The sequence below is a fragment of the Nicotiana sylvestris genome, chromosome 4 (assembly GCF_000393655.2).
Source record: "Nicotiana sylvestris chromosome 4, ASM39365v2, whole genome shotgun sequence".
In the NCBI taxonomy this organism is placed as follows: Eukaryota; Viridiplantae; Streptophyta; class Magnoliopsida; order Solanales; family Solanaceae; genus Nicotiana; species Nicotiana sylvestris.
In genome coordinates, this window is record NC_091060.1 from 180,213,177 (window position 1) to 180,284,757 (window position 71,581).

Below are 71,581 nucleotides of genomic sequence, written 5' to 3' on the forward strand. Positions count from 1 at the left end.
AAAAATTATTACTGATAAGAAGTGCTTCCACTTTAAATGAGTCTTACGCAATGCAACTTTAGGACCTGTTTGTCCATAGATTTGTTTTCCTTATTAGTTGTTTTTTAAAAAACGTGTTTGTCCATGAAATTTTGTAAGTTTTAAAAAAAATCAAAAATATTTTTTCAAAAACTAAAATTATTCGAAATTTTTTCCCTCACTCGCAAAATTATAATATTTTTTCAAGTGAAATGTATGTCCAAACGTAATTTGAAATTCCAAAATATTATTTTTCAACTTAACTCTAAATACAATATTTTTTTCAAAAATTACAATTTTTATAATCAAACGCCTATTTAGTGGGCGTTTGGATATAAGAATTATAAAATTTCGAAAAAAGTGAAAAAATTTCAAATGAAAATGATATTTGAAAATTAGAATTGTGTTTGGACTATGAATATAATTTTGGGTCGTTTTTAAATTTATTAAATCATCTGAAGGGAAAAATTTAAAAAATAGTTTTTGGAATTTTTTTTTAATTTTTAAAAAATTTCGAAATTCATCGTGAAGAAAAATGAAAATTTTATGGTGCATGTTGTTAGAATTACTTAAAATATTCACGTGCTTGTAAGAGTTGTCTGACTTTCATGTCTCCTTAATCCTTCACTTTGTTCCCAGTTCCTCTTAAATTCTTCTACTAGGATCCACCACTGGATTTTCCTAAGTTTCAAACTTTCCATTTTTACCTAACCAAGATTTTAACTTTCTAAGCTTTTGAATTCAAGAATTATTATGGGCATAAACTGCTAATATAGTTGCCAAAAAGAAGCCTAATTTGTCATCATTTGTTGCTGGATTCTCAAAGTTGCAAACTTTTCCATTTTTACTCAACAAAGATTTCAACTTTTTATGCTTTTCAATTTAACTAATTAAAAGGGTCATTCCTAATTGCTATATTCTTGCAAAATACAAGCTTAATTTAGTCTATTAGTATAATTGATCATCATTGCTAGTAGCAAGAAGAAAATATAAGGCAGGACAAAACCTCTGGTGAGGATAACAAAATGGGATTTTGGCTTAGAGGTAAAAGGGTCTGTTTAAAATCTTGATTTTAGTCTATTTATTCTTCATCTTTTACTTTGTCTGCTACTTTTTCTTCAATAGTATGTTTCTTTGTCTTAAGGTTTGTTAATATCTCAGACCCAACCTTTTTTCCTTGCTTGTTAGTGTGAATTATGATATCTATATTTTAGTACTTGTTTCATGGCTATAAGAATGTGGCTGCTTTTTCTGCTTTATTTTGCTTCTTTCTGAAGCTTAATTCATTCTATTTGGTTTGTAAAAGGTGGGTTTTCATAATAATACTTCCTTTCTGATGAGGACTTATGTCAGGCTTTACTTTTAGCTTAGAATCTGATTCTTTTTTTCAGTTTAAGCTAACTGTTTCTCTTTTCCTTTTCCTTTTTTTTTTTAATTTTGTGTTTAATGTATAGGCGCCAGCTCCTACTTTTTTTTGTGGGTGCTTGTATGTTTGATCTAAGTTTTTCCAAATATATTCGATTTTAGTATATAAAGTCCATGTGAAATTTTTTAGTTTGTACCACATTCGAAGAATTTACTTAACAATATGCTGAAGTATTGATATTGTAGAATGTCGGTTCTATAAAGTTTTGATGTGATGAACCTGACTGCTTGAGAATTCTCTCTTGTAGAAGGAAGTGGTAAGATGGATGCTAATTAAGCAAAGAAAGATATGAATGCGCTTTGGATTTTTGTCTTATGCCTACTCTGCTTTGGAGTGGGTTCAGACGGGTTGAGCGGAAATGGCACTTCAAGGCCAGCTGTCGTGAATGTAGGAGGTATTTTTACATTTGACTCTACAATTGGCAGAGTTGCCAAGATTGCAATTCAGGAGGCTGTTAAAGATGTTAATTCCAACTCTAGCCTCCTCCGAGGAACCAAACTAGTTGTGAAATTGCAAAATTCCAATTGCAGTGGGTTTCTTGGCATGGTTGGAGGTACTTTTTTCTATGTGCATTTGCCTCCCTTAATGTTACATTCCCTTAGCTGTTGGCAATATTATAATCAAGAAAAAACAAATTAAAGATATTGCTTGGATTAGGAAGCTATTGCTAATTTCGACTATGACTTGTAGTTCATCAGGCTTAGTTAATGTAGATAACTGACCATTTATGCTATTAGAATCATCTGACATAGCGTAATAGATCGACTTAAATCCAATGGCAGTGATTGATTATTTCCCAATTCTCTCATTTAAGGGTATATTTGAATCTCAACAAAACTTAATTTGTTTGCAGCCTTGAAATTTATGGAGACTGATGTTGTTGCAGTAATAGGCCCACAATCTTCTGTAGTTGCCCATTCTATATCCCATGTTGCTAATGAACTTCAAGTTCCTTTCTTATCATTTGCTGCTACCGATCCCACACTCTCCTCTCTTCAGTTTCCTTATTTTCTTCGGACAACTCAAAGTGATCTGTACCAGATGACTGCAACAGCTGAGATCGTTGAATATTATGGTTGGAAGGAGGTTATTGCGATATTTGTTGATGATGACTATGGGAGAAATGGTGTCTCTGCATTAGATGATGCACTTGCAGCAAGGCGCTGTCGCATCTCATATAAAGCAGGTATTTCCCCTGGAGCTGCTGTAACTCGAGGTGATGTTATGGATGTTCTGGTAAAGGTTGCACTAATGGAATCTAGAATCATTGTTCTACATGCATATCCTCCCTTAGGATTCATGGTATTTTCAGTGGCACACTATCTTGGAATGATGGGTGACGGTTATGTATGGATATCCACGGATTGGCTTACCTCTGTGTTAGATTCCTCTTTTCCCCTTCCACAAGATAAAATGGATATCATGCAAGGAGTTCTTGTTTTGCGTCAACACACTCCAGAGTCTGAAAATAAAAGAGCATTTTCATCTAGATGGAACAAGTTGACAGGTGGTTCATTTGGGCTTAATTCCTATGCACTTCATGCATATGACACTGTTTGGTTAGTTGCACATGCCTTAGATTCATTCTTTAATCAGGGAGGGACTATTTCATTTTCTGATGATACTAAGTTGCAATCAGTTGAAGGAAGTAATCTTCACCTTGAAGCAATGAGTATTTTTGATGGTGGGCCACTTCTGCTGAAGAACTTACTGCAGAGTGATTTTATTGGTTTGACGGGGCCATTCAAGTTTAATCCAGACAAATCTCTTGTTCTTCCAGCATATGATATCATAAATGTAATTGGAACGGGTTTTCGGCGTGTTGGTTACTGGTCTAACTATTCTGGCTTGTCCGTTTCGCCTCCTGAGTCCCTTTACTCGAGGCCACCTAATCGTTCAAGTACAAACCAAAAACTTTATAGTGTTGTATGGCCTGGAAACAATGTACAAAAGCCTCGTGGATGGGTTTTTCCAAACAATGGTAAGCAACTGAGAATAGGGGTGCCAATTCGAGTTAGTTACCGGGAATTTGTGTCTCAAATTCCAGGCACTAACAATTTTAAAGGTTTTTGCATTGATGTATTTACTGCTGCCGTAAACTTATTGCCGTATGCTGTTCCACATCAATTTGTCCCCTTTGGAAACGGGCATGAAAATCCAAGCTACACTGAAATGGTGAAGCTAATCACAACAGGGGTAAGTTCTTGCTGAGTGAGGGTGCTATATCCATAATTACCTAAGACTAGACTATTCTAACTATGTTACAAATTAACTGTTCTTGTGTGCTCCCAGAATTTTGATGGTGTTGTTGGTGACATCGCAATAGTTACAAATCGAACTAGAGTTGTCGATTTCACACAGCCATATGCTGCATCTGGACTTGTTGTTGTGGCCCCATTCAAAAAGTTGAACTCAGGTGGTTGGGCCTTCCTAAGACCCTTTTCTGGTCAAATGTGGGGAGTTATCACTATTTTCTTTCTCTTTGTTGGGATAGTTGTGTGGATTTTGGAGCACCGGACAAATGATGAATTTCGTGGGCCTCCTAAACAGCAGCTAATAACCATTCTATGGTGAGATCAACGGTCCTTTTTCTTTCTTTTTTCCGTTTAAATTGTCCTTGCAGTGGCGGAGGGTTTAACGTTGACCCATATGGCCCTACCTTGTATTCATTACCAAAATGTGAATACATAAAGGACATAGTTCTTACCTCCAGAGGTCCTATGTGAAAGTGGACCGACTTCTTTACAAAAAAAAAAATGTCCTAAAGCATTTATGTGCTGATATGAAATGTTCTAAGTCAAGAAAGGATGACTCCCCATTTTACATCAATTAGCTTTACAAAATAACAAAAATTAATAAAAGGTCTACATTCTCATGCTAAGTTACAAAATGGTGAGATCAAAGTTCGTTCACAGAAGAAGCATCATAATCCCAATAATTGCATGTGATTGTGGTAACTGCTGATTACAAAGTTGTGAGCAGACCCAACCAGTAAGGCATGCTCGTGATGAACTTAGCATAGCTTCCTACTCCGGTGGTAGTTCTTTTCTTCTTCTCCTCTTAAATGAACAGGAAAAATTAGATAGCGGGATAAAAAAGTTCTTGATGATATGATTGTTAATATGTCAAAACTTGAAGGTGTCGTTGTATCTTTCTATTTCCATTTTAATACTACATGAGTTCGAAAATCTGCCATGACAGCTTTTTATCAAATCACTACAGTAGAGAGACATCATGCCGCTATAGCTACTCCATTGCCATTTGCTTGCTCGACTGCTTTATCTTCTTGTAACAGTTTCGAAGAGTTAAATCTTATTCTTTCATTGAAGTATCCATCTCATTGTTCAATTGAACTTTGATTTGAATAGGTTTGCAGCCATCACTCGGAGAAGTGCATTACTTTTATAGAAGGATTGCTCCTCACAATAAGAACAACTTCTCTGTTGTGGAAGACTATTTGTCTGACAATTGTTTGTTCTTCTTGCAGGTTCAGCCTTTCAACTCTCTTTTTTGCCCATAGTAAGTGAACTATAGTTTGGTATACTTGTTTTCTGGTAAATCCAGTGTTTACTTTGCTAACTTTTGCAATCTTTCTTATGCAGGAGAGAATACTGTAAGCACGCTTGGTCGCATGGTGCTGATCATATGGCTCTTTGTTGTTTTGATAATAAATTCAAGTTACACTGCAAGTTTGACCTCCATCTTCACTGTGCAACAACTGTATTCTCCTATTAAAGGACTAGAAAGCTTGAAAGAAACTGATGAACCTATTGGGTTCCAAGTGGGTTCTTTTGCCGAACGGTATTTGGAGGAAATCGGTATACCAAAATCCAGACTTGTTGCCCTTGGATCACCGGAACAATATGCTACGGCACTTCAACGCGGTCCTGGAAAAGGGGGTGTAGCTGCAGTGGTGGATGAAAGGCCATATATAGAACTTTTCCTGTCAAACCAGTGCAAATTCAGGATTGTAGGTCAAGAATTCACCAAAAGTGGGTGGGGTTTCGTAAGTGATCTCTATTCCTACTGCTCTTTTTTGTCCCTTTCCTTTTTTCCTAATTCTATGCCTACTGCTTTTTCTTTTTTTCCTTTTTAGTCCTAATTCGGGATTTGTAGCTTTTCTTGAGTTTTCTAGTTCTGAAGAAAATTGCGGAGAATGTCTTAGGTATTAAGAGTTGCATTTCATTTGGGTGTGAAAACAAAGGCATGTAAAGAAAGATTGTTGAATCTCGTAGAAAGCACTGGAGGATTCATTACACACTCGAGCATTTTGGTCTAATCTATGTATGATTTTTGCAAGTCAATGTAATCTAAAATGTCGCTGAGGTGAAAGTGATATTGGTTTCCATTCCAAGTTTAGGCACTCCTTAAGAAATTTCTATTTTGTTGACTGAAAAGGTTCTGTCCTTGACATGTTTGTAGCATGTCAGTAAGCAGAATTTCACTCAAACTGTTAGGGGTTCAGCATTTCTATTAGTTTATATGTTTATTTATCTATTGGATACGCAGAATCCAGGAATCATGATTTCTTTTGTCATTTCTGTTTTTTATTCTTATTAGGCATTTCCTCGGGACTCTCCGTTGGCTGTTGACTTGTCAACTGCAATTTTAACGCTATCTGAAAATGGAGATCTCCAGCGAATACATGACAAGTGGTTATCAAGAAGTGCATGCAGTTTAGAGAATGCTGAGCTTGAATCAGATCGCCTTCACCTGAGAAGCTTTTCAGGCCTCTTTCTTATATGTGGGATTGCATGCTTTATTGCTCTCCTAATATATTTCCTCCAAATTATGCATAAGTATCGCCAGGCTGCCAAGGCTGAAGCTATTTCAGATGGTTCTACTGGTTCACGTTCTAAACGTCTTCAAACTTTATTGTCACTTATTGATGAGAAAGCAGATAAATCAAGTAGAGACAGCAAGAGAAGGAAAGTAGACAGATCAGTTTCTGATGAGAACATGGAAAATGACTTGGGAAGGGATTCCAGGAGGAGAGAACCACAGGTTTCTTCTCAGAATGAAGTTCATTAGTTGTTCAATTATGCTAGCGTACATTTCTTATAGGGTTCTCATCAAGTTTCAATTTTGAGTGGTAATAATTTAATCAAAAATCAATCAGTCATTAGTTATGTTTAGGATTATAGATGAGAGAATTGTTTTATACATCATATATAAGATCCGTGTATCAACTGTAAATTAGCACAATCTTTACATGATCAATAGCATTTCTTATTTCTGGGAAGAGTGACAAACTAAAGTATGCTTCATCTTTGAGCCTTCTTCTTTGGTTTCATGTGAACCGTGCTTTTGTTATTGTGTTTTAATGATCTCAAGATGTAACCATAAAGGAAAAGTAAGTTCTCTAAGTTGACAACAACAGAAAAAAAAAGGATAGTAAGTTCTCTAAGGTTGCACTCTGTTAAGAGGCATTATCAACCTTGGCTTTGGACTCTTCTACTCAGGACCTTAGCTTTGGATGTCGTCGCCTTGATTTCTGTCTTGACCAACAGGTGAAGATAATTTCCTATTCCTATGCTAAGTTCCTCTCCCTGTACCTTCTAAAGGTGAACAAATGATTCTGTCTGCATTATCGCCTCCCTCTGTTTGTAGTTTCTGCCTTTTAGGCTTGGTAAGTTAACATTCATTGCTGAATTCCAGCCTTAAGATATCTTAGCCATTGATCATTGCACCTAATTTTTTGGAAGTATGGAAGCTTCTTCAGATGCTTGCACTCAACTTGCAAATGGAAGGAATATGAGTGCTATAGAAAGGTTTTAGTTTTATCTCGGACAGCCATATTCATTGTTAGAGCAACAAAAAAGATGCATTTAGCCCTGTATCATTATAACTTCCACTCAACTACTTGTGGGAAGAAGAAAAAATGTGGTGCACTTATTCTTGCTGCACTTTTTGAGATAGAGATTATGTGGCACAGAAGGTGCAATTACCATATTGAGTCTCATTATCTTGGTGCATTTTTGGGGACCATCCATTTTAATTTGGTGTAGTAGTGCTTTCATAGGTTAGGTTAATCATGATTTAGTTGGTCACCTTGAGATTGTTATTGGGAAGCTACTCAAAACACACCCCCTTGTATAGTAAAATTATTGTTACTCTGGGAAACAAAGTTACTATATATTAATTGGATGGATAGAATCATAGAATAGTAACTCCTTCATAATTTGTCAAGTCTTTTGCTGCTTTTTGCTACTTTGTGCAAGTCACAGCAGAATTTGTAATATGTGAATCTCCAACTGATCGACAACATACACTATATCAAAAAGGTATACATTCAACTACCAGCATCACACTGTGGAAAGTCTCTACTATGAAATCCCTCTAGATATAGCGGGAATGAACTATAGAAGACAAATATGGAAATAGAATGAGCATGACCAGCTGTAGTTGAAGAGGTCAGATTTACACATCTATTTTTGTCAATCATTCATTATCATAGTATACAAATTACAATATATACAAAGGTTTGAATGGTCTCCAGGAGAGAGATGGGTTTGGAATTGGCTAAATTTGATTGCCTCTGAAATATTTCTGAAAGATATCTTCTTCTAAACAATATGCATGAAATACTTTGTAAACCTCAATTATAAGTCTTGGAAATCTGGTGGAGAAATAGCTTTCAAATCCTTCAGGAACCTGTCCAAGAATTCCCTGTATTTCCTTTGGAAGTTCTCTATAATGGTTTAACTTATTTCTGATAACACGTAACAAATCGCGGACACTATCGTACTTGTAACGCCTGTAGCGACCAATGTCATTGATAAAGGCACTGTCCATTTTTTCATTCCACAAACCACCCAATGCCACGGTCTTAACACTTTCCACTGCTTCCAAAAGTTTAGATCCATTCTCTCTATCCTCTAATTCTACTCTATCACTGGCATCCCGGAGGAATGAAAGCCGCATCTCGGAATTCCAAAAGAAAGGATGATGCAGTATTTCCACTGCCTTTGGCCTATGGGATAGAAAAAAAGGCAATATGCCTCCGTCAGTGAAGGTTAATGAAGACTACAACAATGACACATAACTTACGAATACATAATATCAGGGAATCATTCGTGTACCATAAATTTGGGAACCATGATGTCATTACCTCAGCTCTGGCTTTGGATGTAGGAGTGCACTAATGAGATCTGCTGCCTCTGGAATATTCTCTATCAGGAATAAATCTTTTTGATTGTTAACTATATTTACATCACGTTCAAGACTATCCCCATATGGATGTTTTCCCCCGGTTATGCAGAAAAAGAGTACACAACCTAAACTGAATAAATCCACAGCACGTGTCTGCCGTTCATCACGAAGTTGCTCAGGTGCTTGCCAGCCTGAACTCCCAGAGCCTAAAGATATAGTCGGACAGAAATAAAACGAGCTGAGTAACATCCATGCATGTATTGTAGATGCAAATAGATATGCAGAAGAAAGTTTCAAAGGAATCCCTGTTTGCAAATGAAATGCCTCTGCTATAGAAATATACGGATTATCAACTCCAAATAGAAGGGAAATAGAAGCTTTTCATTTTATTCTTTTTCGGACAAAAAGAAAGTGAAATGGAAGTTATATTAAATAAACTGAAAAATAAAAAAGCAACAAAAGGAGATCCTCCTCACCCTTCAGCCAGGGAAAATAAGGCACACTTGGGGCAGGGGAATGCACTAGGAAATTTCAATTGTTACAAAAAAAAAGGCAAATTTCTGGAACTAAGGCTCACCAGTGGAATTTTTGGTTAATGCAGACATGTCCCCTGCAAGGTGCTTGCTGATACCCATATCTGAAATTTTTGCACTTATAGATCTCTCCTTTACTATAAGAACATTCTGAGGCTTCAAGTCCCGGTGTACAATTCCCAGTTCATGCAAATGGGCAAGGCCATGAACCATATCTCTGCCATTAGCAATCATAAAAGGGGTTAATCGTGATTTTGATTGCTTCTCAAATACTTCTGAAAGTGCTGTAACTAAATAATCGTGAAAGGAATAATCAGGTAAAAAGACATAAAGCATCTAATATGCAAGCACTGAGAGGGCCGCATATGAAATAAATGATTCAGAGGCTGATTGCTTTTATTTTCCTTTTGTGAGATCAAAATAATATAGAAGTCTCAGACAAAGATGAGAGAAATGCTTCAAAGGGTTCATGGGAATCACAATCCAAAATGGAACTGAAGCCGAGTACTGAAGAAATTCCCATAACAGCTATTAGATGCTTTAGCAATATAGATGTGTGAATTCTCAGCTTATATGTTTCCAGAGCCTGTGATTCATTTGCCCGAGAGTCATTCTTGAATTCTCCGCAAGTTTACACGTTCAGTAACAAATCTTCCATCTCCAAGTCTAAAGTCGTAATGACGACCATTATGATACAACTCCTTGACATCATCCGACAAACAATTATTTGTTTAGAACTCATTTATAGTGTAATTTGATTAATAAAAGCATGGGTTACCACTAGGAGTCCACTAAGCAAAAAGGTTTAGATTAAACAATCGTCAAAATAATTTTTTTGGGATAAGTATAATTATTCTTGAAATATTTCGGTACATATATATAAGAGCTAATTCAACGTAAATCTTAATGGTCTATTCCAGATTCGAATGTGGACCCTAACATAATTTTTTTTATTTCTCAAGTAAAAGCTAAGGAATAACCAACTACAATGTATGCTACCTATTTCTGTATCCAACTCAGTTCATATAAAAAAAAATTCAAGCTACCATGAACATTTCCTACCTTACACTATTCAATCAATTTCTTCAAGAAAACTTGAAGTGAACAGTCTGTAAAAGATAAGAGTTTGATATACAATCAAGAACTCCAGTTAGACATGCCCCATAGTCTACAATCCAAGAGAAGCAGTTTCTCAGACATGGTTTAGTTGAAACCCACTTTAACAAGAGTTACTTTCAGCTCAAAGCCATATGCTGAGAAAGCTATAGATCATGCACTTGATATTGACTGATCCAAGAAAAAAAACACTTGTATTGAATTGAGTTTCCATACGCATGAAAGAATTCAGACCAATAAAAAACTGAGCATAACAATAGACCAACCTCATCAATTTTAACAAGTGAGCTGAAGGATATCCATTGGGCTTCCATAACGGGAAGTCCTCCTTATCTCCAGATTTCCACTGAAATTTTACGGTGCAATCAGTTAAACAACCGGCATCCTGGTCATCTCCAGAAAATTGCTTTTGGCAGGAGCTGGAGAATGATGATGTAAACTCATATAAGCTACAGGTGCAACGCTCAAGAGCGAGATAAACAAAATCTTGATCGTACTCCACCCCGTACCAACGAACAATATTTGGGTGTTGATCTGAGGCAATAAGATTCTGAATTTCTTTCACAGCCACTTCGTGATGGGTCTGGACAAGTCGTTTAACAGCTACAGGACGACCATCATAGATTCCCTCGAGTACGATAGTGCCATTGCTCCCCTTAGCTATTTCAGTGTTAGAGACCAACAACTTACCTATCTTCCTATGATATACAAGACTACCATACTTGAATAAGTTCAGCTCCAAAACTTTCTCACCCTTTCCAATTTCAGGGAATCCACCACTTACTTCAGTATCATCATTATGATTAGTTTTCTTATTCTTCTCGCCACGGGTACTTTTCTTACTCAAACCTGACTTTCGAGCTTTCTTCTTCTTGGAGGTCACAACTTGCAATTCGGGATCTGTTGCCTGCTTGTGCAACTTCCACCTTTTCCACAGCACAGTATAAGCAAAAGAGAAAGCTGCAATAAGCAGCATGGATGCGTTTAGCACAACAGAACTCCAGTTATATGAATGTACTAAAGCATCAGATTTCGTGATTGTATTTATATGACCATTATCTCCACTAGGCAGACGCATGACCCCAAATTCCTTAGCCATAGATGGAGGTGATATATTTAGATGGCCATTATCTCCACTAAGCAAACGCATGACCCCAAATTCTTTAGTCATAGGTGAAGGTGAAGAACGGATTATATCAGCTTCGTTTAATCCCGATAGTTCAGTAACTGGTTTTAATACAGGATAAGAAGCAGGTAAAGAAAGCGCCTCATTTCCAGAAAGAGCATTCTGTGGCCTACCAGATGCAAAAAGTGATTCTAATGATCTAAGATTCCTCACTCGGTGGACAGCTGGCTTTGTAGGACAAACTCCATATCCAGAATTCAATTGATCCTCTTGGTCAGAAAGATCACCAACAAAACTCTCAATTTGTTTACATTGCTGTGAAGCCTCAAAATCAGCAAACATTAAGTACCATAAAACCTTTCCGGTCTTCGAAGAAGTATATTTCAGAGCATAGTCTGTTCTCATAATGTAGAGTGGATTTAGAGCTTCCGAGTCTGTGTCCTGCGCTGCTGCCCATTCTTCAACATCCTCCCTTGCTACAATTGGATTTTGTCCAACATCTGTATCACCTTCTAAAGGAAACACATCCGACCTAAATGTGTTGATAAGTTTCCCGGTTTTAGCATCTACAATGAATACAGTGGTCTTCTTTGATCCCAACATGATTCCACCATCTGAGACATATGGAGTACGCTTTAGAAATTCTTCCGCACTGAATGGAAGCTCCTGAGATAATTTAAAAAAATAGCAGATTAACAAAACACAGTATTTTATCCTTACCTCAACCAAAAAATGAAACTACAACACCTCGCAATGTCAAACTATTTCATACGAACACGCAGCACTCTCAAAGTAATATTAACAAGTTTTCATGCATCACTCTCGCCATGATATATACACTAGTAGATGGACAAATAGAGAAACCCTCTAGTGAGAATATTCAAAAGAATCGTAAAACTACCGGCAAGGGAAATAAAAGCTCTTCAGAAATGCATTTCCTCAACATAAAACTCCGTAGAGTTTCTGAATGAGCATGGGTAGAGAACAAGTTCAGTCGGCGTACCACTTTTTCGAAGCCATTCCCGTGCATGTATAGTTTCCAATCTTCACCACAATCTATATAGAAGTTATCATCCTCAATGGTAACATTGCTACTATCACCTTGATAATCAGAGAGAGCTTGATAAGAAGAATAAATGGATGCCCCTGACCTAAATGACCAGATAAGTTCTCCTGATTTTAGCTCCAGCAGGTGGATCGTGCCATCTGGAGCAGCTATAATCGCTGTATCACGTTTACTGAATTTCAAAGCAAAGAGACAACAGATTGCACTTGAATTAGCTTAGGGGCATTCGAGCATAGAATCTATACTAAGAAGAAAGCAATTGAAAGATGATAAGTAAAATGAAGCACATGAAAAATAAAGATGAAAAAGTCTTCAGCCATACACATTATCTTATCAAAGAAACTTTAAAATGAAGATTTTCAAAATTCTAAAACGAAAAACAAAAACCACATCCCTGTATTTTCTGATCCTGAAAAATAAGAACTTCACCACCATGCCAGCGTTTCACTGCTGTGGGTATTAATATGACATCATCATCTATGTCATCCATTCTAATAAAAAATAGAAACAGCAAAGCAGCTTTGTGCAACTCAATTGTGAAGCCTATCACAATTTATTTTTTGCTTAAAATCCCATTGTATTAAGTGCATGGTTACTTCTCTATCCCACTCCCAACTTTCTGTCCCACTGTTATAATTTTCATAAGCTCTTATTTCCTTTATCCTACGTTAATCTCCAATTTAAGTAGTGGGATGTATTCAGTCAGCTCGGCATACAAAGATTTGAACCGGGAGGGATCTCAACTCAGTTTATGGCCTTGGAAACAAATATGGAAAGTAAAAGTGCCTTATAAAGTGGCATGTTTTACCTGGTTGGTAATTAGGGAGGCTGTCCTCACTCAGGATAATCTAAGGAAGAGGGGTATACCAATTGTTTCAAGATGTTATTTGTGTGGGAATGATGCTGAGACAATCAGCCATCTGTTTCTTCATTTTCTTCATTGTAGAGTGACCAGCCAATTATGGGATTTGTTCATTAATCTCAGAGGTGCTAGATGGGTAATGCCAGGGAGAACCTCTGATCTTTTATTATGCTGGAACACAGAGGTAGACTTTACCACAGACAAAAACAGATGGAAAATTGTCCCAGCAACAATTTGGTGGACAATTTGGAAAGAAAGGAACCTGAGATGCTTTGAAGATACAACCAACTCTCTACAAAAGATTAAGATGAAGTGTATTCTTCTTTTTTGTTTTTGGTGTAAATCAGAATATGTAGAGGATCCTGATTCAATCCTGGATGTTTTGAGTTCCTTGTAAGAAGAACAAGGACTATATTTTTGCTTTTCCGTATTGTAATTGCCTATTTTGGCTTCCAGCACAAAGTTTGTGCTGATGATTTTTTGAATATACTGGACACTTTACCTTCTCAAAAAAATAATAATTCTGAACCATTAAATGTGTAGCCGTCCAACCCGCGACTTCAATAACTTGGTCAATTGAAGTGAAAAGATGTGCTTAGCCGAAATCAATCGGTACAAAAGATTGGGTCAACATGGCTTAGGTGCACTACCCAATTTGACCTGTCAATTTTCCCAAGTTGAGGTTTGTAGCGATGCTGGCTTCAAGCTTCAGACTCGTATGCTTCGTTCCCATTTACTATCTTCTGCTTTCCTTTCCAACTTTTGATGTTAACAAATCAAATTCCATTATACAAAGAGCTCATACATTGTTAAGGAGATAATGATAGAGTTGGTTGATGTTCTTTTTCAATTAATTTTCAAAAGAGTCTACAAGTTGAAGACAGGTAGATCTGAGTGTTGGACAAATAGTCACTGATTCTGATGCAGCAGTCAAGGTTCACCATAATTATCAATTATCATTGCCATGCTACTAAAACTTTTTAAACTAGCTCAAAGTTTTGTTGGTGTATCTGATGGAAAACTTTCTACCAGATTTGGTTTAGGCTATGAACACCACTCAACACATTTTCTACCCAATCCATACTGACAGTAAAAAAATATGGTGGGTGGCTCCATGTCTCATACTGTTCCTCAACCCATTTCGACCCGCCTAATCTACATCCAACTTGTCCATTTGTCACTCTTATCTCAATCCTTTAAGTTGTTTATCAACTTATATAAAATTCAGATTGCTTTAGACAAATTTAAGTTATGCAGACACAAAAGCATACGATCTCCTGACTAGTAACAATGTGTTGGAAAATGTATTTGGCGTAAATCATCCAAATGTTTTTTGGTCTCGCCTCTCTCATACTGAATCTATAGGTGCAATTCCAAAAGGCATAATTCTTTCCTTTCAGTTAAACATAGTATACTGAGGCCATTATGAGGGAGACATGTCCCACCAAAAACAATCTCAAAATCCCATTCCTTAAGATACGACAACTTGAAAACCAATGTAATTGCCATGTAAAGCAGATCAGTTAACAGCACAGTTAAGTAAGCTAATGAGTCGAAAACACCCATAAGCGTTCTTATCCGCCTATATCAGTATATATATCAATAAATTAAGCCTCAATCCCAAACTAGTTAGGTGCTATCTATTTATGTCCTCTATATCCTTTCAGTTCTCTCAAGCCCTTATCTTCAAAGGTTTCAACTTGACTATTTGCTAGGCATTGTGAAGCTCATATAGCGAAGTATCAGTATCAATTAAGAATATGTGTCATCAAAATTTAGAACAGTTCATGAAGTATCAAAAATGAAAATGACTACAACTTAAACATTGAAGGGAAAAAAGGTCCTTTTTTAATTAACTAAGGGGGGGACTTACGGTTTGAGAGGCAATAGAGAAGTTGAAGGTGGAACTTCTGAGGTAGTTGGGACCTCAACTTCCGGATCGGATCCTTCAGAATTTGATGGAGCTCCATATACAACAGCTATGAGCACAATTGCTAAAAAGAATATGATGAGGAAATAACCTCTCATCTCTAATATTTAAGGATCAGAAACTTCGAATAATTTCCATGAAAATTCTCCATTGCAGCAAATTATCAACAGAAACTGGTGATTTTGAAGACAATTTGCAGTAATTGAGGCAAAGATTATGTCTTTTGATCTCCTTTCTAGGGTTTTCGAATACAGGGAAAATTTATCAACAGAAGATGGCGATTTTGTAATTAATTTAAATTGGTTGAGGCAAAAATGGTATATATTTTTTTTCTTCTTCTGGGGTTTTCGAATGCAGTGTAAAACCGTAAACTAGATCATCGCTTTATGCATTTTTGCAGAAATCGAGGTGAGATCCGTAACCGTTAATTTCGGTGCTAACTATGATGTCCGGTCAACTGATTCAGCTCAAATTCAAAGCATTGACCTCTTTGATTTATTTTTATTTTCATTTTTTGTTTTGCTTTTGGATTAAGCAACCTCCACTTCCAACCAAGAGGTTGTGAGTTCGAGTCTCCCCAAGAGCAAGATGAGAAGTTCTTGGAGGGAAGGATGCCGGGGGTCTATTTGGAAACAGCCTCTCTACCCCAGGTAGGGGTAAGGTCTGCGTACACACTACCTCCCCAGACCCCACTAAGTGAGATTATACTGGGTTGTTGTTGTTGTTGTTTTGCTTTTGGATTAAGCAAGTGAGAGGATAAGAGAGAAAAGGTAAAAATGACTGAAAATCTAGTTGGACAGAAAAACTTATTCCTAGTTATATTGAAATTAATTATGCTGGAATTATTTATTAATGTATTATTTCTTATTTATTATTTGGTATATTGTATTAATCATGAAATTAAATAAACACTAATAATGCAAAGATTTTTTTCTACAGTATTAGTTGATTTTACATGTGATAACATTATGAACAACCTTATTATGACTGTCCATAGAACTTAATTTTATGTGAAATAGTCACATTTGATAGAATACCTCAGAGTTAAAATTTACTAAAATTAGTTAAGTCACCTATGTATTATTTATAAATCGCTCATGTTTATGATCGTCTAAGTGATCTCCAATTGATCGCTTATTATTATTATCATGATCGTTTTTTAATAAAGTGAGAGATCACGGTGATATCATAGATTAACTATGTGTTACCTAGAAATCGTATATGTATTATTTATGATCGCCTAAGTGATATCTGGTTTATCGCTTATTAGTTATTACCATGATCACTTTTTTAGAAACATATCTCAGGGGATTCAACTTTATTTTACGAAAATCAAAAGAATTTATAAGCAATGGCATTAGTTTGAGTAAAGAATAACTCATTAAGAAGTACTGCTTTGGATATAAAAAACAAAAAATGGTACATCCCATTTATTCAGTCTCAACTAAATGGATATAGAAAGAATTCATAACACTGATATTACTGTCTTAAATTAGTGGTAATTTCCCACTAAGTTTTACAGACTAAATCTGTAGATAAAAAAATTATTGGCTTCTAAAATCATCCATTTCAAAAGAGGAAACATAACAAAAACGATTATTCATAGACTTTGCATTCCTCATCAGCAGGATTTGTCTTGCAAAACTCATCCAATGGATCTCCACTTCCTGGTACTGCAACTCCTGGCCATTTGTTTGCTACTAGATGAGCCAAATCCACCACACGTTGGCTGCAATTTACAAAAACATGATCACCATTTCATTCATAACAAAAAAAAAAGGGTAGCCCGGGCCCTGGTGCACTAAGCGCGGGGTCCAGGGAAGTGCCGGACTGCAAGAGTCTATTGTATGCAGTCTTGCCCTGCATTTCTGCAAGAGGCTGTTTCCACGGCTGGTCACATGGCAGCAACTTTACCAGTTACGCCAAGGAATTTGAATATATTTCACGTATAGTCATTGAACTTTACCTGTATCCCCACTCGTTATCGTACCAAGCCACGACCTTGACCATATCGTCTCCCATAACCATGGTTAAAGAGGAGTCGATGGTGGATGAGACATCAGAGCATCTGAAGTCAACTGAAACAAGAGGTTCATCGCACACAGCTAATACGCCTTTCAATGGACCATCAGCAGCTTTTCTGAAAGCTGCATTGACATCCTCAGCTGTAATTCCTTTCTTTGCGACATTGACAACGAGGTCAACAACTGAAACATTAGGTGTTGGGACACGGAGAGCAATGCCATTGAGCTTTCCCTTAAGTTGAGGTAGCACTAAAGATACAGCCTTGGCTGCACCAGTGCTGGTTGGGACAATGTTCAATGCTGCTGCTCTCGCTCTCCTCAAGTCACGGTGTGAAGCATCTAGAAGCCTCTGCATAACAACATAATCAATCCTATTAGCGCGGAATTACAAGTTTCTATTGACATGAAACCATGTTTATGAAGGTGTTTCATTGGTTTCCCTCTCAATATTGTGCATGATTACCTGATCTCCGGTGTAAGAGTGAGTTGTCGTCATTGTACCCTTCACAATACCTGAAAAGTGAATGGAAATAGTCAACACAACAATCAAAATTGTGTTAATGATTTAAACAATAGTCGATGTAGAGTTATTGTAATTGAATTTGCTGCTTACCAAGTTCTTCATCCATGACCTTTACAAATGGAGCCAAGCAGTTAGTGGTGCAAGAGGCATTGCTGCAATTTCAAAACAATAAACTGTAAAAATTTGGAACAATATGAATGTGCAAAGCCTATATACTCGTGGATGACTAACTTTTTGAGCGATGTATACTATATTGACAGAAGCACAACCTTATGATATCAGCAACCTCGTGAGAGTAGTCTTGCTCGTTCACCCCAACGACATAGGTAGGAATGTCAGCACCTTTTGCTGGTGCAGTGATGATAACTTTCTTGGCACCAGCTTGGATGTGCTTCCCAGCACCTGGACCATCAACAAACACACCGGTTCCCTGTTGATTCAAACAATATAATCAGCTTGGAACCATTTCTCAGAAGTCATCAAGTTGTAAATGCTTCACAAAAGGCTGCAACTTGACTACTTCAATCTTGTCAGGCAAATAAGTTGATCATAGCTATAAAGGCGGAGGCAAAAACTTAAGTCGCAAGACAATAGGAATGACTCAACTCCTATATTAGGGATTATTGTGATATATTGTGCTCTAAATGTCCTGAAATTTTTTAAAGTTAGCAATTATTAAGAGTATTTTAAGCTAAAAAAGAATTAAATTACTCTTTCAATGACCACGGATATCAGTTATCATGCAACTAACATATAAGATTTGTCTTTGTTCCTGAAAATATGAGCTCTAAGGATTACTATAGGCAATTTTTGGGGGACAGAATATGATGAGTTTCATGGATGCAAATACACAGTCTAGTAATGTTGATGAGAACTGTGTTGAAGTGTATGACCAACTCATCTGAAAACTTAAACTGTTAAAGAGAGCACACTTTTATTTACTTAATTATGTTTCTAAAAAACTGAGGATATAAGGTTTACCTCAATAACAATGTCGATGCCAAGTTCAGCCCAAGGAAGCTTAAGGGGGTCCCTGCTAGAAACAACCTTGATGTGCTTTCCATCAACACTAATGGTTTCATTATCCACTATTTTCACATCAGCTTTGAATGTTCCCAGCATCGAATCATACTTTAGCAAGTGAGATGCCTGTATTCACATTGCAGCAAAACTAGCAACTCTTAGTAAATAATTCTAGTCAAGTTAATCATAGAAAGAAGGAAAACATAGAATTGACTCACATTCTTGACACCACCACTGTCGTTGACAACCACGACATCTAGTGGCGAGTCTTTGCGCCCATGCCAGCATCGGAGGAAATTCCTACCAATTCGTCCAAAACCATTGATAGCAACCTTCAATTTAGCAACAGTTTCTCCCTTAACAGGGGTTGATCCTGTGGTCTAGTTTATCATAACCATAAAAATAGATCAGTTCCAGTAGTATATCAAGAATTATGCATACCATCCTACAAAGATTTTCACTTTCATGCACTAACAACATTACACTATAAGATCACTTAAAAGATAACTACAACTAATCGTCCACATCACTAGGATTAGTAACCTGAAAAATAAGGCGTGTAACCTGCTAAAACAGGTTTAATTAAACACACTGATAATGTAAATCCTCCTACATATAAGCTATAGCTTGTCTTGTAATAGTATTTCTTAAAAGAAAAGCTGAAAATAGGGAGAAAAATTTACCTTTGGAGTGAGTTGAGCAGAGACAACATCAAAGAAAGAAGACTCTTTGTTGGAAAATGTCACACATCCACTCGATCGAAGACCAGCAAATTCGGCTACTTCAAATTTCTACACATAACAGAGGATGAGAATTTAGAAAAAACATAACTTTTTAACACATTACTACATAGCAAACATACTTTAAAAAGAATTAAAAAAAAAACCTTGGATAAGCATTGAGTGGGGAAAGAGTGGGAGTTCTTGGTAGGTAGCCTTGTGGTTGTAGGAATTCTTGAAGAAGCCAAAGCTGAGTGGGAAGCCATGGCTGCAACTAAATGATTTTATGGAAATATTTCCTGTGCTATATATAGTTTGAAATATGTTTTGTTGCCAACATATTATTAGTAATTGTTCTATAATGGGAATAATTAAAATAAAGCCATGGTTGGTATTGAAGGTAAAGGAATGAGTGGTGAAGATGGTGTATGAAGATTGATACAAGATAAGATCATGTCCCCTTGTATCTTCCATTTTCACAATCTCAACCACAGATTGTTGGCATATTTCCTTTATTCCATACATGCCCTTGATATTCTTTATAAACTGCCCGTAGTTTGTACTTTGACAGCGTAAATTTTTTTATACCATCAATATAGAATAACTTAGAGAAGGGCCGGACCACAAGCAGAGGCGGACCCAGGATTGAGAATAACGGGGGCACCATCAAAAACTTGTAGCAAGCAGGTTTCGAACCTGCATCGTGTGACAAGGAGCAAGGCTTATTCTTAGAAGCGGACCATTGCTGCAACCATAATATTGATAATGATGGTACCAAGAAAAATATTTAAGGGGTCCCAACGTATATACAACTATGTATATATAGAGTTTTTGCCGAAGTTAACGGGTTCACGTGACCCCTCAAGCATGGCTGTAGGTCCGCCTCTGACCACAAGGGTCTATTGCACGCAGTCTTACCCTGCAGTTCTGTAAGAGATAAGCTTGTGGAAAAAGCTCTACCAGCATTTACAGTGGGGGAAATTCATGCAAAATGACAAGTATAGGAAACATGTGAAATGGAACTAAAGGAGAAGGGTGGTAGTTACAATAATTGCATTATTTCAAGTCCTTTCAACGTCTGGCTAATATTTGCTGAAACAACTATACAAGAAAAATATCAGTGTCTATTCATAAGAAAAGGTGAAAATCTAGAAATGTACTCGCTGAAGGATGAAATGGCTATCGGATTTTATGCCTAGGTAAGATCCAAAATGGAATTGACAGTGTACATTTTCTGTAAATATTTTAAAGCTATTAATTTTCTTGAGTCAAACATGTGAAAAGATTGTGTTGATGGAAAATAGACTTGCTTTTATTTATTTATTTTAGATTTGGAACAACGTGTGGTTGTAGTTGAATGTAAAACACCTGGTCCTGATTTGATAATAACTTATCAAAAACTTGAGCCAAGAATCTCAATTTTGCTGAATCTTTACTCGAATTTGTACCCATAATCCTGGTTTGTCGTGCTTTGACTGTAATGCACTCCAATAGTTAAGATTCACCTGCCATAACATACATGAAACCTATGTTGCTCGACTATCCGAAAATGGCGATGTCAGATCTTCCAAAAGTGGCGAATTTGGAGGATCCGACACGTGTGCGGCAGCTGTTTTGGAGAATCTGCGCAACATAGCATGAAACAACAAGCTTCTCGTGCTAGCCTTAACAGCAGTTAGCAAATATATTTACTATTTGAAAACTCAGTAAGAAAATAGGACCTTAATTTAAAAGAATCCATTTCAATGAACGTTAGATTATCAATTACCAAGGAACTATGTGAAAAAGATGATGAATAATGCACTAAGCTTGAATAAGCCAATTACTAACAGATGCAGGAATTACTATATAGGGGCAGTGGAGAAAAGGATTATAAGCAAGTATATTAGAGCTTCAAGCTGAACCTTCCATCAGAAAACAGAAGAATCATAGATAATCGCATATTCTTCCTCACTCTGGATATTATATTGTAGCAAACACCAAAAACACTAAAATTGAACTAAGAATATTCCCAGAATGTATTCAATTGCTGACTATGACATTAAGATAGAATTGTTCTTATACAACAGCTTCAACATCATCTGAGTTCACAGCAGCTCCATTTGGCGTGTCATCTGATCTCAACTGAGTGGAAATGTCATCAATCGCCGAATTCAGCTGGTCAATCTTTTCGGCAAGTTTCTTACGTTGTTTCTGCGGACAAAACAGTATCTACAAGTTAGACAAAGTGGATTTTTTTTTTTTTAAAAAAAAGGCTGTTACCCTTTGGTTTATCCTCTGCCCAATTACTTGTAAAGTAGGAGTTTTTTTAAGGGAACCCCAAATGCCAGCTTAAGAGAATTATTTCAGCTAAAGCGTAAGATGCGGATTAAAGTACACAGACTCAAAAAACCAGAATTCACATCAATTAGTGAGATTAAAAATTCAAAATCATAATGAAATTATATTCAATCAGAAGATATGGTTCCAGATACATAAGGATATCCATCTTCCTTATATTTGATACCTCATTACAGCTATCTAATCAAAGACATGCACAACACCAGCTTACCTCCAATGCTTTGTCTTCGTCATATATAAACTTGGGCAACTTTCTCATCAGGTCCTTCTTATCAGCTCCAGCTAATGCCTTGCTGATCTGTAAAGAAGAATAACCTACGATCAGCTCGTTTCTCCACTAAGGTGCAGCACTTAGAAAGAGAAGAAAATATATAGAGTGACCAACAAGATGGGGCATTCACGAGTATGTTTAGCACAATAAAAGGCAACAACCAATGCAGTCACATAATTACCTGGGGTGCGAACACACAGCCAAGTGTGCCAACAATCAATCCTCCTAAAACAAAGCCACCAACAAAGATGCCAGCACCGCTTGGCCTTCCACCATCACTGCCAATTCAGAATGAGAAACATCGGATGTAATATTTTCTCCACTAGGTTTAGATGGCCAACAAAATGTGAAGAAAAACAAAACTACAGTTTCTTTGTGAAATCGAGTCAAGAACCAAGTTGCTTCTGCCCCTATATAATAGTTCTAGATCTGCTGTTTTGTTTTGCAGAAAGTGACTCTAAATAGAGAGTTCATGCATAACCTGCATATTGAATACAAGAAGGTAATACCTATATGATGCTTGAATGGTCAATGATCTTTTAGAAGAATATGATTTTCCTCCATGCCTTGGACCGAAGGACAACTTGGTGGCACTGACATTTTGGTCTAGTGACTTCAAGCAAGAACCTAATTAACACATTAATAAAGTTAGAGGCTTTACACCACAACACTGTTATAGGTTTAGAAAGACGGCATTATCAATGCAACAAATGATTTGCTCATGCTATTTATAAGCTGAATCACAATTGTGAGAAATATTAGCATCATGCTAATATTTCTCCCAAGAAGAATACTAAAAAAAAGTAAAATCTCTATGCATATCAGAAATATACAATTCATTTGTATCACAAAATTTTCCTTCAACTGCTATGACGAAAATAATGGAAGACACACATGAATTATACCAGCTGAACTTTGATTCCCTTTTTTTTTTGGGAGAATACCAGGTGAACTTTGACATTAACATGGCCCCTTTCTCAATATATAGTTTTTGATAACCTAGCAAAATGTCATCTAATTGAGATACGTCTATTACATTAGGAATAGAACTATCACATTGAATTAGGTAGAAGCTATTTATATTTAGCAGAAGGCATATCTTCCATGCAATCACATCCAAACAAAATCTCATTTTATCATTCAACAATAATAATAACTGCAATAGTAAATGGGAGCAAGGCAGTTCGTAGGTAACTGGATGTTAACAGAAATTAGAGGATTTTCCATTTCCACTTCAAGAAATCCTAAAGCCGGTTGCAACCAGGAAGAGCATTATGATGATTGAGGTCACTGCTTAACAATAAAGATTAGCTAGATTTGTTTTTATTTTATTTTATGAAGATAAAGATTAGCCAGATTTTTCAGCACAAGGTACAACACGATTGGAAATGCCCACTGATTACTAGCAAACATAGGTTGCTTGATAATTCTGGGGCTCATGTCCTGTAATTACTTTGATCTTCCAAATATTCTCTCCATACATTACTAAATCGTCATACTGAAAGTTAAAGCAAGCAGATGGATTTTTCCAAAGAAGCAATTAAAATGACTAAGGGTCGGTTGTAGGATGAAAGTGTGTAGGGGGGTTTCTCAGCTCATATAGCTTAAGGCACTTGAGTGCACTTTGACACAATAAAGCTTATCATCAGCTATCGGCCATACAAACTCCGGTGTAGATAAGTAAGAGAGTAAATAAAATCTCTATATAAGCTTCTCTTTCTTTCTATTTTTGATAGATTGATCTCTATAAGCTATTCTTCGGAGAATACTAGGAACTAAATCATGGTGTCCTTAAAATTGAAGTAAGATACCTATCTAGAAAACCAGTTTTCCTTTCCAAAAAAATGATATATTATTGAAGAGAACGAAGTGATAAATCCTTGTACAGGAGAACCTTCTGGGCTTTTAGAATGATATTGGACACATCCGCGGATGCAAGGTTTTGTCAATGGGTGCACCATTTCATATTAACTAGATATAAATACACACACACACACACACACGGAGAGAATGCAATTATTTTTCGAAAATAATATATTCACACCATTTCCTCAAGAGAGCAGTGGAATATGCACCTACTTTATCGACCAACATTTTTCCTAGGGACTGAAGGAAGATGCATATTGCAATAAATCTCATTCAAGCTATAATTCCTTGCAGAAGAAGGGCAATGAAATATCCAAAATTTTACACCCCCATATAACAATGCATCAATTTGGCTAAAATAGGGAGCTCGAAAGACCATACTAGAAGCTCAGTCAAAAAGAATTTGATACAAAAGAGCAGTAAAATTAGGTAAAACAATCAGATCAAGAAAGGAAAAAACAACAAAACATAGAAAATAAACACATCCATATAACAGTCCGCCATATCAGAAGCTCAGTCAGCAACAGAAAATCAGTAAAAGACTGCAGCAAACAAATGAGATCAAGAAATGAAAAACAAAAAAAAAATATCGAAATCAAAACATAACTGTACAGCAGTCCGCTAATTTTGGTACAGTAGAACGCTCATGCAAGCTCAGATAGCAACGGAAATCAGTAAAAGTATATAAAAAATAAGGCAATACAATCAGATCAAGAAATGAAAAACAACAAAATATCGCAAAATAAAGAAAACAGTCAGTCGATTTGAGTATAGTAAGAAATGACAAATAAAAGGAGGGTAAGGATTACCGGAGGAAAAATGGAAAGATAAGTTTTGGGGTTTGGATAAAACGAAGGAATTTGAAAGAGCTGTCATCTTCTTCTGAGCTATGAGGAAAATGTGATTGTGGAGAAGACTGAACTGAAACAACTGAGAGAGGTGGTGAGGGTCGTATTGTTTTGTTTTTTCCCGTTCGATAATATCAATGTGGTTTACTCCGACACCTGGACTTTTGTAATTACCAATTTTATAGTATTTAATTTAAAATTAATTTAATTAATTAATCAAATTATTGGATGCTAAGGTTAATTTAATTAACAATTATTTACGTGTTTTCTGTAATGAGTAATCTGGCAAAATACAATAAACTCTATATCATCTTCTCCAAATTATACATTATATTAAATCAACATGTAAACTTTTTATAATTAATTGTGTAAAAATTGCTGTCAATAAATAGCTAAAATCAAAATAAATGCGACCACCTTTGCTTCTCAACACTGGCAGTGCCAACTAGGCAATTATTTGTAATGATGATAACATGAGTCACATTTTGTATCTCTCTGTGTATTAATAGAAAATTAAACTTCGAGTAAAATGTTTTAAAGGGTTAAATTACTTATTTATTTTAAAGTTAAAGTCATCTTACTGGGGCAAAAAAATGAAACGAGGATTCTATCAAAATAATACTAAGTACAAGTGTTAAATTTTAATGCAAACTTGGAAAAAATCAATTTTTTTGTTAAAGAAAGGAAATGAATTGAAAATTAAAAGAGAACATTTATCCAAATTTTATCCAGACCGGGCCAAAAAAAAGCAGATAACCTAGGGAGAAATTAAAAAATAATCAGATTTACAACTGGTCGTTCAAAAATAGCCCAATTTCAAAAGTAATCGAAATTTAGCCACTTTTCATGTAAAGATAAATCTGAGCGAAAGCATTGTTCAGAACCTGAAAAATACGTCAGTATATTATACTGGAGTTCCAGCATAAATATGCTTGAACTCCAACATATTATACTGGAGTTCCAGCAAGTATAATTATCCAGTATAATATACTGGAGTTTGGAGCACCGGTGCTCCAATCTCCAGTATATTATACTGGAGTCAGCAAAGTATACTGGTCCAGCATAATATGCTGGAGTTCATACACAGGTGCACCGAACTCCAGTATATTATGCTGGATCGGTCTCTGTTGCAGCAAAATAGTGGCTATTTTTCATTGACTTCGTAAATGCTGGCTATTTTTGAATGACCAATTCGAAAACTGGCTATACCGTGCTATTTGTACGATAACAGTCCGTCATTAATAACACAGCTCAATCATTTAAAAGGGCATTTCATCTAAACAAGCCATCAAAATTTTCGATTTCCCGAGTGCTGATCTTAGGACCAGCCCATTAAGATAAATTTACAAGAAAATTTTGAACATGAATACTACTTATCTAGTCCCTTTATTCCAAAATATTTCTAGGTTGAGTGATGGTAGGCTGGAAACTCGTATTTTAGCATAGTATTGCACTCTAATTACTGTATTTTATATGTGTTTGAGCTTAAATAATAGTGAATTACACTTATTACGTGTTTATGCCTTGCAGGAAATGACCCCGAGCAATTAACGTAATTTGGAGCTAAATCAAACAAGTTGGAGCTTTGAAGTCTGAGTAGAAGCCCAAGAAATTAAGTCGGGATCACGTTCGGGGGTCGAGGACCAAGTTTGAATGTCAAAAAGTGGAAGAAACTATTTACTCTGAGAAAACCTCACAGCCGCACATGGCGTGAGGCGGTTGTGTAAAACTGGGCTGCATGTCAAATGTCACCTCTCTAAACTTCCTCACAAGTGCACCGCACGCAGGAGTGTACAAATTTATTAGAGTTATTTCTAGTGTCGGGAAGGAAAGGGTAGTTTTGTCATGGCCCGTTCTTACATGGTATAAATACATCAAAAATACGTTTTTGAAGGGACTTTTGACCTACGAAAGATTGGAGAATCAACCAAGGCAAGAAGACTCAAGAATTCATCAAGATTTCAACCAACAATCGGTGAAATACAGGAGTTTGTATCTAATCATTAGCATTGATATTTTCTTTGTTTGTAAACCTTATTGAGATGACTTTTTCCATTGCTATGGACTAAATTCCATTAGGGTGTTGACAGATATGATGTTTTGATAACTTGATTGGGGATTCGATTCTTGACAATTGTTGTAATTAATTGATGGAGTTTTAATTCGTATTGGGAGTTATTTGTTATTTTGCTTAATCGAAAGAGGAGCTTGATATTAAATTTCTTTACATCTAATGCTCTAGTTTAAATTCGTGATTCAAATAGGTAATCGAAAGAGCCTCTTGAATTGTTAATCAAACTAGAAAATAGGAAAATATTCGTGAGAAATTACCCCTTAGACCATAACCATCATTTTATTCGTTGCAATTGTTTACCGTACTTCAATTGGATTAATTACTGAAATTAACGTTTAAACGGATGAGGAACATTAACTTCAAGTGTAATTTAACTATCTGTTGAATTCATGAGAATCAACAATATTATAAAGTGAATTAACTAAAGAATTGGATCGTGAGTCAATTGTCTTGCACCTATCTAGTCAATTACCCTTATTTCTCTTATTGATACTTTCTTGTTGCTCATCTACTATCTTTTGTGATCAATTGTTAACTGCTTAAATTTTTGTAAGTAATAATAATTGATAATCATCAAAGCAAGTGTTAATTTTCCTGTATAGAAATCAACTGAAGATTATTCGAACATTGTTTAAATCCAATCCTTGTGAAGATAATAATTAAACTATATTATCTTTGACTACGAGCAATAATTTGGTTTTGTATTTTGCGCTCGTCAAATTTTGGCGTTGTTGCCGAGTATTTGGAAATCAATAGTGTATAAAATATTTTTTAGTACTAATTCAGGAACCAATTTTTACTTTAATGTATTCACGTTTTCTCACTTGTGTGCAGGATATATGGTTGATTTCTATGGTGTATGACTCGATCTTCTCCAAAGGAAGTGATAACCTACAAACCAGAATTGGAGAAACACCTGCAACAACTGAGAAAAGAAAGAGAATTAACAGAAAATTTCTTAGGTCATACTTCGACTCAAGACAACATGGAAAACAAGGAGATTGATGGAGTAGACTTAGCTGCAAGAGAGGCAGCACAACAAGAAGTTGTACGGATAGCAGCTGAAGCTGCCTGGAGAGTTGCTGAGGAAACAATCGAAAATGATGGAGGTCGAAGATTCAATCTAAACCGACCCTTGGTTGAAGACCAGTTCGAGAATGCAACACCTAGTCCTAGAAGATCATTAGGTGACCATGCCATAACAGTCTAGAATCAAGGACTGTCAAGCGACAGACCTCTACCCATAGCAGCAAACAATTTCGAATTGAAGCAAGGCTTGGTTCAAACCATCCAAAACAACTACATCTTCAGAGGGAAGGAGAATGAAGATCCTAGCACTCACTTGATGGACTTTGAAGAAATCATGAACACCTTCTAGTATAATAGAGTATCAAAAGATGCAGTCTACTTAAAGGCATTCCTCTTTTTATTGAAAGATGACGCGAAACACTAGCACATAGCTTACTCACATGGTCGATCAGAATATGGAAAGATATGACCAAAAAGTTTCTTGACAAGTACTTCTCAACTGCAAAAATAGGGAAATTCAGAAGGAAAATTCACATCTTCTGCCAGAAGGAGACATAAACGATTTTCGAAGCTTCAGAAAAATTCAAGGAGATAGTCAAAACGTGTCAGCACTTTGTGGATGCAACTCCAGAATTTTTGGGATGGACTGACACCTTCCTCGCGACGAACTTTGAATACTGCATGTGGAGGTCCACTAATGAAGAAAATTCCTGAAGAGGTTGTCTTAATCCTTGATGAATTATATAAGGATACTAACCAGTGGCGTGCTGAGTATAATAATAGAAGAAAATCAGTTGGGGTTCACAGGGTGGACTCTAATACATTCATGTAAGCCCATCGAGACAGTATAGCCAAGGAGATAAGAAAGCTGACATTGACCAAGGTACAGAGTGAGTCACAAACAGCCGGTCATTTTTTGTGAAATGAGACACCCTACAAATGAATGTCAAGCTTCAGCTAAGGAAGTCAATGTTGTGGCGAACTATAATAGGGAAAACTACCAAGGTGGGAAGAACTATAATACTATGGGTAAAAAACATCCAGGTTTTTCGTGGAGTTCACCTAGTAAGAGTTTGAACTCATGGCAGCAAAATAATCCTTGACCCTAGGGTCAAGGACCACTAGGTTTTTAGAACCAACAGAGGTAGCAATACCAGCCACAACAGTCAAATCAGTCTAGTATGAAAGATCTCATGAAGGCATTCATCAATAAAATAGATGAAAAATTTAAGACTCAGGGCACGACTATCCGAAATTTAAAAAGGCAAATGGGACAAATTGAAAATTTGTTATCTGAGAGGTCTCATGGGACTCAACCCTATGACACTGAAAAGAAACCAAAAGAAACAATCAAAGCTGTATTTTTAAGAAGTGAAAAAGCATTGGTTGACCTAGTGGTGAAAGCTAAACCCGAGGTGGTGAACAAGCAGACTGAGACACCAAAAGAGAAAAAGACTGAAGAGCAGAAAGGCCAAAGTAGTGGGGGTACAAAAGGAGATTGAAGAAAGTAGACGTATGGCAGCTCTACCATTCCCTCAAAAGATGAAGCGGGAAAAACTTGAAAAATACTTTGAGCAGTCCTTGGAGATGCACAAGCAACTTTATGTGAACATTCCCTTCATAGAGGTACTCATTTAGATGTCTGCTTATGCAAAGTTCTTGAAGGAAATCTTGTCTAGCAAGAGAAAATTGGAGGAGACAACAGTGGTCAAGCTGAATGCCTACTGCACTGCTATATTACAAAATAAAATTCCCCAAAATTGTGGGGACCTAGGGAGCTTTAACATACCATGCTCGTTGGGGAGTGAGAAATTCGACAAGTCTCTCTGTGATTCTGGTGCGTTTATAAATCTAATGCCTCTATCCATGTTCAAGAAACTGGAAGGGGGGCTTGAAGTGATCAAATCAGTACCAATGTCCCTACAACTGGCTGACCAGACCACCATTTTTCCTGAGGGAATCATTGATGATATTTTAGTTCGGGTGGATAGGTTTGTGTTTCCCGTAGACTTTATTGTAGTGGGTATGGAGGTGAACAAGGAGGTGCCTTTGATAACAATCAAAATGCAAGAACAAGAAATGAGACTTGAAAATCAAATAAAGAAAGGGAAGCAAGACACAAATATTGATGAGATATTAGTAATAACTATAATTAAATCCTAATCACGCCGAATACAATCAACAAAATCACCTACACTAATAGAATCCTCAAGAGGAAGACAAAACTCTTGCAAATTCTAGGGCTAGTTCAAAGGAAATCATAAGTCAACTTTCAAGCTCACAAAATATATAGCAATATTTAATATAGTCTAAGAAATGAAATATGACCCAATATTTTTTATTTATCCTAATGTCTATATAATGACTTTAATTGGGCTCTCCACTTGTAATTGGGCCTCTTCATATGAAATTGGGCCACCATCCATGAATATCATTTGGATGAAATTATAGAGTCTATTAAGCTTTTCCGAAAGATCATTCAAATCTTCCAACTTCATCAAATGTATCCCAATAATTTGAAGGCCCTTGGCTTGACTCCTAGTGAACGGTCTTGAAGGCATAGGCATAATGTGATCATCTTCCCCTTATTGAAAAAAATTCATCCTCGAATTTGTAACATCACCTACATCAAAACAAGACAAGTCACTAACATTGAAAATATCATGCGCTTGAAAATCATTAGGAAGATCAACTTTATAAGCATTTTCATTAGTTCTTTCAAGAATTTGAAAAGGTCCATCTCCTCTTGGTAGCAATTTGTTCTTTCTCTTGTGAGGGAACCTTTCTTTCCTAAAATACACCCACACCCATTCTCCGGGTTCAACACCATTTTATTTCTTCCTTTGTTGGCTTTGGTATATACCTTTTTGTTCATCTTTTCAAGTTGTTTCCTAACATTCTTGTGAGTTTTCTTCATGGCTCCGACTCTTGTCTTAGCATCTAAACTCACAACAACATCTTGAGACAAAGGAGTTAGATCCAAGTGAGTTAAAGGATTGGAACCATAAACATATTCAAAAGGAGACATACCAATAGATGAATGAATAGTCCTTTTATATGCAAATTCTACTGATGCCAATTGTTCCTCCCAAGAAGTAAGCTTTCCTTTAACCATGGCCCTAAGAATATTTCTTAATGACCTATTGACAGCTTAGGTTTGAACATTGGTTTGAGGATGACAAAAAGTAAAAAATAACAATTTAGTGTCAAGCTTACCCACAAACCCTTCCAAAAATGACTAAGAAACTTGAAATCCCTATCGCTAACAATAGTTTTTGAAATTTCATGCAACTTAAGCATATGATCAACAAATAAAGTAGAAATATAGGTAGCATCATCACTTTTATGATATGATATAAAATGTGCCATTTTAGAAAATCTATCAACTACCACACAATACTATCTCCACCTTTCCTAGTCCTAGGCAAACCAAGAACAAAATTCATAGAAATATCAAACCAAGGAGCATTAGAAATAGGTAATGGAGTATACAAACCAAAAGGACATACCTTAGACTTAGCTTGCTTGCACTCAACATATTGATCACATACTTTATCTACGTCAACTTTCATCTTAAGCCAATAAAAGTGCTCTTTTAATATTCTAAAGTCTTAGGGACTTCAAAATGTCCCATTAAACCACTACTATATGCCTCTCTAACAAGCATTTCTCTCCAAGAGGACCTAGGCACACAAAACCTACTTTCTCTAAATAGGAATCCATCAAACTTATGAAATCTCTTTTATCTTTCTACTTTGGCTAATTCATTATCCTTCTCTTCCTTCCCTTGCTTATCATGGTATGCATCATCTAACCTATAAGGTTTCTTATGTGCCTCAACTTAATCACATTTAACATAAAGCTCATTAATGTTATGATCACTAAGATAAAGTTCTCTTAGGCTCTCAAATTGCATTAACTTAGAAGTCAAAGTGTTCATTAAAATAAACCCCCTAGAAAGAACATCCGTGACCACATTATCTTTGCCATTCACATATGAAAATTGCTCAATAAACTCTGCCCATTTAGCATATCTCTTGTTTAATTTACTTTGGCTCTTAAGGTGCTTCAAAAATTCATGGCCAATTTTAATCACAAACTCCCTATGCCAAAGGTATTGTTTCCAATTTGATAAAGCTCTAACTAAGGCATACAACTCCTTATCATATGTAGAATAGTTCAAGCACGCCCCTCTAAGTTTCTCACTAAAGTAGACTATGGGTTGTTGATCTTGCATTAAAACTGCTCCTATACCTACTCCACTACCATCACACTCAATTTCAAAAGTCTTTTCAAAATTAGGAAGTTGAAGAAGTAGTGCCTTGCTAAATTTATCTTTCCCCCAAACAAAGGTCTTATCTTTCTTGATTACTCGGGTCAACGGTGCGGCTATGGTGCTAAAGTTCTTAACAAAACTTCTATAGAAACTAGTCAACTCATGAAAGCTCCTAACGTCCCCAATAGACTTAGGTATGGACCAACTCATAATGACTTTTACTGTAAAATCATCAACTTCCTACACCCTTAGAACTCACAACAAAACCAAGAAAGACCACTTTATCAACACAAAAAGTACACTTTTCAAATTACCAAACAATCTTTCCTTTCTAAGAGCATTTTTTTCAAGCGCTCAACATGCTCTTCAAGTAACTTTGAATACACCAAAATATTATCGAAGTAAACTACAACAAACTTTCCCATAAAGTGTTTCATCACATGGTTCATAAACCTCATAAAATTGCTAGGTGTATTAGAAAGTTCAAAAGGCATAACCATCCATTCATACAATCCAAATTTAGTTTTAAAAGCGATTTTCTCCTCATCGCCGGGTTTTATTCTTATTTGATGATAACCTCTTCTAAAGTCAATTTTAGAAAAGATAAGAGAGCCACTCAATTCATCAAGCCTAGGTATAGGATGACAATACTTTACCGTGATTTTATTGATAGCCTTACAATCAACGCACATTCTATAACTTCCATCTTTGAGTGGCTCAACCTCTCTCAAAGTATCTTGATGACTATCTAACAAACTCACTTTTTATTTCCCTCTAGGCTCACTCTTATTTTATAAAAGTGAAACATTTCCCTCTTTTTCACTTTTTTTCTCTCTTGAAGTGCCACTCTACTCACTTTTTTCCTCTATTGAAGTATCACTCTTTTTTTTCTCTTTTGCTCACTCTTTGGTTTTTTCCTCAATTCTCTCTTTTTTTTAATAATCTTCACTCACTTGAAATGGTGTCAGACGTAAAAGAGTAAATTTATGTCCATCTTTAATAAGAGAGTACTTATTTGTTCTTCCATCATGCTTTACTTCTCTATCATATTGCCAAGGTCGACCTAAAAGCAAATTACAAGCTTGCATTGGCACTACATCACACCAAACTTCATCATGATACTTTTCGATCTTGAACTTTATTAATACTAGCTTTGTCACTTTGAATTACGCACACTCATTTAAGCATTGTAGTCTATATGATACAGGATGCTTCCTTGTAGGCAAATTGAATTGCTCTACCAAAGATGCACTTGCCACATTTTCACAACTTCCATTATCAGTTATCATTGATCAAACATCTCCCATAATCTTGCATCTAGCATGAAAAAGATTCCCCCTTTGATCTAATTCTTCCTTAGCAAGTTCACCCATAAATCTTCTTACTACCAAGTAGCGCTTGAGGTCTTCTTCTTCGCACTCTCCATGGTCACTGTCACCTTCCTCTTCAACATCTTCACCATGGTCACTATCTCTCGTTTGATATCCTCCATCTTCCATTGAAATGATAACTCTCCAGTTTGGACAATCTCTCATGTACTAACCAAGGCCATGACACTTATGTCACCTAATATTAGTAGGAGTCTTGTATTGAGTATTATTTCCTCCTTTTTTAGCCTCCACCTTAGGTTGGATCTTTCAACTTGATTTTTGAAATCTTATTTAGTCTCTTTAGGCTTGTCCCAATGGCTTAAAATATTTTCAAGTCTCTTTTCCCTTGCTCAATGAAGAAGTAGTGCTCTTGGACTTGTAGCTTTTCTCACTCTTAAGCCCCTTTTCAACTCTCAAAGCCGCTTGGTAAACATCCTCTAAGTAATCATACTTGTGCAACCTTATAGGAGAAGAAATTTCCTTGTTCAACCCCTCAAGGAATCTTGGAACAATAAGATCCTCTCTATCATGAAAGTTGGCTTGCAATCTTCTCTTCTCAAACTCTTCATAGAATTCATCAATATTCTTACTACATTTCCTCAAAGTATAGAATTTTGAAAGAATGCCTTCTTGAAAGTAATCCAGTACAAACCTTTTCTTTATGACACCTTTCATTTCATCCCAAGTAGTAATAGGATCAAGTAGTCGTTGTTCCTTTGCCTCTTATAAGATTCCCACCAAGTAGAGGCAAATCCCTCAAATTGGGTGATGACATACTATGCACATTGTTAACTTGGAAGATGTTTTTACTCTTGATTACCCGATCCAAGTATTTATTCGGGTCACTACTTCCTTTGAAAGGTGGAACAGTAATCTTGATGGTGTTCAACCATCTTTCATGCTCATCATAGTTGTATCTTGGTTGTCAATAAACTTTCCAAACTTGTTGTCTCATTACATTTTGAGCATCATCTTCTTCTTCCTCAATATTGATGTTCTTTTCTTGTGGTAATTGGTGATTTTGTGGATTGATTTTGTTGCCTTTGGAGTTGATTTTCATAGAATAGAATTCCTTTGCATAAGTAGCTTGAGCATGGATCCCTTGTTGCATTAGATTAGGATCCAAAGGAGTAGAATGAGTTATTGGAGAAGCACTACTTCCAACACCTTATTGATGTGGAAGAGTTCCACTCTTCAAGGAGTTCACCTTTTCCTCTTGAACTTGCATCCTATTCTCCATATTTGTGAACCTTCAATTAATCATATCAAATCTCTTCATCATGGCCTCAAACATTTTTTCTATGTTGTTGGAATATCCCTCACCCAAATTGAACTTTCCTACAAAATGAACAAACAAGTCCATAAAGTAAGTTTCACATATGGATCTTAATCTTCGAAATATTCGAGCAGTGTTTTGATGACGTTTCTCAGCTCCAACTAGTATCAACCAATTGATTTCATCACACCAAAATTCAAAACTTTAACAACTTCAAGGAATTCGAATTTTTGGTTTCAAATCTAGTTTCTCCAAGTGGGTATTGCAGTTCTTTATGAAATTTTTTTCAGCAAGCTACAAAACCCACACAAAGATTCAAAAACAATATTTTTCAAGGCACAAGGTAATTAAATGCTTATGTTGATCTCCAATAGCAAGCAGTGAACTCAAAGACCAAACAAATGAAACTCTTTCTTTCTTTTCTACTTGGGAACATTTTTTTTTATGGTTCAAAATTAGAGAAAAAATTAAGTATTAAAATACCCAATTATCCAAAGCTCTTGATACCAAATGATAACAACTAAAATGCAAGGTCAAGAAATGGGACTTGAAAAGCAATAAAGAAAGGGAAGCAAGACACAAATATTGATGAGATATAAGAAATAACTAGAATTAAATCATAATTACCCCCAATAAAATCAACAAAAGCGCCTACACCTTCAAGCTCATAAAATATATAGCAATATTCAATATAGTCTAAGAAATGAAAGATGACCTAATATTTTCTATTTATACTAAGGTATATATAATGACTAAAAATACCCGTAGGTGCTTGGGCTCTCCACTTGTAATTGGGCCTCTTTACATGAACTTGGGCCACCATCTTTGAATATCATTTTGATAAAATTGTAGACTCTATTAGGCTTTTCCAAAAGATCATTCAAATCTTCCAACTTAATCAAATGCATCCCAATAATTTGAAGGTCCTTGGCTTGACTCCTAGTGAACGGTCTTGAAGGCATAGGCAAAATGTGATAAGCCTCGAATTCTAGGAAGACCAATTTTATGTACATGTAGATCTATCCTTGATATCTATGTGGGGAAGCTTATCTCGGAATGGGCAATGAAAAAGTGGTGTTCCAAATGAAGAGGATGATGAAATACCCCAGTGATGAGGCATCTGCCTGCTCGGGTTCAAGCTAGATGTTGTTGGGGAATTGACTGAAAAAATATAAGTTTGACAAGCTTGTGGGAGATACTCTAGAGAGGTGTATTACTCGGTCTATAACAGTGGAGGATGAAGATCCTGAAATAAAGAAAGAATGTTGAAGTTTTTGAAACTGAGGATCAAGTGGTTGATGAGGAGGAACTAAAAGAGGAGGCTTCTAAGGCTAGTGTGGAATTGAAAGTCCTCCATACTCACTTGAAATATGCTTTTCTTGAAAATAACAATTTTTCTGTGATTATTTATGCTTACTTGATAGGTACACAAGAGCAAAAACTGGTGGAACCGCTAAAAAAGTACAAGAAGGCCATTGGCTAGAGTATAGCTGATATTTAAGGAATCGGTCCAATCATTTGCATGCACAAAATTCTGCTGAAAGAAAATAGCAAGCAGTGGTGCAGTCGTAACTCAACTTGAACAAAAATTTGGAGGAGGTGTCGCGCCCCGTTTTTCCTTCTCGGAGTCCGGGTTTCGACATTCATTGGGAACAACTCGTTTCCTTTTGGGAATTGGGTATTTGAAGAGTCGCCACCTAATGGATTAAGGTGCGTTAGGGCACCCAGAGCAATTAACTCATGTAACCAGTTTGCATTACCAGAGATTAGGGTAAGGGCTCGAAATAACCTTGAGGGGAAGGTGTTAGGCACCCCTCATGGTCCACAATGGTGGGTCCCGACCGAACTTAGTTATGTGAATCAATCATTACTTTATAGAATTTCATGACTTAATATTGCTATTTATAGTTATATTAGGTTCAAATTATTTCACAAATGGCAAGATTTATACATTTTGGTCACAATTGCAATAATTTTGCAATTATAGCCCATGTGCACATTATTACATTATTTTTTTTACAAAAATAGCACATTGTATTTTTTCTAAATATGTAGTTATTTTTTAAAAATATTTCTATGCATGAAAATTATTTTTATAATCTGTTAATTATTTTATAAAATATTTTTATCAATTATTTGAGTATTTAACAAATAGACTTTTTAATTTCTCTAATTTTTCGGAACTAACCCTTTTAATACCAGCCCAAACCCCTTAATAATACCATCCTAATTCACCCTAAGCCAAATCTGCACCTACCCAACCCAAACCCCCATCAAATAGTGGCCGTTGATCCTTTAGATCAACGGTCTACATTAAAACTTACCTTATTAACCTCTAAACCAACCCTAAACCCCTTTATTCCGCTTGGACCGCCGTCATCATCTCCCTAACCTCACTAATTCTCTCTCGATCTATGCCTAACCCTAATCGCCGTCACCAGCGAAGAGCTCCTATCTATAGAGATTCAGAGTATTCTCCGACCATTACCAATCGTGTATGCTTCCTGGTTGTTTGATTTCATGGATCCTTAGAAGAATCTCATGGATATTCGACCTAGTTCTTGCCTGAAACTTGTTTAATGGTCTGTCTAAGGCCTTTCTCGTTTGTGAGTACAAATTTCCTCCTATTTTAGTTTGAATCTATGGGTTTTTGACCAAGTTTCTTTATCTCTGCTGTTTTGAAAACCCTAGTTTTGCAACTACTCGAATCCGTTTTGATCTTTGTAGATCTGAAACGGTTCGAGTATTTTCTGGTGTTTTCCCTTGAAAATCCTTTGTTTTAGTTAACTTCTTTGATTTTATTCACTCTTTCTGAAATTAGGGTTCTTCCCAGACTTCTTTTCAAGAGGTTTTTCTGCCTTTAAATGTTTAATCTAGTCATCTCTTTACGTGTTTGGTTAATTTTTGCATGTATGCTCGAACCCTAGATGTTTCTGATGGTAATATTGATTTCTTCAATTTTTTCATTTATTATGTTTATTTCTGTGAACCACTCGTATTAACTGATTCTATTTAGGGATATGAGTGATTTTCCTGTTAAATCTAGTATTCTTTGGGATTTTTTTGATGAATTGATTTCTATTTAGGGAGAATGGACAATTCTTTCCTGTTAAAATCCGTATTTTCCTAAATTTTTACTTGTTTCCCTATTTTGATTAATTATACTTGCCTTAATTAGTTATCAGTAGTTTGGGAATTTGATGGACTCCTTATATGGTATGGTGTTGATTTATTACCTTATTTGAGTCCCAGCTCTAACCGTTAACCGACTCTCCCCAATTAAAGGGGCCGTTTCCGGATTTCTCAATTGGAATTGATTCCATAATTGGTTGATTGCTTCAAATTGATTGAACTATGATTCTCTTTACCTTATTTATTTTACTCCCTAAAGTGCTATATAAGCACTCTCATTCTGCTCCTTCAACACACGAACAGTAGTTCAGAATACACACACATACATTCAAACTCTCTCTTCTCTCTTTGCTACTTTTGCTGGCTATGGGTCTAGCCAGCTGAAAGCCAAGGCTAGTAGTGGAATTGCACCTGTTTTTCACATTCTGCATTTTCTTCTTTAACTGGTATGTCTCTAGTTAGATTTTGAAACTCAACTTTATGTGTTCCGTGTATATACACCTATGCTTGTTCATGTACTAGTTATTCAATTTGTTTCTCTGTTTGCTGTTATTAAGTATGCCTAAATTCTGCCTTATGTATAATCAGCATGTCTAACTTCATTTAGTTCTTTGATATTTGTCCAGCATGTTTACTTAGTTCCCTTACCCCCTCCCTTTAATTGGTATGACTATGTTAGCTACTTAGTTTTCTATTGCATTCAATTGGTCCTGATTGTGTCCAATTTTGTTCAAAACACATCTTTGTCTTCAACATGATTTTGCTACATTCTTTCTCTATGTCTTAACTGTCTATTACCATGAATAACTTGTTTAGTAGACTCTTAGTTGTTCTGTACATTTGTTGTATTAAATGTTTCCTTATTTATGAAATTTCAACCTTATATGTTCCCAATCCCCTTCACCCCTGTTTGTAAGTCTACTTGTTTAGTGAATCTGGGTATTCTATGATCAATTGGGTTGTTTGCTGAGTATGCTTTCCTCAAAATGATTTCAAAACTATTGCTCCTACTCCTAGTATTCTTCTCAAAATTGGTCACTCCTAGCATCTTTAAGAACTGTTTTCCATTTTTGAATCTTTTCCCTACACTATTTTACTAAGTCTTTTAACACCATGTCAAGCACTCACACCCTAGACTATTAAGTTCTGCCCCTCTAGTGTGTATACTGCTTAGGTATCCTAGAGATCTCTCTGAACTCTGGCATACCAAGGCTGGCCCTTCCACACTGCTTATAACCAATCCTCATTTGAGAAAGGTCTTGGTGTGAGAACTGCCCAGGATCCTTGAGGTCCTTAGGGAAATCTGACACATCAAGACACATATTATTAGCTGCAAGATCTTTGGCTTCTAAGACTCTATTGAAGGCCTGACATTCTCAGATTTACTTTGGGCCTGATTTATGCTCCCTATAGTATAGTTTAATTTACTTATGTAATTCATTTGATCCTGGTCTGTAATAATATTATTTGTAAATAGATATTGGGGTAATTAGTAAAAAGAGGGGTTCGTATATAATTCTTGCTTTGGGTTTATATTGTGATAGAAATCATGTTTTAGGTCTATATGCTATGTTACTTACATTAGAACATGTCATAGGTCTATGTTCTTTGCATTAGAAATCCTACCTTAGGATGTTCACATTTACTGCCTTTGCATATTAGAAAACATGTTATAGTTCATCACTTCATTTATTATTTTGCATAATTTGTTATCACCTGCAAATCATGTCATTAAAATATTGCTGTAATCACGCTTGATAAAATGACCATCTAGAAATCCTGCCTTAGGACTCTGTTTGCATTTGCTTCAGATCGCATCTATGTTGTTTAAATGAATGACTGTCTGAATAAAAGGTTTTAAAACGAACCAACATAGATATTATGTTCTAGTATAAACATGCATGAAATCAGTTCTGTAACATTAATCACCTAATTTCGTATGCCTATAGGATTGAACGACTTCAAGTTGTCCTAACCAATTCCCAGAATTATGATTGCATACAGACCCACGCCTAGGCAAGCCTTAGGTAATTAATGGTCTTATAACTGTGAAATCAGGCTCTAGTTATGTGTGAAATTGTCACAGGATACAAAATTAATAGGCACTGATTAAGGTTCTGCCACTTTGCTTTTGAACAAAATGCTGCATATTTTGTGTTTGTGATTTTCATCTAGATACCATTTTCTAGGACTTTCTTAATTTCTTTAAAATTAGTTGTTTGAGACGTGCTATGTATCTGTTTATGTGTAGAGGTAAAACATGAGTCCTAATTGCTTTCCTATTTGACAGTCCTATGTGTTCTTTATTGTCGCTTAGGTTTTACCTTTTAAATACCTTAGGGGTGTCTAGAACTACCTAAGTATAGAGGTCCTAAACACCTCCGGGGCCACAAGGAAGGGATGGGTAAAGCACGCTTAGAGTTCGTTAATTAAACTCGCTTATATAACCACTAAGGAGAGGGTAATGGGTAGTAAAAGGATATGATGACCTGTGCGCTAATGCCACGTGTAACCCCTCTAGTTGAGAAAGGCTTACCGGGTATTGTACAGATGTGATCCTATAGACTAACCAACATAGGACTTCCCTTCCTCAATTTATGTATGTATGCTTGGACTGTTCAAACTTCCCTAACTCAAGTATGTGTGCCTAGACTGTCTAAACTTTCTTGATCATATATGTGTGCTTAGACTGCATAAACTACCCTTATTTGCAAATGTGTGCTTAGACCGCTTACATGTTATGCCTTTAGACAATGACACCTTTGGACAAGTTGGCGATATTTCAGCCCATGATATGTAATAATATGATGCTAAAATTAACAAGACAAGGCTTAGTCTTGTGAGGTTGAGGGTAGAGCTTAGCCCGAAAGAGGAGCAAATAGATAGTGCTGGAATAGAGCAACATTTATGCAAGGAGGGACAATGCTCAGTCCCATGAGAAGGCAATGCTTAGCCTTATGCAAAATGGAGACAGAGCTTAGTTTCATGCAAGATGCTGGACATGGCTTAGTCCCATGCAGATGGAAGGCAGCGCTTAGCCTTATGCAAATATGGAGGCATGGCTTAGCCTCATGCAAGGTTCGGGACAGGTCTTAGTCCCATGCAAATGGAAGGCAGAGCTTAGCCTTATACAAATATGGAGGCAGGGCTTAGCCTCATGCAAATATGGAGGCATGGCTTAGCCTCATGCAAGGAAGGCAGAGCTTAGCCTTATGCAAATATGGAGGCAGGGCTTAGCCTCATGCAAGGTTCGGGACAAGGCTTAGTCTCATGCAAATGGAAGGCAGAGCTTAGCCTTGTGCAAATATGGAGGCAGGGCTTAGCCTCATGCAAGGTTTGGAACAGGGCTTAGTCCCATGCAAATGGAAGGCAGAGCTTAGCCTTATGAAAATATGTAGGCAGGGCTTAGCCTCATACAAGGTTTGGGACATGGCTTAGTCCCATGCAGAGAATATGTAGCGAATAAGAGTAGAATATTTCTTAGCTGGAGATATATTCAGTGTCTGGTGGCCCGATTGATAGTGATTTGCTCCGTGTATGTATATTTGCGAATGCTACTGCTACGTCAGATGTGCCTGCACTCAAAGAAAAATTGTAAGTTTTGTAAGGGAAGGTTGATTTGTGCCTTCATCTGCTGGCCTCACTCTTCCGTTCTGGATGCCTTGTTTGAGTTTTCCTGGGTAACACCCGGTTGTTACGGAAATAGAGTTTTTAAAAATATGCAATTATTGATGAAAAATAGAGCTATTTTAGAAACATGGTGAAATATCAAGTAATTTTAGATGAACTAGTGACTATAACACATTTTAGAGACATTATAGATTTCTCGTGCTAGAATTTTGAGGGTCCTCCTCAAAATTCTGCCACAGTTTGGTAGATGATCCTTTGGCCATTTGCAAGTAACGAACTTGTTGAACCTTCTTCAGAATTTTGAGAACCCTTCTCAAAATTCTGCCCTAGTTTCTTAACCAATTCCTAACTTTCTGGCTTGCGATAGCGTTGGCTGGACTTGCTCCTCAAAATTCTGTACGAGTTTCTGTTTCTGGGGGAAATGGAGATTTTATTATTATATGACCGAACCCACAGGGTTGCCTACGTATCCCCTCTTAAATGGGAATCAGGTCAAGCGTAGTTCAAATACATCTGATGAAGAAATGTAAATAGTCTAAACATAGTATCTCTTGACTGCATCTGAATTGATTGGTTTTGGCCAAACTTCTCCATCCATTTCCGCAAGTATGAATGCTACTCCTGTTAGCACCCTGTGAACCATGTAGGGACCTTGCCATTTGGGAGAGAATTTTCCTTTGGCTTCATCTTGATGCGGGAAGATTTTCTTCAGTACCAACTGTCCTGGTGCAAGCTGCCTTGTTGACCATTTTGTTGAAAGCTCTGGACATTCTATTCTAATAAAGCTGACTGTGACATACCGTGTTTATTATTTTTCCATATATAAGGGCCAATTGCTCATAGCGGCTCCTTATCCATTCTGTATCACTGAGTTCAGCTTCATGTATGATCCTTAAAGAAGGAACCTCTACATCCACTGGGATGACAGCTTCGGTACCATAAACCAGCATGTAGGGAGTTACCCCGGTTGATGTGCGAACTTAGTGTGGTATCCCAACAAAGCAAAGGGTAGCTTCTTGTGCCATTGTTTGTGGTTTTCTACCATCTTCCTTAGTATCTTCTTAATGTTTTTGTTGGCGTCTTCTATGACTCCATTCATTTGAGGTCTATAGGCTGTGGAATTCTTGTGCTAGATTTTGAAAGTTTCACACATGGCTTTCATCAGATCGCTGTTAAGATTGGCGGCATTATCAGTGATAATGGACTCAGGAACTCCGAATCGGCAAACAATACGATCCTTGACAAAGTCTGCGACGACTTTCTTAGTTACAGCTTTGTAGGATGCAGCCTTTACCCATTTTGTAAAGTAGTCAATGGCTACTAGAATAAACATGTGCCTGTTTGAAGTAGTGGGCTCGATCAGACCGATGACATACATTCCCCAGGCGGTGAATGGCCAAGGTGAACTTGTGGTATTGAGCTCATTTGGAGGCACTTTTATCATATCGGAATGTATTTGACATTGGTAGCATTTTCGGACATACTGGACGCAATCTGTCTCCATGGTCATCCAAAAATAACCGGCCCTAAGTATCTTCTTGGCCAAGACAAAACCATTCATATGCGGGCTGCAGGTCCCAGCATGTATCTCCTCAAGTAGCTTAGAAGCCTCTTTTGTGACGACACATCTTAGCAATCCCAAATCAGGAGTTCTTCTGTACAAGTTTCCTTCTATGTGGAAGAAGTGTCTGGATAACCTCCGAAGTGTGCATTTCTGAGTATGGTTCGCATGCTCCAGATATTCCTCTTTTGCCAAAATATTCTTTAATATCGTGTAACCAAGGCTTCCCGTCTGTTTCTTCTTCAACATGGGCACAATACGCCAACTGACTGTGGATCCTTACTGGGATAGGATCGATGAAGTTCTTGTCGGGATGTTGTATCACGGATGACAGGGTGGCCAATGCATCGGCAAACTTATTCTAAATTTTGGGAATATGCCGAAACTCTATCTTCGCGAACCTCTTTCTCAATTCCTGTACATGGTGCAGATACGACAATATCTTGGAATTCTTGGTGGCCTATTCTCTTTGTACCTGGTGCACAAGTAGATCTGAATCACCGGTAACCATCAACTCTTGAATATTCATGTCGATTTCCATGTTGAGCCCTAGTATGCAGGCTTCATACTCTGCCATGTTGTTAGTGCAGTGAAATATGAGTTTAGCAGATACCGGATAATGCTGACCTATTTTTGATACCAGAACTGCTCTAATGCCTACTCCTTTAAAGTTCGCAGCTCCATCAAAGAACATCCTCCAACCGTCGTAAGCTTCAGTAATGTCCTCTCATATGAATGATACTTCTTTATCGGGAAAATACATTTTCAGGGGTTCGTATTCTCCTTCCATGGGATTCTTAGCAAGATGATCTGCCAGTGCATGTCCCTTGACTACTTTCTGAGTCACATAAATAATGTCGAATTCGCTCAACAGGATTTGCCACTTAGCCAGCTTACCAATGGGCATTGGTTTCTGAAAGATATATTTCAAGGGATCCATCTTTGATATGAGGTATGTTGTGTAGGCACAAAAGTAATGCCTCAATTTCTGAGTTGTCCAGGTCAAAGCACAGCAAGTGAGTTCCAGCAGAGAATGTCGTGCTTTGTAAGGTGTGAACTTCTTACTCAAGTAGTATATGGCTTGCTCCTTTCTCTCTATCTCGTCATGTTGTCCTAGAACATACCCGAAAGCTCCATCCAATACAGATAGATAGAGTAGAAAATGTTTCCCAGGTTCTGGCGGGACTAGGACTGGCGGTGTGGACAGGTATTCCTTGATTTTGTCGAAAGCCTTATGAAAATCTTCGATCCAACTTGTTTCAGCATCTTTCCTTAGCATTTTGAAGATCTGTTCCCATATAATTATAGATTGTGCTATGAAACGACGGATATAGTTGAGACGTCCCAGGAAGCTCATCACGTCCTTCTTGATTTTTGGTGGCGGTAATTCTTGAATAGCCTTAACTTTGGATGGGTCCAACTCGATCCCTCAGCGGCTGACGATGAATCCCAACAGCTTTCCTACGGGAACTCCGAATACACATTTTGCGGGGTTTAGTTTTAAGTTGTACCTCCTTGGCATGTCAAAGAACTTTCTCAAATCCGCTATGTGATCTGTGGCCCTCTTGGATTTCTTTGTGTATCATATCATGGAAGATGGTTGTCATGGCTCTCCTGTAAGTAGCCCCAACATTCTTTAGACCAAATGGAATCATCTTATAGCAGTACACACCTCATGGTATAATGAAAGTTGTTTTCTCCGCATCTTCTTTATCCATCCAGATCTGGTGATAACTCGCAAAGCAATCTACAAAGGATTGGAGTTCGTGCTTGGCGCAATTGTCGATTAGGATGTGTATATTTGGCAATGGAAAGTCGTCCTGGAGACTTGCTCTATTTAAGTCTCGATAGTCAACGCATACGCTGACTTTCCCATCTTTCTTTGGAACTGGTACAATGTTGGCTAACCAGGTTGGGTACTCAACTACCCTGAGGACTTTGGTTTTAATCTGCTTAGTAACTTCCTCCTTGATTTTTGGGCTCATATCTGGTTTTAACTTTATGAGTTTCTGCTTCACTTGCGGACACATTAGATTGGTAGGTAATTTGTGAGCCACTATGGATGTGCTCAAACTGGTCATGTCATCATATGACCATTCAAAGATATCATCATATTCCTTCAAGAACTGAATGTACTCCTCCTTCTCTGTTAGTGATAAGTGAATGCTTATGTGAGTCTCCTTGACGGTTTTGGCGTCTCCCAAATTTACTGCTTCAGTTTCGTTCAGGTTGGACTTAAGCGTATTCTCAAAGTTCTCAACCTCTCTGACAACCTCCTCAGGTATTTCATCTTCTTCCTCCAAGTCACTATCCTTATATTACATTTCCTCATTACATGTCACAGTTACCGGTTCATCAAGAAAAGTAATAATAACACTATAGAAAGAAAAATGTGGAAAATAATAATGAATAGTAAATAGCAATGCATTGATTAAAACTGGAAACATCCAAAACAAGTACGGCTTGATGAATCGAGCAATTATTTTGAAACAAGTGTGTCTTTAAAACAAAATTACTGAAAATATTTTAGATTTCTAGCATGGCTATAGAAATAAAATTAAGTTGATTGCTAAGCTACCAGGGACTCGATGGGCCCGGGATGGTGTGGCAGTCCAGTTCCTAAGAACAACTCCCTTATCCACAGTCTGAATAGTGAGGCCTTCTTCCTCCTCCTCCTTAATTATCGCACTGCAATCCACGTCTTCGTCCTCTAGGAACAGATTCCTCAGCCCAGCTTATGCTTCTTCTTTTGCAGTTCCCCATATTGTATCAGTTTGGTAAAAAGTCTGACCCAGATGTGGCACTGGTTGCTCGAGAGGGTAATAAGGTCCACGCTATGGAGGCAACCAATCATCATACTCTTGCCTTGTATACTAGTATCTGAGCCCGAATGTAGTATACCAGCCCGAAGGTAGTACCATGATGTTTAAGCTATATTGGTTTGGTGATGCCTTGGAGATTCTTCCCAAGTCCTTTGCCGGGTTCATACCCAGACCATGCTAATATGCTTTCTATTTTGTTACTCCACCATTTGTCTTTCTCAATAGCATTGACATGTTCGATATGATGATAGGTTTCCCCTCCTAGCCTTCTTCTGTTCCCGATAACCGGGATGGTTTGACTGGTGTAAATGGGGTTACTCCCATCCCCGTGAATGATCACCTCCTGATAGTTCCATTCGAACTTCATAGCCTGGTGTAGTGTGGAAGCCACAGACCCAGCGACATGTATCCAGGGTCGGCCCAACAGAAGATTGTATGAAGCTGATATGTCAAGCACTTGGAATTCAACGTCGAACCAAGTTGGCCCCATCTGTAGACAAAGATTAATCTCCCCAATCGTGGCCCTTTGAGACCCATCAAAGGCTTTTACGTTCATGCTTCCTCTCCGTATTTCATGGAAACCTTTGCCAATCTTTTTAGAGTATCCAACAGACAAATATTGAGGCTTGAACCTCCATCGATCAGAACTCTGGCAATGAATTTGTCTTCAAATTGTACCGTGGTATGCAACGCTCGGTTATGATTCAACCCTTCAGGTTGTAGTTCATCCTCGTAGAAGATTATCTTATGACTTTTTAGCACCTGCCCTACCATGTTGGCCATCTGTCACTGTGAAAGGTGTGGCCACTTCTACTTCAAATGGAACAGGTGTGGCTGCAGGTAGAGCTACCTCTACCTCAAATGGAACCGATGCGGCTACCTCAACCTTGACTGGAGACTGAGTCTATACTACAATAGGAGTAAGTGTGACTACAGGTTTAAAGTCATCGCCTTCTCGAATAAGCCCGATTGACCCCTCAGGATCCCATTCTTTATCTATCTCTATCACATGTATTCCACTACCCCTATGATCTGGGAAAGGATTGTTGCGGACATTAGGTGCAGCTTCTTTTACATGTATGACCTTGTTGTCAATCAGTGTCTAGATTTTATCTTTCAATATTCGGCACTCGTCAATGGTGTGCCCCTTCATACCGGAATGGTATGCATAGGTTTTGTTTGGGTTGACATATTGGGATGGGTTCTCCACTGCCACAGTAGGAATATGAGTGACGTAACTAGTGACCTTCAACTTTTCATACAGCTAGTCGATGGGTTCAGCAATAGCGGTGTATTATTTGGGTGGTTTGCGGTCAAATTGGGTCGTGGTCTTGGGTAATTTTGGCGAGTTGGAGGTGACTTGAAATGAGATAATTGGGAATTATAAGTGTGATAGATAGTGGCTGGTTGGGAATATCTGGGAGATGAGGGTTGATATGTGGGTGGAGGTATTTGGTATGTGGGGGTGTTTGGTATGCGGGTGGAGGTGTTTGATATGTGAGTGGACATGTTTGGTATGTGAGTGGAGATTTTGGGCCTTGAGCCACCATTACTGCCTGACGTCTTTCTTCTTCGATATGTCGCCTGATTGTAATGTTTTGTTTGTGGCATGTAGTACCTCGAAGTTTGTTACCATCCTTCTCTTGATGCATTCTTCGATCCTTTCACCAAGTTTGATGATATTAGAGAATTTATGGTTTTCAATAACCATCAACCTTTCATCATATTTCAAATCTTGTGCTCTAACGAAGAATTTATTCCTATGTTTCTCGTCCAAAGCCGGCCTGACTTTGGCCGTTTCTGATCTCCAACGAGTAGCATACTCACAGAAAGTCTCGGTGGGCTTCTTCTTAAGGTTCTGAATATAGAAAACATCTGGTGCATTTTCTATGTTTAACCTGAATTAGTCCATGAAATCAGACGCCATACTCACCCAATTGGACCATTTCTTAGGATTATGGCTGATGTACCAGGACAAAGCGTCTCCTGTAAGACTTCTCATAAAAAGTTTCATCCGGATCATTTTATCCTTTCCGACCCCGACAAGCTTGTCACAATAGGTCCTTAGATGAACCCTAGGATCACCCGTACTGTCAAACATCTCGAACTTGGGAGGTTTGTAACCCTCTGGCAATTCTACATCCAGTTGTATGCATAGGTCTTCATAATTCAAACCTTCTATCCTTTTGCCTCCTTCGACACCCTGAACCCGACTTGTCAATTTCTTGAGTTCCTCAGCCATGTTCTTGATGAGCAGGTCCTTCTCAGCGGATTCTAGTGTATAGGAGGTTGGTTGAGTAAAGTGAGGTACGGTTTCCACGTATATAGGGTTGTTTTGGTGAGTGCCAAGAACTTGGGTGTAGTGGTGGTCATTGGTTGAGTTTTGAGGATCGGGAATGAGTTGTGGTGTGTTCTGGGGAGTGTGATAAGTAGCGGTTGGTGGGTTCTGTATTGGTTGATGATGGTGTTGTGGTGGAGTTGGTATCGATAAGGGATTGAGATTTTGAGGTGGAGTTGCATATTGATGTGGTGCAGGAGGGTTTTGTGGATATTGGTTTGGTGCATTTTGGGGAGGTGCTGGGTTATTGGTGTTTTGTTTGTTGACATCGGGGACATTCAGGGTGAGGGATAGGTTTGCTAACTTGTAGACCTGCTCAAGTTCTCCTTGTAGCTCTAGTATCTTTTGTTCCAACCGTAAAACCAAATCATTTGGTGCCGGAGTACTCCGACCATCTGAAGTTTCTGCATTCTCCACATTTTCCTTTCGAATACCACTTAAGTCATCCATTTTAGATTTTCCTTTGCTCATTGTATTACTTGGAGGATGAGGAGGTGTAGGGACTCTAGATCTGGTGTGATACGTTGATGATGCCAGTATGTGTGAACCAACCTTAGGGGATAGGAATAAAGAATAAAGAAAAACAATAGGTAAACAAGTCAGTAAGGGTTCTGAAATGTTTTCAGTATTTAAACACATATTGTGGGAATGTAAATTCGTGTCCTAATTTGGGATCCTCGTTGTGCCTGAGGTATCCTAGCGATAAATAGATTTGGAGAAATTCAATGCCAATTTTTCCTCATTTCATTAATGTAAAAATAAATGACCCAAAACGACACTAAATAATGTTACTAATGGCACTTGGCCTTATTACATTGAAAGAGAAATAAGTAAACCTAATCTACTTGGTCCCAGAAGGACTTTCTCCAGACCGGATGCTATTGTTGGTCAGTTCTCCCAGCTCGCGCAGGTTCAACAGTAAGAATGCCCTTGCCAAATGCCCTCCTTCGTTTCCCTCGGTGTTCTGGCAGTCGGTGACTCTCTTTCTTATCTTCCCTTCCAATTCCATTAAACTGACTCCAGATATTCCAGCTTTTCGCTGGATTTAACAGCTCTCTCTTCCCACTCATTAATCATTTCTATATCGTCCTTATGCTGCGCCATATGCTCAACTTCAGACTCTCGAACTCTTTTGCGTAGCTTGTTATACTTCACCTCTACTTCGACAAACTCATCTATGACCCTGATACTTGGACCAACCCTTGGCTCGAAGATTCCTAATAGATTATCATCCAACCATGATGGGTAAAAGTATGAATGGCCCGCATGATATCGGTCCGGCTCGATGGTATCCTTCTCTACAATAATATTCAAAGTCCACATATGTTGTGCTTCATTCTTATATAGGATGGCGTCCCCCTGGAAATTAGCTATGAAGTGACTCATTTTATCGACCCGTAGTATGACCTGTCTCCTACCTGCCTGTCTTATAACCCTGAGGGGAGCATAAGGGTATATCCCCCTTAACCAAGTGTGGGACGTCTCTGGATCTGATGATGAACTCGTCAGTGGGGAACCACTCAAACATCCACTGAACTTGGTCCTCAGTTAACTTGTCGAAGAACTGCACCCATCCTATAGCGTCCTTAGGTTGAGCAAACATGTCCGGAATGTAAGTCATTCCCTTATGGTGATAAAAAGTTATGTGGTCATTCCATGGCCTTCGTGGAAACTCTTGTCGATATTGACCCCTTTGGAGATTCTCTAACAACCAAATCTGTAGCAGAAAATTGCAACCCTCAAAGAATCTGGACCCTTTCTGACAACGTTCCAAGGCCCAGTACATATCTGCAATGATCATAGGGACAATGGTATATGTCTGCCCCTCGATCTAGTCCATCAAAGTTTTGGCCACCATGGCCAGCCTGGTATGGATTCGATCCCCTTGGATTGGGAATACCAGCATACCCTAGAAACACACAATGAACACAAAGACCCTACGATGAACCCAACCCAAGGAGGTGATTGAGAACTCATCATCAAAAATACGGTAAGAGCTACTGTGACCGTATCTTTCATAGAGGAAGTCAAAAGGTATGTAAGAGTTCTTCAGGCACTCCAAATCATCATTTTTCTTCAGCCCCATCATCCTAAGGAACCCTCTACCGGTGCGATTTTCAGGTGCTAAAAGATCAGGGCTATCCCAAGGCAACCTAGCAAATCCTCCTATTTCTTCTAGAAGGGGAGTCATTTCTATATCCCCAAAGTGGAACACGACCCTTTCCTTGTCCGAAAACATATTGGTAGCCTCGATCAACATTTTGTTTGGCTGAAGATCCAACAGTGAAGGCAAGTTTTCTAAGACTCGTTTCATATGATTTTGGTCACTTGAGGGAAGATCCCTCCACCAATCTAGCAAAAGTGGAGGTATGTTACCGACCATACCGAATCTGGGGACTTCGTGCCTTATTTTCTGCAAAATAAAAGATGGTTAGGCGCTTTCCCCCTCCAGGTTAGTCTATTTATAAAATAAATGATTAGCATATTGACACTTATTTCTCCAAATTAATGCACACAATCGTGGTTGCGTCCGTTGGGATTATGGAAAATCCGATGGACTTTTGACGAGGCTTGTCTTGAAGGGTTATTATGCGGACAACATATTAACCCAGCTAGGTTTGACCATGATGCATGCATAATTAAACAGAGTAAAGTCGCTATAGATGTCTAGACTGGGACCCTCAAGCGGAAAACTTGAGGGGGAAAGGCACAGAACCATCGAACGCACCGCTAATCGACTAGTTTTACCGCAAATACGCCTTTCTGAATTTAAAGGGTGATATATAGGAAGAGCGCAAACACTCATCAAGCGTTGTTATAGGATTGATTACACACGAGTGGAATATGATGTTGAACATGATTTATGCAACAATAAATAACATGTTGTCAAGTATTTGCACGTTAAAAAAATGATAAATGCAGTATTTAAATAATTGAAAGACAGTTACGGAAAAAGAAAACAAAGTGACAAGTCAGTTTCAGGAAATAAAGAAAATCATAAATGCTTGAAAATAGGCAGTTAAATCCAAATAAGGGGGAGGTGCACGGGATAAGGCATGCTTAAGACTAATTCACAAAATAAGTTCATTATGGTAAGAGCCTAAAATATCCCCAGCAGAGTCACCACGCTCCCGTTTTTCCTTCGCGGAATTCGGGTTTCGACATTCATTGCAAACAACTCGTTTCCTTTTGGGAATTGGGTATTTGAAGAGTTGCCACATAACGGATAAAATGCGTTAGGGCACCTAGAGTAATTAACTCATGTAACCAGTTTGCATTACCAGAGATTAGGGTAAGAGCTCGAAATAAACTTGAGGGGAATGTGTTAGGCACCCCTCGCGGTCCACAACGGTGGGTCCCGGCCGAGCTTAGTTATGTGAATCTGTCATTTAACAGGTAAGCGGTCTAAGCACACATTTGCAAATAAGGGTAGTTTATGCAGTCTAAGCACACATATATAATCAAGAAAGTTTAGACAGTCTAGGCACACATACTTGAGTTAGGGAAATTTGAACAGTCCAAGCATACATACATAAATTGAGGAAGGGAAGTCCTAAGTTGGTTAGTCTATAGGATCACATTTGTACAGTACCCGGTAAGCCTTTCTCAACTAGAAGGGTTACACGTGGAATTAGTGCACAGGTCATCATATCCTTTTACTACCCATTACCCTCCCCTTAGTGGTTATATAAACGAGTTTAATTAACGAACTCCAAGCGTGCTTTACCCGTCCCTTCCTTGTGGTCCCGAAGGTGTTTAGGACCTCTATACTTGGGCAGTTCTAGACACTCCTAAGGTATTTAAAAGGTAAAATCTAAGCGACAACAAAGAACACATAGGACTGTCAAATAGGGAAGCAATTAGGGCTCATGTTTTACCTCCACACATAAACAGATACGTAGCACGCCTCAAACAACTGATTTTAAAGAAACTTAGTGTAAGCACGTGATTTTTGCCCAATATGAGAATTACTCCCAAAAAATTCAAAAATAAAATGATTTTTCTTTTATGTGCAATTTTGTGATATTTTGTGATATTTTGAATAATTATTTGTATTTGTCTGTGCATGTTTATTTGCTAAATTAATAAAAAATACAAAAATATGTCGCATTTTGCATGTAGGATTTAATTCTACAATTGTTAGTGATTAAATTTGTTTTACAAAAATTAAAAATTACAAAAATAGGCATCGTTTGCATTTTTAGCATTTAATGTCCAAATATACAATTTTATGCTTAATTAATACTTAATTGTGCGTTAATTGTTATTGAGAGTTAATTTGCGCTTTTATAACTTAATTTAGTTCTTAATAATAGTTTAAGTATTTTTATAATTTAGTTTTAGAGAAATAAAAGAAGAAAAGAGAGCGAAAATATAAAGAAAGTCGGAATTGGGCCTCTTCTTCGATTTCAAGCCATAGGCCCAAAAAATGGCCCAATCTTCCCTACGACCCAGTCCATTTCGAACTGGGTCGACCCAGTCCATAACCCAACATCCTATTATCTTACAAACAACACAAAACAAAAAAAAAGAGAAAAAAACCCTAAAAAGACCTAACCAATCCGCCCCCCTTTCTTCTCTTTCTCTCTTTTCATCATCTTCCCCAAGCTAAAAAAACACAACCATGGCTGCCCCCCCTTACACCCCAACCATGGCTTCCCCTCCATCTTCACGTCTTCATCTTTTCCGTCGACGTCGTCCATGGTTTCTCCGTTGCTTCATCTTCTTCGTCAAACCTCCGTTGTGCGCACTGCTGCCCGTTTCTGCTCCCCGCTGCTTCTGCCGATGCGTCGTCTTCCCGTCATCCTCCTCGACGGAATGCCGCTGCCATGGTCGACCAGCTGCTGCTGCTTCTGTCTCAACCAAACAACCAAACGAACACAGCCATGGACGAGCTTCGACGTCGACCATGTCGTCGTCCATGGCTGTCCGCGCTGTGCTGCTGCCTGTCGCTGCCGCTGCTGCTGCCTATCGCCTCCGTTGCTGCTGTCTTGACGTCATGCTGCTGCTGCTCGTCGCAGCAGGTGTTGGACGGACTGCTGCTGCTGCTCGTCGCGGCAGTAGCTACGGGCTGCTTCATCTTCTCTTCGTCTTCGTCGTCATTTGTTCGAGCTTTGGTCGAGGCTCGGACAGATTTGTTTACAATCAAAGTTCTTCGTTGATTCATCTCCGGTTAGTTGTTTTTGAGTTTTATTTTGTCCATATTTCGTTTTTATATTTCTAAAAGTTAAAATCGTTAAATATTTGATTCTTGTTTTGTTCGTTGTTTATCGTTGAAATCATTTTTTCTAGTTTGTTCATGTTCATGTGCTTTGTTAAAATTAATTTTCAGATTTCAAAATAGAAGTTTAATTAGTTGTTTTCATATTCATTTCATGTTTGTATTATTGTTTAAGTGAATATTTGTTAGTTTGTTGTTTGTTAGATTCAAATTGAAATTTAATTAACTATTTCTTCAATTTGTTTCATGTGTTTATGTATTGTTAGAAATTGTTAGTATTGTTAAGTTCAAGTTTAAGTTCATAATTGTTTCTTCGTCGATCTTGTTATTTGTTTAAAGAATTTAGTTGTGTTAAAGGAATATATTGATTTAATCGTTTAATCCGTCATGTTTGTTGTGTTAAAATAGATTCATTCATGTTCATGTTTGGATGATCTTGAATCCGAATTTTGTATAGTTTGATTTCTTGTTTACCATTTATGATTATTTCTTGAATTGTTCTCATAATCTTGTTTAAAGTTTAATATAAGAATTGTTTGTTGTAATGTTGTTAGAGTTGATTTTAAGTTCAATATTATTGAATTTAGGAATCTAAATATACTTGTTTGATTGTTGTTGTTGTTTAAATCCGAAAAATAGGTTTGTTGTTGCCAAAAATATTGTTCAATCAAATTTTAGTTGTTCTTGGTTGTTCAATTTGTGTTCATGTGATTTGTTGTTGAAATGTTGTTAAAATCATGTTCATGTGATATTGTTGTTATGATGTTCATCCGTGTTCATATTGTTGTTTGAACATTGTTAGAAATTGATCATATTGTCTATATTTTGGTTAAGTTTGATTAATTGATGTGTTATAGCTGATGGGTAGTTTGGTAAATTTGTAATACGTTCAGGGGTAGTTTGGTAATTTCAGTAAGGTCGGAAGGGGTAGTTTAGGAATTGTACATTTTGAAATTGTTTATTTGAAGCATGGGGGACAAAATGAAATGGGGTGGGTTGTGATATGATTATTTAATATAAAGGGGGGACAAGATTTAATTTAAAGGGGAATCTTGCATTATTTTAAATGAAGCATGGGGGACAAAATGAAATGGGGTGGTGTGATATGTTTATTTAATGTAATGGGGATGAGTGGAAAGATAATGGGTTGGGTAGAGAAAAAGTATGGATTTTAATTAATTGAAAGGTTTATGGGATGAGTTATAAAAGAGAAGTCTTGAAATCAGATAGAGGGGAGATAGACAGAAAAAAAAAGAGATTAGAGAAAAAAAGAGCTGAACATTTATTCCGAAAAAAAAACATTGAAACTCTCAAGAAAAGAAAAAAAAAACCTACAAAGAAAATAAAAAAAAAGTTGAAAATTAGAAGAGAAAGTAGTACACACCTGATAAATATTCTGGTATACATGTGTAGAAATTAAGGGTTGAAGATTAACTAGCCTTTCAAAAATCTGAAAATTTCCCTTGGTTTCTGTCCGTTATTTTCGGCATTCCTGGATTTTATTTTGAATTTTTCAAATCTGTCACTGGGATTTTCGTTGACTGGTTATTGCTGGTTATTGTTGCTGTTGCTGTGTTACGTATTACGTTGCTGACTTTCTTCTTCTTGTATTGACAATATCAGGTACACAACTGTAATTTTGGCATTTTGTAAGCTGAAATGAAGAATGGAGTGTTAAATTTTTAAGTTAGTTTAATTTTTTTTTGTATTGTATTTAGGTCATTCATGTATTATTATTCTGTAAATCACTGTCATTTGGCATAATTAGGCATATTATAGCGACATATTAAATGATGCCTTAACCAGATTATTAGGAAATATATTTAAGCCCGGTTATTAATTAAAACTGTTTAATAACAAAAAATAGAAGAAATAACGTAAAAAATGGCGTTATTGAATCAGTTTGGCAAAAAATAACTAAATTCCTTATTCATAAGGTTTTTCGTCAACGATAAGTTAATCGGAATCATGTAGTCAATTTCAGTTAAAACATGAATTAGTTTGCGAACAAGTATTAGGACATGATGTGAATTAAAACAAAGTTAGTTAAGGTTAAATTGTTTAATTTTTTAGAAATATGGTTTAGTAATCAAGTTTTTTTTTCTTTCAATTTTCAGTATTTGTAAATAATTAGCTTCAATAAGCTTAAGTCTTACTAACAATTTGAATTTTAATCCAACTATGGGATAATTAGTTTTTTTTTTATTTTTTTATTTTATTTTTTGACTATTCCATGTTGTATTTATGATTATAATTTTTATTACTTTCTGTTAATATTTGTTTTTCTCTTCTATTTAATATGTTATTTTCAAGAATGTAGATATTGATTTTATATTTATAGATAAACTTAGTAATAATAAAAAGGTAGTCATTAAAGGATATTCTTAAAATAAGGAAGGATTTCGCTAAAAATAAATAGATGTAAATAATACAAATTTACAGGATTATCCAATCTTATTTATTTATTTAATTATTTTTTTAAAAAAATTACTTAGAATTTGGGATGGATTGTTTAGTGAATTTCACTTCCTTCCTCAAAGATAATGACGCGCTAGACTCTTTAGGCGCGATTTAATTAATTTTACCTTCTTAAACTCGGATGCGCATTTCATGCGACCCAAATCTAAATCCTAAAACATTGAATAAAAATGTGTTCCGGATTGCGGGTGCATTTCATGTGACGTAATCCAAAGACATGTTTTAAACGATGTTCACAATTTTTTTTTAAAAATAATTAATAATAATAATAAAGTGGTAAAAAGTTAAAATTGGCACATCGGTTCATAATTGTATTAAAATCAGATAAATAAGCCAAATATGACAATTGAGCGACCGTGCTAAAACCACGGAACTCGGGAATGCCTAACACCTTCTCCCGGGTTAACAGAATTCCTTATCCGGATTTCTGGTACGCAGACTGTAATATGGAGTCATTCTTTTCCTCGATCCGGGATTAAAATTGGTGACTTGGGACACCCTAAATCTCCCAAGTGGCGACTCTGAAATAAATAAATAAATCTCGTTTCGATTGTCCTTTAATTGGAAAAAACTCCTACGCCCTTCGCGGGATCGGAAAAAGGATGTGTGACAGCTCTGGCGACTCTGCTGGGGAAAAATAGGACCCAGAATCTCTGGTTCAGGGTTCAGAATTCGAGCTTGGAATAATTGTTGTATTTGGCTTCGTTTGATTTTGTTACATGATCTGTGCTTAATGTGCTAATTAACTGCTTTTACCGCTTTGATCTTATGTGAACTGTATATAAGCTGTGCCGAAACCCATCTCCTCTCTGAGTCTTCTAAATCATGAAGAAGGGTGCACTTCGTGTGACTTCTTTTCTGTATAGTGTCTAAATTCCCAATTTAGAACGAGGTTGGATAAGTTGCAAAGCCGGTGAAACTTCTGTATTCCCGGTACGCTGCCTCCCCCTCGGCTCGAGCTGTCCGCTCGGGTAAGCCAGGTCTAGAACAAACACCCAAGTTCTGAACCTAGAATAACTCAGTTTCATGCCGGATCCCTAATAGGAACGCTTATTTGCATCATGTGCATTTTGACTTAGGGGACTCAACACAGGGGTTGAGTCCGTCTAGGGCTAGCAACCTGAAATAAAGACCATCCTGATGCATCTTATTTGTTTTATGTGTATTTATTTGTTCGGTCTTGCATGTTGACCGACTTCTGAGTCTCGGGAGTGTAAAATAATAATAATAATAATAATTTAAAATAAAATAAAATAAAAATAGCAAGTGGAGAGTTAGATGATTAATTTAGAAAAATCAGTGTCCAAGTACTGTCGAAATGCTGCCGAAATTTTGAAAAAAAAACATATATATTTTTACTTTTAGAATTGTTTGTTTGCCTAGAAAGCAGAAAATGTGTAGGAATAAGTCTTTTATTTTAATTTGCAAAAAAAAAAAAAAAATTCCTTTTAATCTCAAAATCCCAATTATTTGTTTAAAAGATATTCAAAATAAAATTCAAAAATATTTTTTTCTGTAGTATTTCTTTCATAAATTCAGAATATTAGTTCAAAAATATTTCCTTTCTCCTTAAAAGTTTTTTCGAAAAAAAAAAAATTAAAATCCAAAAAATATTTCTTTAGAATATAGATAGTTTTTAAGTCAAATAAAAGTTTTTCCTTCTTTAATCACTATAATAAATGTGCAGGATGAACACAAGTCAAAATGAACCATTCTCAGTGTGTAGCGAGGTCCCTTTGCAACTCCACATGTGGTGGAATGATATGGGAAAGGATAGTATAAAGATAGTGGAAAGAGTTTTGGGAGGTTTTGTCGATCTGTTGAATATCAAGCCAAGGACAGATATCATCGAGGCTCTAATACCGTTCTGGGACCCAACACGCAACGTGTTTCGTTTTGCTGACTTTGAACTTTCACCTACACTAGAGGAAGTCGCCGGATATGCGGGGTTGAATGGGAAACTAAGAGGGCAGTATTTACTTTCACCAAGACCAGTATCTCCGCACGCGTTCTTGGATTTGCTAAGCATTAGTCGGAAGGTGCAGAATGATGATTTGTCGAAGGGATGTTGTACTCTCCAATTCTTGTATCAACGGTACGGAATTCCTCAGGGTTTGGAAGAACCAAACCTCGGATTAATTCACACTGGGAACAGAATCAAGTGGGAAGCAAGACGTACTTTGGCATTTATCACAGCATTTCTGGGAGTTGTGGTCTGTCCCCGCAAAGATAAAAAAATAGAGATAGGCCTTGTAGGGATGGCCGATGTTGCAATCAAAAGAACCGACAGTACTGTGGTTCCTTTGATTTTGTCCGAAATCTACCGAGCTTTAACTATATGCCGAGAAGGAGGCAAGTTCTTTCAGGGATGCAATCTGTTACTCCAGCTGTGGATGCAAGAACACCTCCATCACCGAGTGGGATACATGAACCACGGGTTGACTGAGAGAAACTGCATTAGCGGCTTTGAGAAACGAATGACAGGCGTCATATTTCCCGAAGGCGTCGAAGCATGGCTTGCACAATTGAGGTCAACAACAGCCGACCAAGTTGAATGGGCATTTGGGTGGTTGAATGATACTGAGGTAATATACATGGCGGCCGAGGAATGTCATGTTCTTTTGATGGGACTTCGTAGCATCCAACCATATGCTCCTCATCGGGTACTGCGCCAACTAGGAAGATTTCAGGTAATTCCCACTGATGAGGATCTAAGCAAGCACGCCATTGAGTTGAGTCCAGGAGTCGTGTTCCCCGAAGGAAAAATTAGAAAGTTGTGGCACGAATGTAGATTCCTTGAACCCAAGACTATGGTTCGAGAGCTGGCTAAGGGTGAGGTAGACCCAAAATACGATGTTTGGTTCGGGAAAAGGTTTCAGATTCGTCAGAGGCCTGCCAAAAGAGCTCACGTACAACAATTTACGGATGATTCGCAGGAACAGTGGGGCTGGTTAGTAAGAGAGGAAGGCTACCGGGTTGAAATCGGGAAGCTGAAGCGACAAATTGAAAGGCTTATGTTTGAAAACAATGTTCAAGTAGCCTCAGAGCAGGGTGAGAAGAACAAATTAGCCAAAGAAAACCAGGCACTGAAAGCCCGAATTCGCCAAGTCGGTAAGAGTAATAGCGACCGACAGAAACGTCGTTCTGATGAAAGGTTGATAGCGGAATTGAGAAATCAAGTCAGCCAAAGCCGAGAAGACTTGGAGAGATCCCAGGCTTGTATAACAAGAATGCGGGTCAGGTGGGCCACAGTTACAACATCACGGAGAGAGCACCTATGGCAAGTAAAAAGGGACTACGAAATGAGTGTTGCGACATTGAGAGAGATAAACTCCATTCTCAATAATCGGGTCCTCAAACAAGCCCGGGATGCTAGAACAGATAGAGAACGCTGCTATGAGTCGATAGCCCGGATGGAAGAACAAATGGAGAGGTTCCAAGAGCAGCTCATTGACAATACTCGAATATTGGGACTAAAGAATCAACGGATAGAACAGTTGTGCATAGAGAGGGATAGAATCAGGGGTAGGATCAATGATATAGGGCGCTATATCACCACGAAGTGCCTAACATGTGAAGAGATGCCTCGTGATATCCTTTTTGCCTCAGTCATGGGTTATGTCCATCAGATCATGGAGGAACTAAAAAGCTTGCAAAGAAGCCTGGCCCCCAAGCCCGCGGAAAGGCCGAATGATGCCTCGCGGGCACCAAAATTCAAAGCTTTAATGTATCCCTAGTTCAATCTTGCACTTGTTTGTTTTTCGAGTCTGTTGTCTACCCATATGTTTTTTTTTCAAACATTCTCAAAAAAAAAAAAATTATATATATATATGAAGTCTGTATTTTTTTGTGATGGCTTTTAATAGCATTATTTTGAGTAAAAAAATAATAAAAAAAAAACTTTGGTCTTATGGCACGAACTACACTTGGTCTGATTCGTGCGGGGTCACAATACGTAGGCAATCTCTATAGGATTCGACCGTAAAAAAAAAGAAAAAAAAATATATATATATATATGTTTGTCAGAGCAAAAATAAGCTGGGATGATGCATGCGATCACAGCAAAAGCATGTTAGAAATGATTAACTGCCTAGGAGCATTGCATCCCCCTAACGTGCAATTACAATATCTGTTAAGACTCTAACACTGACAAGTTTGTTGTTTTTCCAATCAATATCAGTTAGTTGTTAGAGCGTACTGGCACCGTACCATTATCAAACAAGATCAAAAGGTCCTATACCAGAAAGCATGACTGGGTCAGACAACAGCGTTGAGTCAGAAAAAACGGCCAATCAGATGCTGAAGGAAGCCCTGGAGAAAATGGAAAAAATGAGGCTAGAAATGAATGAAATGCAGATAGCCTTAGCTAGAGCCCAGAAGGGGCAAGAACTACCCGTTACTCCTACCCTCCAACCAGTACACACGCCGGAATACCCCTCTCCCGGTCCTTCAACAAGTTTCCCAAGCCATCACTATTATCAGGGAAGAGAGGCTTATGATTCCCAAGCTCTACCACCCACTCAAAACCCTCCTCCACCAAATGTTCCCGTCTTTGTGGCACCTCCCCCAGCTCTACTACATAGATCATCCAGTGAGCCACTATTCCAAGCTCACGACACCCAATATTACCCTCCCGAACCCACTTTCAAAGCGCCTGAGCCATATACCTCCTCTCCCCATTTTGAAATCCCGGGAGAAGTTGATAAACCGGTTAAGAATGCAGAACAAGAGGAGGTGATTCGTAAAGTCAAAAGCCTGGAGCAATCCTTCAGGAACATGCATGGTTTAGGAAACCAAGTTAGTGTTGCATACAAATATTTGTGCCCTTTTCCTGATGTACAGTTGCATGCGGGGTTTAAAATGCCAAAGTTTGACTTATATGAGGGGCACGGTGACCCAGTAGCCCATCTGCGTGGTTTCTGTAGCAAGATGAGAGGGGCTGGGGGAAAAGATGAGTTGTTGATAGCATATTTCGGGCAAAGCCTGAGCGGGTCAGCGCTAGAATGGTACACGAGGCAAGACCCCGGCCGATGGTATACATGGGATGATTTGGCCCAGGCATTCATCGGCCATTTTCAATATAACCTCGAAATAGTCCCTGATCGTCTGTCATTGTTGAAACTAGAAAAGAAGCCTGGGGAAAGTTTTAGAGAGTTTGGTTTCCGCTGGAGGGAACAAGCTGCAAGGGTTGATCCTCCTATGCGGGAGAGTGAGATGGTAGATTACTTCTTGCAAACATTGGAACCTACCTATTTTGGTCATCTAGTGACATCTGTCGGGAAGTCGTTTAATGAAGTGGTAAAGATGGGAGCCATGATTGAAGAAGGATTGAAATCTAACAAGATCTTGAGCTACTCGGCGTTGAAAGCAACCACCCAGGCCATCCAAAGCGGTACTGGTGGTGTGCTGGGGAAGAAGAAGAAAGAAGAAGTTGCGGCAGTTGAAGCTAATGTTTGGTCCAAGCACAATAACCGTCCACTCTACTACAACCAACCCAGACCCCATCACCCAAACTATCAATATACCCCATATGGTCCACCGCAACACTATTATCCACCACCAGAACCACAATTTTCTATTCACCACGCCCAGACCTACACTCAACCCCCAGTGCACTCGCAATGGCGTACACCAAGTCCCCAAAATACACAGCCACACCCACAAAACACCTATCCACCTCCCAGGGCTAACAGACCAGGAACCAGCTTCCGCCCAAACCAAGCTTTTAGAAATGAGAAGGCCCCAAACAAAAAAACATTTACTCCGCTGGGAGAATCTTACACTTCTCTTTTCCACAGATTGAAACAGTTGGGGATGCTGACCCCAGTTGAATCCAAAGCACCAAATCCTCTTCCCAGAAACCTGGACCACTCTGTTAGCTGCGAGTATTGCTCAGGGATGCCGGGGCACGATACTGAAAAATGTTGGAAGTTGAAAAACGCAATCCAAGAGCTCATTGATAATCGTCGTATTGAGGTACAGGCTCCAGAGGCCCCGAACATCAATCAAAATCCGTTACCAGCGCATTATGAGGCCAACATGATCGAACTGATACATAAGGGGGCAGAGCCTAAGAAACCTTCGCAGGTGGTTATGGTGATTCGTTCTACGGAAACCAAAGAAAAGACAGTGAGTGCAAGGCCAGTGGTTCAGTTAAAAGCAGTAGAAGACAAGCCAGTGCTAGTAATGGGAAAAGGACCGTTTGTGGCCGAGAAAAAGCAGGAGCCAGTCAAGATAGTGGTACCAAGGTCAGTATCCACGCCCGTGGTGGTTGTGAAGGGAGTCTATGTAGAGCCGGTTGTCATAAAACCGGTAGTCCAGTTACCCATGGTTGATAGCAAAGCCGTACCCTGGAAATATGACAAAGTAGTGGTGACATACAAAGGAAAGGAAATTGAGGAAGAAAGTTGTGAAGCACAGGGACTGACCCGGTCAGGACGTTGTTTCGCCCCTGAAGAGTTGAGAAAAGCTAAGGGCGCAAAAGACAATCCAGTGCCAGTTAAAAAAGCTGTAACGGAAGAGGAAGCAGAAGAGTTTCTGAAAAAGATGAAAGGACAAGATTATTCCATTGTTGAGCAACTGAGAAAAACACCGGCCCAAATCTCGTTGTTGTCATTATTAATTCACTCTGATGAGCATTGCCGAGCTTTAATGAAGATATTGAATGAGGCTCATGTGCCTGACAAAATCTCAGTAAACCATTTAGAGACAATTGCCAACAAGATCTTTGAAGTGAACAGGATAGCATTTTCTGATGATGAATTGCCTATGGAAGGCACAGAACACAACAAGGCTCTCTATTTGACGGTCAAATGTGAAGGTTCAATGGTTACTCGGGCACTAATCGATAACGGGTCGAGCGCTAATATTTGCACGTTATCCACATTGAACAAGTTAAAGATTGATGAGGATAGAATCCGCAAAAATAGCATTTGTGTTCGAGGGTTCGATGGAGGGGGAACAAACACAGTAGGGGATATTGTACTCGAATTGACTATTGGCCCAGTCGAGTTCACGATGGAATTTCAGGTGTTGGATGCTGCAGTATCCTATAATCTTTTGTTGGGTCGACCGTGGATTCATGCGGCAAAAGCCGTGCCCTCCACACTGCACCAAATGATCAAATTCGAGTGGGACAGACAAGAAATTGTGTTACATGGGGAAAATCCCACATGCACCGTGAATAATGCCATTATACCCTTTATAGAGACCAAAGATGATAAGGGGACATGGGTGTATCAGATCCTCGACACGGTTCCGGTGAGCAGGTTGCCTGAGGGTAAAAGCATGCCATGTCCCAGGGTGTCAGCTACAACCGTCATGGTAGTATCAGAAATGTTGAATAACGGGTTCGTGCCCGGGAAGGGTTTGGGGGTTGAACTGCAGGGCATTACTCAACATGTGTCTTTGCCCAAAAATCTGGACACCTTCGGGTTAGGGTTCAAACCAACAGCAGCAGATGTCAGAAAGGCCCGTAAATTGAAGAAGAAAGCTTGGGTGCTCCCTAAACCAATTCCTCGATTGTCCAGGTCCTTCGTCAAACCGAGTATTAAGAAACAATCATTGGCAAAGATGTCAGGTTCGTTAATTGAGGCGGATGGGAATTTGGATAAGGTGTTTGAGGAAGTATTTGCTGAAGTAAACATGGTTGAGGCCGGGGAAGGGTCAAGCAGAGTAGACATACAGTACATCGGACCACATGCTAACATCAACAATTGGGAAGCTACTCCTCTTCCAGTTCGGAGGGAGTCGTGGTAGTGGGTTTTGTTTTCCTTTTGTCACCTGGATTATTCCAGGGTTTGTAATCCAGTTGTTATGTTCCGTCCATTTGGATGAGTTAAAACCTTGTTGTCTTTACGTTTAATGAAATGCAATTTTCTTCGTCCCTAATTCTCTTTCCATTTTCTTTTCTTTTCTTTGTACAGTTCTTTTTATGCTGATATCAATGACATGACATGCATGAGGAATCTTCGGCCCAGTTTTAAAAGCCAATCTAGTTCAGAAGTAATAATACAAGAGATCGAGTGTGATGATGGGATGGATTGTAATAATGATGAAGCTTATGAGGAAATTAGTAAAGAATTAAGTCACTTTGAAGAAAAACCCAAACCTAACCTAAATGACACAGAAGCAGTTAATCTAGGGGACCAAGACAATGTACGGGAAACTAAAATAAGTGTTCATTTGGAGCCACAACTCAAGGAGGAGATAATTAAAGTATTGCATGAGTACAAAGACGTTTTTGCATGGTCATATGATGATATGCCGGGTCTAAGCACCGATTTGGTGGTTCATAAATTGCCCACTGATCCAGCACTCCTCCCTGTCAAGCAGAAGTTGAGAAAGTTCAAAACAGACATAAGTGTGAAGATCAAAGAAGAGATCACCAAGCAGTTTGAGGCAAGGGTCATTCAGGTTACACGGTACCCCACTTGGTTAGCCAATGTCGTGCCTGTGCCAAAGAAAGATGGCAAGACCAGGGTGTGCGTCGATTATCGAGACCTTAACAAAGCAAGCCCAAAAGATAATTTCCCACTGCCCAACATCCATATACTGATCGACAATTGTGCCAAACATGATATTGGCTCTTTTGTGGATTGTTATGCGGGTTATCATCAGATTCTAATGGATAAGGAAGATGCAGAAAAGACGGCATTCATCACGCCGTGGGGAACGTATTGTTATCGGGTCATGCCGTTTGGTTTGAAAAATGCTGGGGCAACTTATATGAGGGCCATGACAACTATCTTCCATGATATGATACATAAAGAAATTGAGGTATACGTGGATGATGTGATCGTTAAGTCTAGACAGCAATCTGACCATGTCAGAGATTTGAGAAAATTCTTTCAAAGGCTTCTCAGGTACAATCTTAAGCTCAATCCTGCGAAATGTGCTTTCGGGGTGCCATCTGGGAAGTTGTTGGGATTCATAGTTAGCCGGAGAGGTATTGAATTAGACCCGTCAAAGATCAAAGCTATTCAGGAATTGCCACCTCCAAGAAACAAAACCGAGGTGATGAGTTTGTTGGGAAGACTGAACTATATCAGCAGGTTCATTGCTCAGCTCACGGCAACATGTGAACCAATTTTCAAATTGTTAAAGAAAGATGTCGCGGTCAAATGGACTGATGAATGCTAGGAGGCTTTTGATAAGATAAAGGGGTATTTGTCAAACCCACCCGTGTTGGTCCCACCAGAACCAGAGAGGCCTTTGATTATGTATCTGACAGTTATGGACAGTTCATTCGGCTGTGTACTGGGGCAGCATGATGTTACGGGCAGAAAGGAGCAGGCTATCTACTATCTCAGTAAGAAGTTCACATCTTACGAGGTCAAGTATACTCATCTGGAAAGGACATGTTGTGCCCTAACTTGGGTGGCACAGAAATTGAAACATTACTTGTCATCTTACACCACTTACCTTATATCTCGCTTGGACCCGTTGAAGTATATTTTCCAGAAACCCATGCCCACAGGAAGGCTTGCAAAGTGGCAGATCTTACTTACAGAGTTCGACATTGTCTATGTGACACGGACTGCCATGAAAGCACAGGCATTAGCCGATCACTTGGCTGAGAACCCCGTTGATGAAGATTATGAGCCTTTGAAAACTTATTTCCCTGATGAAGAGGTAATGCACATTGAAGAATTAGAACAAGCTGAGAAGTCGGGATGGAAACTTTTCTTTGATGGGGCTGCAAATATGAAGGGTGTGGGAATAGGAGCAGTACTTATTTCGGAAACAGGTCAGCATTACCCCGTTACAGCTCGGCTTCGTTTCTACTGTACAAACAACATGGCAGAATATGAGGCGTGTATATTGGGATTGAGATTAGCTGTGGATATGGGTGTACGGGAAGTCTTGGTCATGGGTGACTCGGACTTACTAGTACACCAGATTCAAGGGGAATGGGAAACACGGGACTTGAAGCTTATACCGTATCGACAATGTCTGCATGAGCTTTGCCAGCGTTTTCAGGCCATAGAATTCAGACACATTCCAAGGATTCATAATGAGGTTGCTGACGCTTTGGCTACTTTGGCGTCAATGTTGCACCATCCAGATAAGGCCTATGTTGATCCATTGCAGATTCAAGTCCGTGATCAGCATGCTTACTGCAATGTGATAGAAGAGGAAATCGATGGAGAGCCATGGTTCCATGATATCAAAGAGTACATCAAAGCGGGAGTGTATCCAACGCAGGCCACCGGTGATCAGAAAAGAACAATTCGACGGTTGGCAAGTGGGTTTTTCCTTAGTGGAGGAGTACTGTACAAAAGAACGCCAGAGCTCGGTTTGTTGAGATGTATAGATGCACGGCAGGCCACAACTATCATGACTGAGGTGCATTCCGGAGTTTGCGGACCGCATATGAGTGGGTATGTTCTAGCAAAGAAGATTCTCCGAGCAGGTTATTATTGGCTCACGATGGAGCGAGATTGTATCAGTTTTGTGCGTAAGTGTCATCAATGCCAAATACATGGAGATTTGATTCATGCTCCACCATCAGAATTACATGCGATGTCTGCGCCATGGCCTTTTGTCGCATGGGGCATGGATGTTATTGGGCCAATTGATCCAGCAGCATCAAATGGGCACAGATTTATCTTGGTAGCTATAGATTATTTTACCAAATGGGTGGAAGCGAAGACATTCAAGTCTGTGACCAAGAAGGCTGTAGTTGACTTCGTGCATGCAAATATCATATGTCGGTTTGGGATCCCAAAGGTAATCATCACAGATAATGGGGCTAATCTTAATAGTCATTTGATGAAGGAGACATGTGAGCAGTTTAAGATTGCTCACAGGCACTCTACTCCGTACCGTCCCAAGGCAAATGGTGCGGTTGAAGCGGCCAATAAGAACATAAAGAAAATACTCCGGAAGATGGTTGAAGGATCTAGACAATGGCACGAGAAATTGCCTTTTGCATTGTTAGGATATCGCACCACCATGCGTACCTCGGTAGGGGCGACTCCTTACTCATTGGTATATGGTACCGAGGCAGTAATACCCGCAGAAGTGGAAATCCCATCTCTGCGAATCATTGCAGAGGCTGAGATCGATGATGATGAATGGGTGAAAAGCCGTCTTGAGCAGTTGAGTTTGATCGATGAGAAAAGATTGGCATCAGTGTGTCATGGCCAACTGTACCAACGAAGAATGGCAAGAGCATACAACAAAAAGGTACGTCCAAGGAAATTTGAAGTCGGGCAATTAGTACTGAGGCGGATCTTGCCTCATTGGGCTGAGGCAAAAGGAAAATTTGCCCCAAACTGGCAGGGACCATTTGTGGTAACCAGAGTGTTGTCTAATGGAGCATTGTATTTGACAGATGTGGAAGGAAAATGTGTAGAAATGACCATCAATTCCGATGCGGTCAAGAGATATTATGTATGATTTCTTTATGTTCTAAATGTATCTGTTCATATTTGGCATATCTTAAAGATTGAAATGATGAAGGCATTTTGTTCTGCTATCCAAACACTCATATCCCTTGTTATCTCCTTCGAGCCTTACTTATTTTTCATACACCTCTTTCGGAATCAGCAGCATTATCAGAGAACACAAGTGCCGAACAAAAAAAAAAAAGAAGAAAAAGAAAAGAAGAAAAGAAAAAAAAGGAAAGAAGAGAAACATAACAATGTAGTCTCGCCAAGTGAACTACGTTTGACTTGATCCCGAAAGGGTACGTAGGCAGCCTTAATCCGAGGTTCAGTCATACCAAATAGAAATCCAAAAATCCCCAAGCAAGAAACTGGGGCAGAAGTGGTGATTGTTATGAAAGTTGGATTCCGAAAGTTGTAATTTGAACCCATTTGAATTGTTTTGAGCCTTTTATACTTTTCTTTCTAACTCAATCCAAAAGCCTACATTACGGTCCAAAGAAAGACCTTATGATCAGTTTTGAGAAATGCCAAGATGAACAGGTAGGAATAACCCACGACAGGGGCAACACTCTGGTTCGAGCAAGAAGAACAAAAATAAATGAGAGAGTCTTATGGGTGAAAACCCTCACGGGCACCGTAAGGCGACGGGAGCTGAGAGAAAAATAAATGAGAGAGTCGTGTTGGTGAAAACCTTTACGGGCACCTCAAGGCGAAGGTGAGATGAGAAATGGAAAACTGAGAAAGGTCTGTTGATAGAAACCGTTTCGCGGTACCGCAGGGAAACAAGGTTAAGGTCTGGATAAATCAAACAAGTGATGGAAGTTCTGGGCAATGAGGTACGACAATTGAGAGTTGTTTGGTTGGATAGATTGGGCTGATTAATCCAAAATGCATGTCTTGACCATTGGTACTAGTTGTCTCGTTCAGATAAGTTTCTTTTCCTTCTCTTTTCAAACAGTCATCTGGTTTTTGGATTCTTCTTATCCTTAACTCAAAAATCATGGCATTTCATTTTCTTTTGAGGGTTTTATCTAGCTGAGATGTTTCAGTGCTAGTTTTGTTCAATGCAAGCAGAAAGGACTTCAAAATTCACTACCAGCTTCTAGAATTATAAAGCACAACGTGGTCAGAGCATGTCAAAAACAACTTGATGTCAAGTGGAATACAGGGAATTAACAGAAGTTTCATCGGTGAAATGATTGGGAAATGTCGTGGGAAAGGCGAAGGCTCAAACAAAAAGGTCAGAAAAGTGAAATAACAGTAGAGGTGTAAAACATTTAGGTTGCCAGAGGTTGGGAAATTTAAAAGTTGGTCAGAAAGTCAAGCGGTTTAGGGTCAGTGCGTGGAAATTAGTCAACACAAAGCAAGGCAGTGGAAGGATTTTTCAGCAAGAATGCCATCAACTAACCACCGTTTTAAACTGACAAAATTTTCTTTGATTGAGCAGGGGAAGAAAAGTTAGTTGTTGAAGAGGAATTCTCCAGGAGGGAAAAACAAGCACTAATCAGGATAAATGCAAGTTGTCAGGAGTCCACCTGGAGAACAGAGACGTATTTTTCAAGTTTGACATCAGGAGTCCGCCTGAAGAACGGAGACATACAGCTTAAATTTTAAAAGTCAGGAGTCCGCCTGGAGAACAGAGACATACTTTTCAAGCATTGAAGTTGGGAGCCCGCCCAGATAACAGAGGCATACATTCAGTCTTTTCATTTCAAGCATTGAAGTTGGGAGCCGGCCCAGATAACAGAGGCATACATTTCAGTCTTTTCATTTCAAGCATTGAAGTTGGGAGCCTGCCTAGATAACAGAGGCATACATTTCAGTCTTTTCATTTCAAGCATTGAAGTTGGGAGCCTGCCCAGATAACAGAGGCATACATTTCAGTCTTTATATTTCAAGCATTGAAGTTGGGAGCCCGCCCAGATAACAGAGGCATACATTTCAGTTTTTAATTTTCAAGTGTTGAAGTTGGGAGCCCGCCCATATAACAGAGGAATACATTTCAGTTTTTAATTTTCAAGTGTTGAAGTTGGGAGTCCGCCCATAGAACAGAGGCATACATTTCAAGATCAAGTCAGAGGACAATAAAACAGAAGGTTACAACAAGAATCCCCAGCAGGAAACAATAAAATCCCAGCACCGAGAAACAGAAGGTCACAAGAGGTCCCAACACAAATTCAGGCGCATAACTCAAAAGGAAGAAAAGACGCATTTTGAAAGAAGCAGCTGGTGAACATTAAATCATGCCCAGCATAACAAGTCTGATGAAGAGAGCCGTACCCACCAGAGGAACCGCCAAAAAGCTTAATGAAGAAAGCCATGTCCCCAGCGGACCGAACAAAATGATGAAAACTGGTATTCAAAAAAAAGCCAAGGGCCAGAAGTCTTGGTAAAAAGGCACTAGAGGAAACACAAACCGACAAAAAGCAAGGCAACCGGAGCAAGGGGGAAAACAGATAAGATTATGTAATTTCTAGCTTAGTCTAGCTTCTTATTTTTTTAAGCATGGTGTAATAAGGAGGTCAGCAAACAGTAAAAGTAGCATGCAACAGCAGTAACATTGCAGTCCCATGGTAGTCCCAGCTACCAAGACTTCCCGAACTACATTGACCTGATTCCTGTTTAGCCCAGGATATGTAGGAAACCTTTGAAGCAAAGGTTCGGTCAAATCTTTTTCAAAAAATGCTTCACACGGAGTACTCGGATGGGCAAAAATCGCTCGCTTTATCTTTGCACGAAAACCCTTCGTGTCTTCGGGCAAAGAGGGGCAGCTGTAAGCACGTGATTTTTGCCCAATATGAGAATTACTCCCAAAAAATTCAAAAATAAAATGATTTTTCTTTGATGTGCAATTTTGTGATATTTTGTGATATTTTGAATAATTATTTGTATTTGTCTGTGCATGTTTATTTGCTAAATTAATAAAAAATACAAAAATATGTCGCATTTTGCATGTAGGATTTAATTCTACAATTGTTAGTGATTAAATTTGTTTTACAAAAATTAAAAATTACAAAAATAGGCATCGTTTGCATTTTTAGCATTTAATGTCCAAATATACAATTTTATGCTTAATTAATACTTAATTGTGCGTTAATTGTTATTGAGAGTTAATTTGCGCTTTTATAACTTAATTTAGTTCTTAATAATAGTTTAAGTATTTTTATAATTTAGTTTTAGAGAAATAAAAGAAGAAAAGAGAGCGAAAATATAAAGAAAGTCGGAATTGGGCCTCTTCTTCGATTTCAAGCCATAGGCCCAAAAAATGGCCCAATCTTCCCTACGACCCAGTCCATTTCGAACTGGGTCGACCCAGTCCATAACCCAACATCCTATTATCTTACAAACAACACAAAACAAAACAAAAAAGAGAAAAAAAACCCTAAAAAGACCTAACCAATCCGCCCCCCCCCCCCTTTCTTCTCTTTCTCTCTTTTCATCATCTTCCCCAAGCTAAAAAAACACAACCATGGCTGACCCCCCCTTACACCCCAACCATGGCTTCCCCTCCATCTTCACGTCTTCATCTTTTCCGTCGACGTCGTCCATGGTTTCTCCGTTGCTTCATCTTCTTCGTCAAACCTCCGTTGTGCGCACTGCTGCCCGTTTCTGCTCCCCGCTGCTTCTGCCGGTGCGTCGTCTTCCCGTCATCCTCCTCGACGGACTGCCGCTGCCATGGTCGACCAGCTGCTGCTGCTTCTGTCTCAACCAAACAACCAAACGAACACAGCCATGGACGAGCTTCGACGTCGACCATGTCGTCGTCTATGGCTGTCCGCGCTGTGCTGCTGCCTGTCGCCGCCGCTGCTGCTGCCTGTCGCCTCCGTTGTTGCTGTCTTGATGTCGTGCTGCTGCTGCTCGTCACAGCAGGTGTTGGACGGACTGCTGCTGCTGCTCGTCGCGGCAGTAGCTACGGGCTGCTTCATCTTCTCTTCGTCTTCGTCGTCATTTGTTCGAGCTTTGGTCGAGGCTCAGACAGATTTGTTTACAATCAAAGTTCTTCGTTGATTCATCTCCGGTTAGTTGTTTTTGAGTTTTATTTTGTCCATATTTCGTTTTTATATTTCTAAAAGTTAAAATCGTTAAATATTTGATTCTTGTTTTGTTCGTTGTTTATCGTTGAAATCATTTTTTCTAG

At 38.2% G+C, this 71,581-nt stretch overlaps 5 protein-coding genes across 5 annotated transcripts; 2 read left to right on the plus strand and 3 right to left on the minus strand.

Moving 5' to 3' along the window:
- Window positions 1-606: 606 nt before the first annotated feature.
- Window positions 607-6,686, plus strand: LOC104234467 (glutamate receptor 3.3). The gene is made up of 7 exons (XM_009788029.2): window positions 607-1,062; window positions 1,692-1,997; window positions 2,298-3,640; window positions 3,737-4,014; window positions 4,932-4,963; window positions 5,047-5,450; window positions 6,005-6,686. Exons 2-7 carry the CDS (start codon window positions 1,733-1,735, stop codon window positions 6,473-6,475), a joined length of 2,793 nt encoding a protein of 930 aa, XP_009786331.1. The 5' UTR covers window positions 607-1,062; window positions 1,692-1,732; the 3' UTR covers window positions 6,476-6,686.
- Window positions 6,687-7,676: 990 nt separating this feature from the next.
- On the minus strand, window positions 7,677-15,686 carry LOC104234465 (serine/threonine-protein kinase/endoribonuclease IRE1a-like). The gene is made up of 6 exons (XM_009788028.2): window positions 15,173-15,686; window positions 12,375-12,609; window positions 10,512-12,037; window positions 9,174-9,346; window positions 8,556-8,802; window positions 7,677-8,417 (listed from the first exon to the last, which is right to left on the minus strand). Exons 1-6 carry the CDS (start codon window positions 15,325-15,327, stop codon window positions 7,967-7,969), a joined length of 2,787 nt encoding a protein of 928 aa, XP_009786330.1. The 5' UTR covers window positions 15,328-15,686; the 3' UTR covers window positions 7,677-7,966.
- Window positions 15,687-16,632: 946 nt separating this feature from the next.
- On the minus strand, window positions 16,633-19,965 carry LOC104234464 (glyceraldehyde-3-phosphate dehydrogenase B, chloroplastic). The gene is made up of 9 exons (XM_009788027.2): window positions 19,686-19,965; window positions 19,483-19,590; window positions 19,018-19,179; window positions 18,758-18,925; window positions 18,046-18,206; window positions 17,867-17,928; window positions 17,717-17,766; window positions 17,196-17,602; window positions 16,633-16,958 (listed from the first exon to the last, which is right to left on the minus strand). Exons 1-9 carry the CDS (start codon window positions 19,782-19,784, stop codon window positions 16,826-16,828), a joined length of 1,350 nt encoding a protein of 449 aa, XP_009786329.1. The 5' UTR covers window positions 19,785-19,965; the 3' UTR covers window positions 16,633-16,825.
- A 1,411-nt stretch (window positions 19,966-21,376) lies between these two features.
- On the minus strand, window positions 21,377-24,991 carry LOC104234463 (uncharacterized). Its single transcript, XM_009788026.2, has 5 exons — window positions 24,805-24,991; window positions 22,639-22,756; window positions 22,311-22,407; window positions 22,070-22,156; window positions 21,377-21,711 (listed from the first exon to the last, which is right to left on the minus strand). Exons 1-5 carry the CDS (start codon window positions 24,869-24,871, stop codon window positions 21,577-21,579), a joined length of 504 nt encoding a protein of 167 aa, XP_009786328.1. The 5' UTR covers window positions 24,872-24,991; the 3' UTR covers window positions 21,377-21,576.
- Window positions 24,992-29,584: 4,593 nt separating this feature from the next.
- LOC104234471 (uncharacterized) lies at window positions 29,585-30,109 on the plus strand. Its single transcript, XM_009788036.1, has one exon. The coding sequence runs from the start codon at window positions 29,585-29,587 to the stop codon at window positions 30,107-30,109; it is 525 nt and encodes a 174-aa protein (XP_009786338.1).
- The last annotated feature ends 41,472 nt before the right edge of the window (window positions 30,110-71,581 follow it).

Excerpts from the sequence above, each read along its gene's own strand:
- LOC104234467 (XM_009788029.2), top strand. The coding sequence starts at position 1,733 with ATGAATGCGCTTTGGATTTTTGTCTTATGCCTACTCTGCTTTGGAGTG. Across the intron at positions 1,998-2,297 it reads GTTTCTTGGCATGGTTGGAG|CCTTGAAATTTATGGAGACT; the intron begins GTACTTTTTTCT and ends ATTTGTTTGCAG. Across the intron at positions 4,964-5,046 it reads AACTCTCTTTTTTGCCCATA|GAGAGAATACTGTAAGCACG; the intron begins GTAAGTGAACTA and ends TTTCTTATGCAG.
- LOC104234465 (XM_009788028.2), bottom strand. The coding sequence starts at position 15,327 with ATGAGAGGTTATTTCCTCATCATATTCTTTTTAGCAATTGTGCTCATA. Across the intron at positions 9,347-10,511 it reads CACTTGTTAAAATTGATGAG|AGATATGGTTCATGGCCTTG; the intron begins GTTGGTCTATTG and ends TGCTAATGGCAG. Across the intron at positions 8,803-9,173 it reads ATTAACCAAAAATTCCACTG|GCTCTGGGAGTTCAGGCTGG; the intron begins GTGAGCCTTAGT and ends CTATATCTTTAG.
- LOC104234464 (XM_009788027.2), bottom strand. The coding sequence starts at position 19,784 with ATGGCTTCCCACTCAGCTTTGGCTTCTTCAAGAATTCCTACAACCACA. Across the intron at positions 17,767-17,866 it reads GGTCATGGATGAAGAACTTG|GTATTGTGAAGGGTACAATG; the intron begins GTAAGCAGCAAA and ends TTCACTTTTCAG. Across the intron at positions 17,603-17,716 it reads ACTCTTACACCGGAGATCAG|AGGCTTCTAGATGCTTCACA; the intron begins GTAATCATGCAC and ends GTTGTTATGCAG.
- LOC104234463 (XM_009788026.2), bottom strand. The coding sequence starts at position 24,871 with ATGACAGCTCTTTCAAATTCCTTCGTTTTATCCAAACCCCAAAACTTA. Across the intron at positions 22,757-24,804 it reads ATCTTTCCATTTTTCCTCCG|GTTCTTGCTTGAAGTCACTA; the intron begins GTAATCCTTACC and ends TGTGTTAATTAG. Across the intron at positions 22,157-22,310 it reads GCTGTGTGTTCGCACCCCAG|ATCAGCAAGGCATTAGCTGG; the intron begins GTAATTATGTGA and ends TCTTCTTTACAG.
- LOC104234471 (XM_009788036.1), top strand. The coding sequence starts at position 29,585 with ATGTCTGCTTATGCAAAGTTCTTGAAGGAAATCTTGTCTAGCAAGAGA.